This window comes from Embiotoca jacksoni, unplaced genomic scaffold (genome assembly GCF_022577435.1).
Source record: "Embiotoca jacksoni isolate LCO1_2020_lvr unplaced genomic scaffold, fEmbJac1.0.p SCAF_22, whole genome shotgun sequence".
NCBI lineage: Eukaryota > Metazoa > Chordata > Actinopteri > Embiotocidae > Embiotoca > Embiotoca jacksoni.
This window is the reverse complement of record NW_027185363.1, coordinates 5,435,924-5,498,612: the sequence shown is the minus strand read 5'-3', so window position 1 is coordinate 5,498,612 and position 62,689 is coordinate 5,435,924. Positions and strand designations below refer to the sequence as shown.

Here is a 62,689-nt window from a genome sequence, read left to right as displayed (position 1 = left end):
TGTGTTGGAGGGGAATCGTATACTTTAATTTGGTGTATGATTATATACGTGACATATGTACAAGATAAGATACAAAAAAGTACAGTATTCTTATATGCTCATAATCCGTTCAATATTTGCGTCATGTTTTTACTCTAATGTGGGTTTATTTCAGTCCTCACAATTCACAAATATGAATGAATGAATGAGCCATTCAGAAAATTCATATTTATAGACACACTTTCCTGTATTTCTATTGGTAATTGCATTAATGAACTTTACAATCAGCAGTTGAACGTGGAACTTTAACCAAATCAACACTTGTGTATAACTCACCATTTTTTTCTTTCATGAGCAGCTGACTTTGTGACTATAGTTTATTATTCTCTCATGTTCCTCTTTAGTTGTTCATGTCTGTATCTCTGTATTCATGCTTCTGGTTTTCTCCCACTCACTCACTCTGTTGACATGTTGCAGTTTTGTAAAACTCCATCCAGGGACAGCCAACAATGCCAAAGCCATTTTAGCAGCTTCCTTTTTGGACCATATATTCCATGCACAGATTAGGATCTTTTTGGAACAATGCCACCAGATGGAACACATGCAAAAAAGTACGAGAATTGAGACATATTTACACCACTCTATGTTATTTGTCTTAATTACTCAGGATCTAATTCCTTATAACTTACAGTATGGTGCTCAACCTTGTGATCCTTATGATTGCTCTTAAATGAGTGAGAATCAGCTGTCATTACAACAAAGCAGGAGAGCGTCATCACATAGCCTATCACTTTAGAAACATAAACACCAGGGGAAACTTCCAAAGTTTATTGTTTCGAAGCCAACTTGAACATATTCAGGATAATGCTTTATAGAAAACAAAGAATACTGGCCCACATAAAACAAAGGATAAAGCCCGTGTGACTGTCTGTACCAGTCCACAGATTGGTCTGAGGCTCAGACTCCAGCGCAAGTGCAACGCCGTGTAGACTTACGTGTCGTTTAATTGTGAGCAGTAATTACAATCTCGCTTCGTGCACATAGGCACACAACTCATCCTGACTCACTGTTACGCACGCTTTGATGACTCCAAGAAATCCTAACCCGCGCTACAACACCCTGAATGTTTTTGAGCGTTATTTAACACATCTCTTATGTGGGAACAAAAACCGCAGCTTGTCCTGTCTTATTTTTGTTTATCTTTGTCTTATTGTCCTGTCCGCTCTCCCCCTGATTGAGAAATTGAGAAGACGCGAGGGTACAGCTGGCCACGTCAAACAGTCTATAGTTAACAAAAACTAAGGTGTCAACTTTTCGAAGTTGAGATCGTCTAAAAGATGGATATCCAACTGTGTCAGGATGAATGACTCGAACTGATACTTTGGTCATAAGTAAATCCCAACGCATACTAAAACGGATTAAAGGGGTTGGAATTTGTTTTACAATATTCAAAGACCAGTTCATCATTTCATGATTAAATTGCCATCTTGTGTTCTTCAGTCACACTTTTGCGTACCATTTAATTAGTGAGTCTCTTATGATTTTGCTGTAGGTACGAGGCTAACGTGCACAACAAAAGGTAATTACATCAGATTTTGCAAAACAAATGGTAGTCTATTTATGAAAGCATTTCGTCACATGTTTGAAGAAAATGTTTCCTTTGTCACAATCTGGACTTGAACTAAACAAGACCACGTTGTCTGTGGTTTAATAATGACAAATAAAATGGCCTTACCTTGATGAATAAGTGTTAAATTACATTAATCCGCGTCCCAATTAAAGTCCCTGTAAATTTCCAAAATTACTTTTGAACCTTTTGTCCATTAGCTATTGCTGGCATCAATTGGCGTGTCAGAGATGTTCGTTCCTCTCAGCAGCAGTCAGAGGGGCTGCACCTTACAAAGCAGCATAAAGTGCGTAACACTACTGTACGTCTGTGTACTCAGAGAGGAGACTTCATTATAACGAGCTGGAGCACAGATCCCCCCCCCCCCCCCAAACTGCAAGCTGTTTTGATCAATTAATGACGTCAATTACGACTGAATTCATTAATGCACACTCACGTAGGCGGGCCTGTCTTCAAGGGGGGTAGTGGAGCCCTTGGCGCATCGCTCCAGTTAAGCATCCCTCCTTCTCCGAAAATGTATTTTCAAAGAAAAAAAAAAAAGAGTGATTAACAGTCAATGCGTCCACTGCAGTGTGTGACGCAATGTGTGGAAACTGCATGTGTTCTTGGACTTCCAGCAACTGGTACACCTGAAATCTGTGATCCCTCAGGTTCAGTGACCTTCCCCGATATTCTCACCCTAACCCTAACCTTCTGACTACTCATGCCTAAACATAACCATTACTGACGGTCACACCAAAACATCTCTCAGCCATAGCTGCCAGAAGCAAAAGGTCTGGGTGCAGCAGAAGCCCATATCTCCGTCAGGTGGCTGTGGTGTAGGCTATTATTATTAGCCTCCTGTTTTGTTGCACTTCTCCCTCCTGGTCCATGTAAACCACAGTAGGTGTTTATTTTAATGTATAAGTTTGGGCTGGATTGTCCATAAAATGAAAAAAACAACAACAAAAAAATCAAATAGCTTTAAACCTCTGGCTACACTTAAAAATGATTTTAACTCATATTCCAAGTTGTGCTTCTTTTTCCAATCAAAACAATGATTGCAACTAAATCTGTCTATCAAAACAGGATCTTCTGGGTTCTAACATGAGCAGTTACTTTACTTTAAGGAAGAACAATGTCTAACTTTGACCGGAAGATCATGCTGATACATGACGGGCACAAATTGGAGCTAGATTTTTGTCAAGAGGGAGGACTCGTGTGGTCAAGGCCGGCACTTGGAATAGGCAACACGTGATTAGGGCAGAAAATGTCACGGGGGCAACACAAGGGAGAATTTTGGTTTTCTTGGAAGCCCAAGCTCAGGATGAAAGACTGCCTCACTAACTGATGAACAGATGGGCAGATGATCATGATTTCAATTATTATTGGCTCAAATTATATAATAATTAAAAAGTCCCAGCTTTCAGGTCCGCAAAGCAGAAAACAGAGAAAAGAGTGGGAGGATAAGAAAGCCCAATATATAGGTATGTTGTCTTAACATTGTCGTAACATTAACATGTTTTGTCAAGATAATGATGCTGATTGTTTAAAGAATATAAATGGAAAGCCAGTGGCTAGCTATCTGGATAACTGCTCTGTCCTAAAAACATAAGCATTGCGGACATTTTGCTGACCAATATCAGTGATAATTGCTAATTCTATAACTTCAAAAACATAGTCATTTTTTCTACATTGTAGCTTCATGTTTTTGCTTATAATTGGCAAAAAGCGACTTTGTAACCTAACTACCCAGATGCACTCAGGAAAAATGAGCAGAAGCCCCTATGGAGAAGGGATATCTGATCTCCCATCTACACCTTTCTCTGAGGTATGTAAGTCCAGCAAGTTATCTGTGGTTTCTGTATAATTGATAATACACTTCTACTTTATTATTATTATTATTATTATTATTATCATCATCAAATGTTACAGTTATATTGTTACTAATTAAATGTTGGTCTTGTAGTCACATTAAATAAAGTTTATTTGTCGAGTGTTCTTTATATGCAAGGCAAGTTTATTTGTACAGCACATTTCAACAACAAAGCAATTCAAAGTGCTTCACATAAAACCATTAAAAGCATCAAAACATCAGGCAAAGGAAAAGCAAATTTAAAAACAGCAGACCTGCAGCTTTCTGAGAGTTTGTTCCAGATATGTAGAGCAGAAAAACTGAACGCTGCTTCTCCATGTTTAGTTCTGACTCTGGGAACAGAAAGGAGACCCGTCCCAGACGACCTGAGGGGTCGGGATGGTTCATAAGGTTGCAGCAGATCACAAATGTATTTTGGCCCTAAACCATTCAGTGATTTATAAACCGACAGCAGGATTTTAAAGTCAATTCTTTGTTGGACAGGAAGCCAGTGTAAAGACTTCAGAACTGGAGTGACGTGATCCACTTTCCTGGTCTTAGTGAGGACTCGAGCTGCAGCGTTCTGAATCAGCTGCAGTGTTCTGATTGACTTTTTACAGAGACCTGTGAACACACCATTACAGTAGTCGAGTCTACTGAAGATAAATGCATGGACAAGTTTTTCCAAATCCTGTTGAGACATAAGTCCTCTAATCCTTGATATATTCTTCAGGTGATAGTAGGCTGATTTTGTAATTGTCTTGATATGGCTGTTCAGATTGAGGTCTGAATCCATAACTACACCTAGATTTCTGGCTTGGTTTGTGGTTTTTAACATCAGTGATTGAAGCTGAGTGCTGACTTTCAATCGTTCTTCCTTGGCCCCAAAAACAATTACTTCTGTTATGCAGTAGAATAACACAAAGTACTTAATGCAGTGATGTAAGCTGGATACTGTATGTTTGATTAAAGCTGCGGGTCCACACCCATGTCAGCAGCAGATCAAGCACTCCAACCTTATTGTGGTATTCAATTATTATCATGCCTTCATGTATGAGAATGCATCTTGGGTTTGTTTACTTTTAACAAACAAAGCATTTTTTTTTTTTTTTATTCAATCTCGAAATGTGTGCAACAGTCAGTGTTTCTTAAGGAAGTGCCATCCCTTAATGGTAAACATAAAAACCCAGTAGGCCTAATGTATGAACTGTATGAGTTCCCCTCCCCTAAATACTCCAAAAGCTTAGCCTTGTCATTACAACTGCCACTATACCTGCTCTATTTAATCCATTTATTTGAACTTAATTATTAAGACTCTAGCAAAATCATTTCAAAGCTGAAAGTCGGCACTTAAACTTTGTAATCAGTGTTTCTTTTCAAATCCAATTTCCTGGAGCGCACAGCCCATATAGCATAAATATATATGTATGTCCACATACCCATGCACTACACTGTATAAATGTGATATATTCAAATTTCAAAGAATATACTTCACATGTCTCTATAATTAAGCATGACATATTGCAATATTTCATCTTTTGAATCCTTATGGTCTTTACTGGAATTTAAATTTAAATTCTTTGAGTTTTGTTCCACACGCATGGATTTGTAATAAAGAACATGCCACGGGGTCTTCAAGGTGGAAACGGCTAAATCTGAATCTTTATTGTTTCAGCAGTGTGTTTCTTTGTGGGACGACTGTTCCCTTTAAAAAGTATTTGTTACCTATTGCAGCAATGATGTGCTGATTTTAATTATAACTCAATATTCCACCTTGCCATGAACATAAATTAAATCAATCACAGTGGGTGAGCACACATGGTAGCACTTGAAAATTAATTTTGAATTTATCTCAGGAAATGCAAAAAGGGAAACAATCCCGTTTGTCACACCTTGAAAGCAGGGATGAATTATCTTCAAAAGAATTACACTCTGTGAAAATATTGCCTTGCGTGCCACTTGCTCTCCTCCTTTCTTACATGCATGAATTCATACACTCACAGAGACACACACATGTGCAACAACACATGGATAGAGGCTGGAACAGATTGAGTCAAAGCTTGAGATGAAAGCCCCATTCAAGAGAATTAATTGTGATGGCCACAGAGGGTAGAGAGAAATGAATGTCCATGATAAGATAAAACACAGCATGGACATCAAAGTGGTTGGTGGGAATACAGAATAAGCATTTAACACAAACTTTACCTCATCAGGAGAAGCCGCAGCCTACAGAGGGGTAGGCAGAATATTAATTGTGTTTTTATCAAAAACGGTTTTATTTGAGTTTTTATGTTTTTCCTCTTTTCAACTTTTCCTCTTCTCTTTCATGCTGTCACTGTCAGTTTTCCATTGAATCCGTGTTCTTTTTCCCATTTTTTTCAAATATTTTATGTTATCCGCGACTTTTGAGTGCATGCGTTTTATGTCTCCCTCCAGAGGTATCTCTTCGGTCTTACTACAGCATGCTCCCATTTTTTCTATCTGTGAGCCAACCAGTTTGTATGGAATTCACCCGAGCAACTTTATACAGTGATATCCGCTTTCGTTGGCACCGTTGGGTTTCCGCAGAGGAAAGTTTAGGTTAACACCGCAAGGTTTCGGCTCTCCTGTTCTCTGAAGGACACTCACAGTATCTATTTTTTATTTTTTTATTTTTATATCTTCTGGAAGTTTTCTTAAGTATTTATCTGTAGGTCCCTGACCTATCTCCTAAGTCCCCGACTTAGTTACCTGTAGGTCCCTGACCTATTTTTTGCGCATACAAACTTTTAGTTTACCTAGTCTACTCAGACTTTTTAGTTGATATGGTCTATTCAGACTCTTTAGTACAGGTCCCTGACCTTACTCTTCAGTGCAAAAAAATAATAATTATTACCCAGGTGTCCAACGTTTCGATAAGGAAACAGGGCAGAGGTCTTTCATCAGGAGTCCCAGACTCCCCCGTGCACGGAGAGAGGAGGAGATGTTGGGATCCGGCTCGAAGGACCAAAATATGTTCGAAAAATTACTCAGAGGCTGGATTCAAAATCAAACATATCGGACATTTATTCTTGCAAGAAGGAGCAAATACATGTACACTCAAAGAAAGGTGTCAAGCATTGCTCGACGTCACTCCTCCGTAGGACAGCTTTTATACAGTTTTACAAACAGTTGACAGTCACTCCCACCTTCTCTCGTATTTCTGGTTAGTTAGTACTGAGTTTGGTTGTAGGTCACGAGATAAAGACACAGAGATGTTGTAAATGAAGCAATACATGCAAAAACATGCACCTCAGGTCAGGTTACCTGGCGCCGCACTAGTGGCAGCCTGCTGCAGCAGCTCCCCCCTGAGAGCCCCCCTGCTGTAGCGAAGAAATTTCCCCTCGGGGATTAATAAAGTATATAAAATCAAATCAAAATCAAAATACAAACATCCTTGAGAAACAGGTGGATAAGTACAACCTTTTTTTCCATCACATGTGAAAACAATACAATGATAAAATCAAATATACCACCAGTAAAAGAGTTAGAGGAAAAAATAAAAACTCTTGACAGTCAAGAAAACGTTTTTTTTTTTTTGGAAAATGTCCATTAAACTGTCTGTTAAATTTATAGACATTTTGTGCTGTTGTGGCTACATTTTGTGCCCTATCAAAATCAGCTTTATTGACCAAGCATCTGAATGGAAACAAAATCCATCAAAGTCTTCACTACATATGTCATGTGAGTCTGGACAGTCTGCGAGGCGACAATCCTCATTCTTTGCCTCGTGTGTGGCTGTTTTCATGTATAAGCTTGATTAACTGTGATGGAGAACTGGCACAGATAAACATTTGTTTTCATCCACATAACTCCCAGCTCCCATATATTCATCCCAGAGGATATATACTGTATATGCTGTGAATGCCCCCAACCTAGACACACACACATGGCTACACATGTAAAAATATGCTAGCAGAAAGGCATTGTCTGGATCTGATGATATCGGCATTGAATGAGGACATAAAAATTAAATTTGACAGAATTCAAGTAAATGTTTTAAATACTTGTAGATTAAACCACTTTTAAAAGTAACTTACTATGGCTTTTGAGGTATAGAAAATACCTTCCAGTTTGTTTTATTTAGCTTAAGTTTGATGTCTTGGAACTATATTTGTGCATAAAACAGGAATAAATCCAGGTAGATATTCAATAAATAATGCGAGAGGGACCTACATTACTTTTCATGAAACACCACATTTATACATCCTTTTAATGTTTCAAATATACAATGTGAGGAAAAAGAAGGCTTAACTCAATTAAAATCCTAAACATTTCAAACTAAATCCAATTCAACACCTCAAAGTAAAGTATTCAAACTTGTAAGGCTAGAAAGTTTGTTTCGTGTTTTTTGGCGGATATGGCCACAGTTTCTGTATTATGTATTTCACTTCACCTCCAGACATACTGGGGTTTTCCAGAAGAGACAAAAAGAGATCAGACAGCAGATCAAAGGGTAATGACTTTGACCTGCAATCTGCTGTAAAATGCTGAGAATGAAATCATATTTTGGTAATGAATTGATGCATTTTCAAGACAATCAAGTACAGTCACTTATCATCTCAATGTAACAAAAAAGGTATTGCATTGCCTGAGACTGAATTAAACCCCTAAAACCTTTTCTGGGGACATGACATTGCTCTAGGGTTGCATCCCAGTAAAATATATTCACACATAACAGGTGTTCCACATAGAATATTTGCTATAAAAATGTATCTCATAGCTGCTTGTAAGTCACAGGAAAAATATGGTCAGAGCCTGAGTCACATAAGTTCAGCTCCATTAGTTCCATCTATCCCATGAACCCATTTCTGAGTAATATAAAGCAGAGACCAGGAAATATCAATATGTAATTAGCAAAGATGAAAATATGACAGTACCGAACCATAACAAGTTTGCATGAATGTGACAGTTGTGTGATTGTTTCCTCCTGGTTTGTCCTAGTTCCTAGGGGGGGGCTTTTTCATCTCTCATCTGCAGGGCAATACAAATAAATCACTGATTCAAAGCTGCGGAGGCATTGAAGACAGATAGTCTGAGCGCACAGTCACATGGCACAGATATGAGAGTCCAAATCCACTTTTACTACAGTTTAATGGCATCTGAGTGCAACATAGGGCACCAAACCAAATCAGTGTAATCTTCCATTCCCTCTAAAGGCCAGATGCGTTTGCACCTTTGGTGGATTGCTATCATAATGGTAGATATGCCAAATATTAGGAACAAACACTTCTCTGCAGGGAAAGCAGATCTGCTTGCGTGCAGTTCAAATTGTTTTTAATATTTTGCATTTTTGTGTTGTGATCTGCATACCTCTGTGTGTAGCAAGCATGCAGGTCTTTGTATGGTTTTCTGTGGGTGTTCTAGTTTCCTTCCGCAGTCTAAAGACCTGCAGGTTGGGAGAGCTGCCAACTTTCAATGCATGTACATATGTTTTGTCTGTGTTAAGCCCTGTGATCAAATCGATGACCTGTCCAGGATTTAAATTGTCTCTACCCAAATTAACATTGCAACAGGCCATACTTTACAGTAAACTTTGCACTAAAGAGATGTTTATTCTCCAGGATTGAACAGATTATGCCTATTTTAGTACTGTGAATATTCATCAAACCAACATGGCCTCTAAACCAGAGCTTAGCTTGTGACAAGCAGTCAAATAGAAAAAGCCAGATGTGAAAAAAGGTAATGGCAAAATGATGTGACTAATTAACAGTGACAACTGATAACTAAGCTCTTTGGTTGGGTTCATGATTACACGTGAACATTTATCTTCATATGAGCAGTTTTATTTGGAGATCATTTTATTTGAATTTCTGGAGCAGGACCACACCTCAAACGCTCCCCTTCCGGCCGTGCGCCTATAAATCCCTCCCCATCCGGCACATCTGTCTGCTCCTGGCGTATGTGCGCTGCTCCCGTTGTTCGTGCCCCACCCACCCTCCCTCCCTCCCTCTCGTCCTTCTATTTTTCTCTCTGTGATTCTCATAAGTACCAAGGGGATCTGCGAGGCCCGAGAGCCGCAGTGGATTCTCAGCTGAGCCTTCCCCAAACCGCATGTCTTGCCCAGCTCCATTGCATTGCACCATATCATAATTGATCAATTCTGTTCATACTCAATTGAAGTGGAGGTCCTTGCCAGTGAAATAGTCTGAGTATCACTTGACCAGTGATCAGATGGTTTACAAATTTTGCAGAAAAGGCTAAAAATGAAATTTCTGTTGTTGTAAAAACTCAAAGTGGCACCTTGGATACACCGCAGTATGTCACAGTGGGGTGTGCAGACAATAACATCAGTTTTCTAGTGTAAAACACCAGAATTTCTTGTGATTATGGGCAATTGTCAGTATGCTTCTTTGTTCAGTTGAGTTCTTGAGTCAGTACAGTGACTGCTGTGATGTAAAGCCTTTGTGTTTCTCTGAAGCTTCATGACAACAAGAGCCTCCTACTCGTCTTTGCCATTCAACAATCAAAATAGCACAGAGCAGTACTGACAAAAAGCCATATGTATTGTGTAAATGCCTTAAAACCCTTTTTTAAATTATTTTATTTATTTATGATAGATCAAATATGTATCCGAGATAATGGTTATCAATGAAATAATTAACTTAATGACCTTTGAACAGAACTGTCCACATATCAATTTTTTTTTTATGCGTAAAATTACACTGAAGAAACGTCTCATCCCAGCAGTTAGGCAGGCTACACAGCAGTTTTGCTGCCCCCTGCAAATGTGTAAAGATTTGTTGACAGATAACAGAGTAGATTGAAGTTGTTGTATAACTCAGACCCTTTACACCTCTGTTAGTCATTAACTTGTTCACGTGGTTTATTTTATTCCCCACATGGCCCTCCCTGATTTCTGCTTCCCGAGTGTCTGTCTGAGCTCAGTGTCTGTCACCTGCATGCTCCCATGTGGAGGGAGATTCTAAGACATGGCAGGAAGAAAACCTACAGGTGTGCTTGTTCTTCACATTGTATGCCTTCTTTGTGGTACTTCTCTTTGCTTGGTGAGGATTTTTTTTTTTTTTTTTTTTTTTTTTTTACTAAGATACTCTCATTATAACCTAAACTTTATCAAGATAAATTTGCTAATCAATAACAATTACCTTTTTATTTTATATTGTTCAGCCCACAGCAAAAATAACAGGTAAAGCTTTTTCTCAAGCAAGTCACAGACACTGTTTGTTTTTTTTAAGTAATTTTCATATTAACTTTCTTCACATTTATTTTCACATTACTTACTGCACTTACAGACTATGATGTGGATGGTGGACGGGACCTGGACATTTTTGACATCAATGAAGGTATGTAGAAAGATCCCTTTTCTTCTTGTTTCCACCTTTTTATTCAATATTCAAATTGACCAATTTTCTTTGCTTGGTCCCCTTAGAGGCAGGGTTGAATCTTGTAGAGGGGGACATTGTACTTGATGAGGTATGTTACGTTAACTGCTTATAATTTTCACCTGCACAACTGAAGTTTATGGAGAAAGCTTATCCATTACTCATTATGTTCCTTCCGACCTTTGTGGTTGCTTTCGCTGGCCGCTGCAGAGACAAACTCGAAACTCCATAATAGGGGGCGAGTACAGGTGGCCAAAGACGATCCCATACTACATGGAAGATGACTTAGGTAAGAGTGCCTGTTTGAAAATTGGAAAGCTATTTCAGCTAATGGGGGTCTGGAGAATGTCTCTGCAAAACAGTTTTAGAATAAAATAAATCCATTTTAAATAATATTGGCATATACTGTATTCGTACTTTGCTATAAGTGAAGGACAGTGCACTAAGTACTTTTGCATCATTTTAGTGTTTAGTAAAGTAAGTTTAAAAAAATAAATAAATTTATACTTCAACTTTACTACATTTCAGATGAAAATTTCAAATTTTCTCTACGTTTTCCTATTTAACAGCCACATTTAAAAGTTAATTTCCGAGATCAGGATTGCACATACAAAACATTTAATCAAAACATATAATTCACTGTATTAGATTGAACCACCCAACATATATGAAGCAGTTAAAAAATAGATTCTCCTTAATCAAATGTATATCTTAATACATCAAAAGTAAAGATGATACTGATATAACAATATTGATAATATCATAAAACTGAAAGGGACCATAATGGGGACTATCACTTTTTAAACTTCGAGTATGCTATCGTTTATTGCTAATATTTGCTGTAGTATTACTTATTTTCTGTTAAAGAATTTGAATTCGGGACTTGCAATGGAGTATTTCGAATTTGTGGCATTGCAATTTCTTCTTAAGTAAATAAGTGGACTACTTTTTTCACCAATGATGTCTGACTTCAACCCTCCAGCAAATAGTACATGCAAATATTTTCCTTGTTTTTATTTCACTTTTTACTTATTTCATGTTTTGCGGCTTTATAGCAACACTGGGTGTATACTGTATGTTTGATGTTCAGTCATTTACAGCTGATGCAGTGAGTCAGACATGTGAGCCCTTATCAGAGAAGATTTAATACTGAACCTTAGCAGGCTTAACTAATTCAACAGTGCCCCTTTTCTGCATTTACATTGCATTGTAGTCATTCTTAAAAAGGGGATTTGGAAGACATATTTTTTTCATCTTTACTTGAACTGATTTATTATGTTCTTTGTAGAGATCAACGCAAAAGGTGTGATTCTTAAGGCTTTTGAGCAGTATCGGCTCAAGACCTGCATCGACTTCAAGCCTTGGAGCGGAGAAGCAAATTACATTTCCATATTTAAAGGGAGCGGGTAAGACACAGAGGGCTAAATTCTGCTTAGATGGCAAGACAATATGTACTTTCTCAGGGATTAAATAATTATATGTTCTGTGTATTTTTGATAACAAGAAAAGTCTTTGAGATAAGACATTGCAGATTCTTTGTGAGGGTTATAAAAGCCTTGTTTTCTTTCCAATAGCTGTTTCTCCTCCGTTGGTAACCGTCAAGTTGGGAAACAGAGATTGTCAATAGGGAACAACTGTGACCGAATCGCCACCATTGAACATGAATTCCTTCATGCTCTGGGTTTCTGGCATGAGCAGTCCAGGGCAGACCGCGACGATTATGTCAAAATCATGTGGGACCGCATCTCAGCGGGTACTGAACCTCTCACTGTTACAGCCAACTAAATCATAAACACTGCCCATTCATGCTCCCACATGTCATTCATCTCTTTATGACATATCCACTCCATAATTTTGTTTACACAAGTATGATTATAATTTTGTGAGATTAAGGTGGACCAAATAGCTTCCATTCATAACATATATGTGAGCTTTTCACATAATTGACAGTCTAACAAAGCAGAAAAATCCCTTCAGTCCAAGCACTGTTTAAGAGGTTTGTTATGAAGGACTGAAAGGAAAGGACTGCACATTTGATTTACTGCTTGAGTGATAAGCCTGTGCATGTGCTGTTCTCAAGGCCCTTTTTTTAAGATAAGCAAAAGACATATTACAGTATAAACAAATCAGAATGTCTTAGTGGTTGGTATTGACACATGCTCATCAAATTGTTGTCAAATTTATTTTGAAAGTATTTCATTCTTTAAAAACTTCTGAAACATCATAGTACTGTGTACTTTGATATGTCATGGGTCTTGTATATAGGCTTTAAAAACCTGCTTATAACCAGATTTTATGAGTGATATCAGAAACACATCCCTGAAATCCACCCCTACATTCACATGTTGGAATAATGCAATGTGAAAATGAATTCAACTGCACTGACATCTTAAAAAATGTCTGATCTGCAGGTAAGGAACACAACTTTAACACCTACAATGACACTACATCCAGCTCTTTGGGTGTACCGTACGACTACGGCTCCATGATGCACTACAGTAAAAACGCCTTCCGTGATGGCATTGAGCCCACCATCGTCACCAAGATCCCTGCTTTCAGTGATGTCATCGGCCAGCGGATGGAGTTCAGCGACAGTGACATCCTCAAGCTGCACCGCCTCTATAACTGCAGTAAGAGTCAACGACCACCACCCAAGTTGTTTTTAATGTTTTGCGTTAGAAATATCAGCTGGAACCACAGCTGCTGATCAATTTAATTCCACGTTTTATCACAGCTAGTTCCAATGAATAATGTTGTGAGATAAGCCGTGTTGTGAGGGGACTTATCTCTTGAATCTTTGCCAAGTGGCAATATGCGGATAAGCACAACATTCTCCTCGCTGTGTAATTGATCAGTTTATTGCAGTTCAAAGTACTCCTGCACTACATATGTTTATGAAATGTGTTGTAGCCCAGGGCTACACCTTCCTGGACTCATGTGACTTGGAACGTGAGAACATCTGTGGTATGATCCAGGGACAAGGGGATAAGGCCGACTGGGTCAGGGTTTCCCAAGCTGATGGCGGGCCTGACACCGACTACTCCAACATGGGCAAATGCACTGGTGAGAATGATGTCGGAGGGATATGCATGCCACATCATGAAGATACACTTTACTTCATTAAAGGATAGGTTCACATTTGAGTGATTTTGTCTTATAACAACGTTGATATGCCTGTATGTATGCTGAAAGACTTATTGGTCCCTGCAGCTGTTCTTCCTCTCCATAGTGAAAACAAGCTAAACATACTAAAAGATTCATCTTTTACATTAGATTCTCATTATCATGAATCTCCTCCTAGCCTGTAAAAATGTGAACCCTTCTTTTAATTATTGCTACAGTATGCCTGAATACACTTTCCTCTTTTCATTCACAATGCAATAACACCTAAATATTGACAATATTGATTCAATGACATTAATATCTTCAGGCTCAGGGTATTTCATGCACTTCAGCACTGGCAAAGCCAACACTGGAGATGTCGCACTGCTGGAGAGCAGGCTGCTTTATCCCAAAAGAGGTTACCAATGTCTGCAGTTCTTCTACTACAACAGCGCTGGCCCCAGCGACACACTGAAGATCTACGTCAAAGAGTATGACAGAGCTGACCCCAACGGACAACTGCGCTTTATAAAGACCATAGATGGTGACTATTACGAAATCTTATTACTGCTCAGAATTTGCTGTTCGCATTTTCCTGAAATGTGACCATGGTGTATTTCCTGTTTGATATATGCTTTTACCTCATGTGCTGTAACAGGATCCCCTCAGGAGCTGTGGCAGCTGCACCATGTGAGTCTAGACGTCAAAACAAAATTCCGCGTTGTCTTTCAAGGGACCAAGGAGGGCTCAGGGCCCCTAGCAGGGGGACTGTCCCTGGATGACATCAACCTTTCTGCGACCACCTGCCCAGAGTTTATATGGCGGGTGAAAAACTTCAGTCATGTTATGGAAAACACCCCAACAGACACACCTATCTTTAGCCCCCCATACACCTCAAAGGAGGGTTACACCTTCCAAATGGAGCTATACCCCAGCGGCAAGGCAGACTACCCGGGCGGCCTGTCAGCCTATGCTCATCTGGTGGCCCGTGAAGGGGACACAGGACAGAAATGGCCGTGCCCCTGGAAACAGATAACCATGATGCTAATGGACCAGAACCCACACATCCAAAAGCGCATGTCCAACCAGCGCAGTATCACCACTGACCCCAACATGAAGGCAACAGGTGCAGGTATTTTCACTATCGAAAAATGTCAAATAAATTGCTCCTATAAACAAATCATTAGAGTAGTATTTTTTCTGGAATAATGTATTCAGGCACCCTTTCAACCTTCTTTTGAACAGACTCTGATCAGTTTTTCTGGGATGATCCTCGCAAGGTTGGCGTTGAGGTCAACGATACAGATGGATTGAAGTATTTCAGAGGACCAGGCGCCGGTACAGCGGTGTACCTCACCCACCTCAGAGCCAAAAGCAGGGATTTTATCAAGGGAGGAGACGCCATCTTTCTCCTCACCATGGAGGGTAAAAGCACTCGATTACAGTTTAAACTCAAAAGATTTTTATCATAAAAAAACATTCTGTGTGTCCAAACAAATTAAAGAAATAAGGGAAGAAAAGTATTGCCCAAAAGTTTACAATGTATGTGAGCATTTTTTGCTGAAACTACATTCATCCTTTCATGGGATCAGTTACCTATTAATTATGCTATACTCTTCTCTGCCAGTCGTTCAAGCAGCATTAGAAGGATTAAGTAGGATTACAATCAATGATTCATATATCCACTTGTCATAAAAACACCCGAGTAAATGATGCCATCCTGTCCTTCAGCTCCCCCACTTGGATCCATTTAACTGATGCTTTCTCATTTGCTGTCCCTCTTCAGACGTTTCCCATCTGACGGTGACCCAGCCTCTGCCTCTTACAACCGAACAACCTGTCACCACTTCCATCACTTTTAATGCCTGCCTCAATGTGCATTGTCAGAATGATGGTGTCTGTGTCGTGGATGAAGGCAAAGCCGCTTGCAGGTGAGCACTATTTTTTTTACCACACTCACTAGTCTGCGAATGTAACAACAAGCCAGGCCTAGATGTTGAAATCAATTTGAAGTTGGGTATTCAATAGATGTTCAGTTCAAACAGCCTCTTGACAGCTGGGATTTACAATCCAAATACAGCCTGAGTAAGATTGAATATATCCCATATGATAGGGAAATCTCTAAATCAGTGAAATATTACAGGTATTTTTCAGTACCAATGCTGACTTGCATGTGAATTAGAATACAAAAAGAATTAAAAAAAAAATAATAATAATAAAAAAAAAATCATTTGAATGCACCTCTGAAGCTAGTTATAAATTATATCTGGCTTGGTTTAATCTGTACAAACATTTTGTAAGACAGTTTTAGTTTTACAGTTTTACATGAGTTATGAGCAGAACTCCACGGCAGCGAGAGAGGCAGCTGCAGTGTAGGCAGATTTTCTGGCCCACAGCAGGCTGTTTTACTAATCTTATTTTATTCAGATTTTTTTTTTTTTGCATTTAACCTTTTAATTTGTGTTTTATCTCAAATGTTATGAACGTATTGTGCAGTCATTAAGCACAGTGTCTATCCACCAATGGTTCTCCTGTAGCATTGGCTGCTAATGCACTGCAGCCACCCAATTTGTAGAGCACCATCCACCTGCAACACACCCAACAACACGCCAGACGGCAGACCTGGTATTGCTTGCTTCCTGGGACTATTTCTGCAGTAACGTTTTGTTACCTTTGGACTTGACAGTGCCCAGGGAGATGTTGACCTGTTTTTTTTTGTCTTCGTACTCAGCGAACCTCACCATCTGCTGATATGAGCCACATATTTATAATTTGCTCATGAGAGGCATATCAATCTTTTTGTCTAAGTCTTGGCAAGAAAGTATATGAATGTATTTCCCCAAATTTCTGCTTAATATTACTTTAAGAACACTCTGGATGCAAATATTTTAAAAGACTCCAGGGTATTTCCTGTAGTTATATGACAAATTCTTGATTAATATCTATCTGGAAAAGCTGCTGCTGATGAGTTCCACAGTGAATCATTTACTCTCTCACCATTTCCCATTAGGTTAAGTTTATCTCATACTTTCCACCAATTTTTTTTATCACCATCTAAAAAAAAAAAAGTCTGATATTTCTCTTTCATGTTCTACCTTTCTCCTCTGCTCTTTAGGTGTGTGGTGGGAGATGACTGGTGGTACTACGGAGACAGGTGTCAGTCCAAGGGGTCCGCCAAGGATAAAACCAATCTTGCACTTGCTGCTTCACTGTCTATACTGGGAGTAATGTTGGTGATTACAGTGGTCAGTGTCATCTGTGTTAAGAAGAAGTATAAGAAACACAATGATGAAACCAGTGTTGTCACGGAAAACATGCATGTCAATGTGCCATTCTAATAGACCGTCAGGGACCCTAAACTTTGCAATGACAACTTGGTGAACAGAAGAACACGACTTTAAGTCAAATAAATCAGCATTTTTTTTTTCTGCTAAATATTGTATAAACCGGGTTTTGCATATATAGAATTAAGGTTATGTTTATAGGCTAAGTCATTACATACCGGATCAAAACATTGTATTAGAATGCCCCCTGCTGGTCATTCGATGTAAAAACTCGAGCAAAATGTAAGAAAATTAACTTGTTGAATAAATTATTTTAAAAGCACAAACAATGAGCCACTTCACTGATTTTCTATTAATTTCTAAAAACAAGTCCCAGAGAACAAGAGTTATACTCACAAATTTAAAATTTATTATACCAAAGACAGGAACATTTGTGTTGTTTCTTTTCCATGTGGATATATTTGTTTGTATTACTGAACTTGACACAGTCATGCCGGTGATAACAGTTACTGTAGGAGGGAGGTGGGACTAATATTACCTGTGAGTGTCCATGTACAGTGTGTGTGTATGTATATGCGTGTGTGTGTGTGTGTGTGTGTGCATGCAAATATCGGTCTATTAGTGTTTAATAGATACAGTGATGACTACAGGACATCACAATTAAACAAAGTGGAGCAAACTTTGTGTCGTTATATTGCATGGAATGTTGGGATTTCTGACCAGCAATTGCACATTTACGTGTATGTGTGTTTGTGATTTTGTGTGCACGTGTGTGTGTCATATTTGTGGGTCTAAATTGTAAGATAAAGGGAGGAGAGGGGGGGGGGGGTGACACCTCCATAAGAGCAAACAACACATCCTCCCCACCACTAAAACCTTCACCGACATTTAAAAGCATCAGTATACAACATTTCTCTTATTTACAATCATTGGAAAAAAAAAAAAAAATCACCATTTCTCTCAGAGAAGATTAGTAAAAGTGACTGAGTCACCATAAAGAGTATGCAACTCCTAGGAGTTAGTATTGCAAATTTCTACAAAAAATTTCTATGCCATTTTACAGGCCAAGAGCCATGATTTACTGAAGAAATACAGTATTTTAAGTGCCCTATCTACAACAGTTAGGTGTGGTATTAATGGTGTACCATTCGACATGGTTCACTGATAATAAAAAGATGATGTGTCTCTGTTTTTAAAAAGTTCTTTCAGCAACTTCACTGCTTTCACATTAAAAGATATGGTAATTTCTTACAAAACAATAAACCATGGAATTGTTATCCATATTAACAAGTGTTGTTGCAAGCTAATGCTATTGCAAAGAGACTAGTGTTGATTACATACTCAGCTGGTTGTCTAATGTAAAAATATCGTTCCACAGTGTGCGAGAAGGGCACGACCACGGACACCAGGAGATGTGTCCACAGGCTATTCAAGAGGGTTGAGTATCATTAAAGGGCTCATTTGCTTGTTTATTCTATGAATGGAGCAGGTTAGAGCGTATGTTTCTCCAATGTTGAGGCTGTGCAGAGCTGCTTCGAAAAAGATGCATTCAACTTATTCATGTGCAATTCACAGCCTCTTGAAGAAACTCATTTGTTTGTGTCCGCACGTGGGGAAATCAGAGTGGTTAGGTTGACTTTGAGGAGTTGAGGCTGTAGTTGGTGGTGCTGCTGCTCAGAGAGGGGTGTCGTAGTAGTCCGTGGGTTGATCTGTCCCAGGCGGCTTCTGCTGCTTCTGCTGATGCTGCTTCATGATTTCCTTCACCTCCTCCTCCAGCTCAGGGGGAATGATGAACTGGTCATCCGGGTCAGGTTGGGCTGGAGCTGTGAAGTAACCCCCGGACTTTTTACAGGGAGCGTCAGCAGCTACCTCAATAAGGTTGTGACTCTTTTCCTGGCGCGCCACCGAACCATTAACCCTTCTTTTTCCTGCCAACTTTCCTCCGTCCCCACCTCCAGGCCCGACACTTTGCCACGACTCATCCCTCTCAAGCTCGTTCTCAGCCTCCCCTTGGCTCATGTCGACGGCTTCCTCGAGTGGCTCTGGGGTGCATGGTGGTGGCGGAGGTGGGGGGAGTGTGAGCAGGGTGCGTTCCTGAACAGAAGATGAGTGTACCGATGTTTGGGGCGATGAGGACAAGGACTCCGCTTTCAGACAGTGAACATCGGCCTCTACTTCCACACGGCTCCCATTAGAGAAAACGCCAGCAATGGGCTCTTCGTCTTCGCTGTCCAGCCCGTTGTCAGACAAGGCGCTGGAGAAGGTGGCACTAGACAGCTGCCTCTGAAAGGAGCCTGCTAAGCAGGCAGGATGGAGGGCACAGCAGCTGCGGGCAGAAGGCAGCTCCGAACTTGGGAACAGATACTGGCAGGGCTGGTTAGTTGTGTGCGCTTGCTGGTGCTGTAGGGACATCAAGTGGGCCTGATGATGCAGGTGGAGGTGAGGGTGGTGGGGCTGTTCCTGTAGTAGCACTAAGGAGCTCTGCGGAGGCTCATCGGATGAAGCTGTGGAGCCCACCTCGCTGCTCATCTCACTGGTACTGATCTCACTGCTGATTTCACTGCAGGAGGAAGGGGGCACGGGGAGGGAGCCATCCGAAGGCCGCTCCTTGATGGCAGAGGACGATGGAGGATAGGGGCCCAAGCCGGGGCTGGGAGGTGGCTGGGGGGGCTCAGAACAGCAGCAAGAGCAGCAGTCCTCACTCACACTGAGCTGGACCACGACAGCGCTGAGGCTGTCGGTGCAGCCGTAGCCCTGCGCCAGCGTGCACAGCTTTTTAGCAGCGGCCAGGCCGTCGGGGACGTTCCGAACGGCCTCCACAGCCTCGGTGGGAGACACAGCGTCCCATAGGCCCCGGCTACCCAGAATGAAGAACTCATCCTGAGGGGTGAGAGTGACCGTCTGCACATAGGGACAAGGGATGACGGAAGGGTAAAGGAAGGAGTAGCCCATGATTCGTGTGGAATCGGTCACGCCATTCACCTTGTTGTCCTGTGGGAAAAGAGCAAACAAATCAGTACAGTGCTCGTCGAAAAGTACATTTAACTGACTGATTGTGCTGCACTGATTTCAGGGATCTCTACCTCAGTGACGATAGCCCTGTGCTGCCTGATCCTGCGGTATTCTTCCTCGAGCCCTACGTTGTGAAGCAGTGACAGGGACAAGGGCTTTCCGTCGCGGCACAGGATGGCCTGGCACTTGCCCACATTAGCAGCTGTGAGGGTGAAGCAGCCTGCAGGGTCGGTGGGGTCATGGCGAATGTGACACAGAGCCGCCGAGCCGCCCAGTTTCTGTCCTGCAGTTCCAAGTTTCCTACAGGGGCAGAAAAAACACGACACAGCGAGAGGGGGTTTAATTGTGCAGAGATTAAAAACTAGAAACATACGATGAATGTTTTGTGAATAAGAGAATTACAGATGAATGGAGGAAATAGCACAAAACAAGCTGGTCAAACCCTTTCTTGTACCTTTGCATGACGAGGAAGGTGTTGGTCATGTAGTCCTCTTCGCTCTTTGTCTTGTGTAGCTCTTCAGCCAGCACATCATTCATGGTGCACTGCAAAAGATAGGGCACTTCCACATTCTTGTCTCCGTCAAATACACCGTAGAGAGCTTCACGACTCCCACAGAAACTGTTTACTGAAAGGGCCGCGACACAGAGTCTGAAAAGAAAGAAGCTGTGTGAGGATACAAAGAGCGCTGCAAAGGCATAATAACTCTTCTGTTCATATATTGATAATGTCACTCCACACACTAATAACAAAGGACACAATGCCTTCTGTGATTCATTTGACTGTAGAGCAAAACCTCAAACCCACTGGCATCATAGCAGACTATCAAGCCTCACCCACATATGTGAAAATAAAGACAAAATACACACAGTTGCTCATATCTTCTCTTCAGAATGTACCTTTAAGTGTTGAATTGGCAGTGTAGCCCATACAGAGATGTTTTGGCATGTGAATGTACATGATTCTTGTTTTCAACAACCACGCCTTCAATATTTTCATCATTAGTCATGTGGCTTCAACAATGCTCATTGGTTTGGATTAGTGAGGCTTCAATGGACGAGTGCGATGGTGTTTGTTGTTTCATCATTGATCGAATTGAACTCACTTGTTCTTGACGCCCGAGGCCTCTGTGTAACCATGACTCCACACAGCAGGCCCACCAGATGCCTCATTTGATGAAAAGGTTGGAGGCGGATCAATACGGAAGCAGCGAATATTACTGGAAAAGAAGAAAACATAAAAAATGATCATATTTACTGTGGCATTTTGAAGCACAAGGATACATAAAGCACCCTCCGGCTTTACCAAAAGAAATAGACTATACATATATGTATATATATTAAAAAAACAACAACTCAATTCATACTAACAGGTCTATAGAAGTCCACTATAAATCAGAAAGGCCTGCAGAGAATTAATGACATACTTAAGCTGCTCGAGGGTCTTGTGGTCCAGGTTGAGACGAGGGTTTCCAGTGAGGTCCAGCTCCTGAAGCTTTGGAGGCAGATTCTCGGGTAGAGCGATCTCACTCAGCTCGTTGCAGCTCAGATCCACACACTGACAACGGAAGACAAGATGTCAGCACTCACACAAATGCATGTGCAGTGCGAGCGCAGGAGCTCACAGAGATGTCGTTGTCGCCCCATGCTTACTTTCATCTCCATCAGCTGCATGACTTCAGGAAAGACCTCGATGGCGTTGGAGTGGGCGATGAGTGTGTGCATTCGCCGGCAGTTCATGATGGTGGTGGGGACAGTCTTCAGCATGTTTCCACTCAGGTCAATCTCCTCAAGCTCCTCCAACTTGGCCATTTTACTGAAGGACAAAGAGAAGCAATCGGTGAGCTGAAATGTATATCGCGCTGACACGATTAATTGGTTCATCGAATGACTGAAAACTATACGGTAAAAGAGGCCTATTGATGCCAGCTATCGGGGTCATGTGACCCTCACCTTGCATGTCTGACGAAAAGTTTTGCTCCACGACTCGATAATGCAAATTTGACACTAAACTTATTCCACTAGAACAGAAGAGTTCAACAAAAATAAAATAAAAAAAAATAAACTTCTGATGCAGTTAATTACTAAGCTATGCTGAAACCTTGCTGGCAAGCAATTTTTTTTTAAATTATTTATTTATTTATTTTTTTTAATCATTTCCCACTCTGCATCTGCTGTATTACCCAGTTCTTTTTAGAATACATATTGCAACAATATGTTTTTTTCGGTAATCGTTATTGTATTCAAATTAAGCCCAGGTGTAGAATACTTAAATGCTTGTAGTTTGTGTTTAGTGAAATAAAACCAAAGGGTAGCACAACGTTTAGCCACACAACTGTCAGCAACACAACTGTTAGCACAGTGTCTTGATAGTAAGAAGGTCCTGGGTTTGAATACACTGTCAGGCAGAGTGCAGGGATGGGTATATATTCAATTAATGTTAGGGTGATCAGTGTAGGGACTCTGACCTAGCGTGAGGGAAAATATTTTCTTTAGACTGGTTGGAAATCAATTATTTGTCATTGCCAGAAAAATTCACTGGTTCCATCTGCGCAAATGTGAGGATCTGCTTTTCTCTTTTTTTTTTTTTTTATGTTACTGTAAGCTGCATCTGGTTGGATTTTGAGCTATTAGTCGGACAAAATATTATTGCGCTGTTGGGAATTGTGAAAGGCATTTTTCATGATTTGCGGACATTCTTTGGACTAAATGGTCAATATAAATGATTAAATAAATGAAAAAAAAAACAACTACTAAACAATCATTAGTTCCAGCTCTAGTGTAAAACATAGGTGATTAGAGAGAAGAGTTAAGATTTTGAGTTTTTTACCTGGCCGGGAATGTCTGGAGATGGTTGTAGGCCATGTGTAAAACTCGTAGGTGTGTATGTCCTGTTAGCATGGGTACACACTTGTCCGTCAGCCGGTTGTTGGTCAGGTAGAGTTCCTGCAGGATGCTGTGGCTTTCTTCTGATAGACTGGATGGTGGCAGTTGCTCCAGCTTATTGGCCGATGCATTTACGCATCGTAAACTGAAAGTAAAAGTGATGAAAGTGCACAATTATTTTTGTTATCTTCCCGACTGGAACATGCAAATTTTTAGATGAATAACTTTAATCACAAACTTCTACATAGATTTATTCTTCTATGACCCCACCATTAAAAAAATACGGCTTGGTTGTTTTTCATTTGCCTGTCATCCTCGCCCTTGGTTATCTCGTCCTTGATTAAAAATGTAATTTCGGCCTTTTATCCTCATATACCGGAATTTTACCCACACTTAATCTTCTTGTCAAATGTTGGGTGCACAGAAGTTAAAAAAAAAAAAAATAAATATAAAAATCACTTCCAGCTCATGATTAAGGTTACCTGTCAGATTTGAGGAACAGGTTGCAGGGCAGCTCCACCAGTTGATTGTGCTGTATGTCTAAAACCTCCAGAAGAGGGCGCTCCACTCTTTCGGGCAGCTTCTGCAGCTGGTTATGTCCTGCACTCAGCTTCCTCAGACTGTTGCTGCATAACAACCTGCAGCACAAGGAATATACAGATGGTTGGGTCAGTGCTAGAAAATTAATGATAAACAATCAGACTCTTATGAAAGTACAGAGTTGGACAGACAGACAGACCGACCGACGGACCGGCAGAGAGACAGACAGACAGACAGACAGACAGACAGACAGACAGACAGATAGACAGATAGACAGATAGATAGATAGATAGATAGATAGATAGATAGATAGATAGATAGATAGATAGATGCTCAGGAATGAGGGGACTGTAACTGAGGAAGGACTAAAACTGTTATCGAAATGAGGATAGTGGGAGGAGGATTGGGGTGTGGATGAGGATAGAAAATCAGAAAATAGCTGCACCTCTAGTGGAGCCCGCAGGTGAAATTCATCATTCTGACACTTATTGGGTAAAAAATAAATTGAGGGAGAGAGAAGCAGAGGGAGCCAGGTTGACAGTGTCACTGTGACACACAGAGAAGAGGAAGAGGTGCATCTGAACTGACCTTCTAAAAGGCTATATAAAGAGGAAGTGAATGGACGAAGGCTGTGGAGGTTACAGGCTATCTTGTGTGATTTATGAGGCTCTATGGGGATAGATGACTGGCTGACAAAGGGCAGGGGGAATAATACAGCATTGTGCTCCATTTACAGACACATTAGCTGTGAGAGAGACTCACCGCGCTGGGAGCTCAGTGATGAGGTTGTGGCTCACGTCCAGAACTTCCAGTTTCTTAGCTTCACACAGCCAGTCTGGCAGGGAATCCATATGGTTCCTACAGGAGGAAAAGAGGGCGACGATGATGAGAAATGATGTGTAGTTTTTAAAGTGAGATAAAGCCGTGGATTTACTCAACTTCAGTTCTGGTTGAAAATGAGCTTTTCTTCCCCATGTTTTATAATATTTCATATTCAGTTTCTGAGGTAACTGAAGTATCTGCTGTGTTGTGTTTCAGACAAATACGGAACAGCACTTACAACTTGAAAAAAATTATCTTAAGTCTGACACTCTCAAGGCCATAGGGTAAAGTCTTCAAAAATGTTTTTCAAATAGCGTACGAGTCAAAGTAGAGTCTCTCTTTCCCTTTTATTGACCACAAATAAGATAAGTACAGAAGCCTAACATTCGCTGAACAATCAGAGGTTGTGTCAAAGGTCACGATTGACATGGTTAAACAATGATGGCTTTCTGAGTTGATATTTGACCACACTTCTCAGAGGTTGTACTATAAATGAGATACATTTCCACGTAGTTTTTTCAATTTGTGTTATTGCGTGATACTTTTGTGTTCCTTGTGAATTTCTCTCACCTCGAGATATCCATGTAGCTAAGATTGGAAGGCACAGGACTGACATCCAGTTGTTGTAGCTCTGTAGGGAGAAACCCAAACACATTAACCTACAGCAAGGACAGACGCGGCCTATTACAAAAGCAGGTGGATGGGAAATGAAGGGGAGATTTTGGGAGGGGGACCATGGTGATGACAAGCTAGAGAGGAATGATGCAGAGAAGCAATCAGACTGCTGCAATGTTGAAAAAAAGTTTATGTGGACAGACAAGCATGGGTTGAAATAGAGTTATATATATATAAACAGAAATGCCATCTGTGAGATGACATATACTGTGTCGTAAAACTTCAAAGAAGAGAGACATACATTTGTGATTTCAGTTTAGAAACAAGCAAGGTGGTAGTGTGCAGATAACATGGGGTTCTGCGTGCCAAACCCACCATTGTTGGAGGCGTAGATGCCTTTGAGCAAACAACCCTTGGTCTTGATGATGGCGATGTGGTTCCTCTCGCAGTGAAGCACCTCCAGCCTGGGAAAGACTGAAGCGTCCAGGTCCGTCAGCCTGTTATCCCTCACGTCCAGCTGGGTCACGTGCCTCAGGAGGTCAGGCTCATCTGGCACCATGATGGAGATCTTATTCAACCTGACAGAGTAGGCAGGGAGGAAAAGCAAAGGTTCATCTCATATTGGATCAGGCTGTGGCTCTTTCTTGTAAGGCAGGTAACATGCCTTTAGGTGATTGCTGATATATTGTACAGTTTTGTTGGTTTGTTTGGTACTCAGTTGTCCTATGTGCAACAGTGATGGACAGAGAGAGCAGGGACTAGTTAGTGCTTTTGATTTGTAAACCATGCACCATGAATAATTTTCTATATTTGATTATTATTGTTTCACCTGTAGCTGATGTCTTAAAAGGATCAAGCACTCAGTTATTCAAAACCAAAAACTAAAAGACATAAACATATTATTATTTTCCTTAAACAAATACCAGAATTCAGTTTTCAATATATTTGAATCAAAGCAACAGACAAGCTGAATTGTCCCTGCCTGGTTTGTCTCGGTAGACAACGCTCTACCCTAAAGACGTGGAAGTTCACAAATTTCAAGAGGACTTCCTCAAAATGCTTTTAGTTCAACAAACAACGCAAGACCCACAGAAATGATATCTAAATTTACCTTAAAAGGACAAAAGCAGTAAGCGCTTATAACCAAAGACCAGCAAATGTTTGACACATCACTATCAAATCATCACTCACTTAGAACTTTTCATCACATGTTTCAAAAAGAAAACCCAACCGTGACAGACATACAAATGATATTTCTCCAAACAGGTGAGAAAAAAAACAAAACACAAACAAATTAAAAACTCTATTTAATTAAAGTCGGAAGTAGTGAAGTATTAACTGTAAAATAGTGCAAGTCACTACAGCTCTGTGTTTTTGTAGACTATGAGAACGCACCTGATGGAGCCACTGTGGGCAAATGATTTCCTGATTTCGTGCTGTCTGCTCATGTTCTGGATTCCTCCCTGTGTTTTTGTTTCTATCATTAGTGGGATAACGTGTCGTTGAGTACAGTGCTCGGGACATGCATGAACGGGGACTTTAGGTGATACTTGTGTTTGACAAAACTCTCAGAGTTCAATGATAAATTCCATGACAATCAAAATCTTTTAAACACATTTGTAATAATCTCCCTGCACTGTCGTACCTTAGATCGATGTGTTTGACATGGAGCAGTCTGAAGTTCTGCAGTGTGAGCGTTTCGAGGTGGTTGCCAGCCATGCACAGCTTCTCCATGGAGGTCAGCCGCTCCAGCACCTGGGGCACGTGGGTGAACTCGTTGAAAGAAAGGCCTAAGTAGCTCAGCCTCTGGAGGGACCCCAGCTCATTTGGCAGGTCGTTTAAACTGTTTCCATCTAACAGGAACGTCTGCAAACTGAGAGAGGAAGAGAAGGTTAGACAATTGACTTGTTTCATGAAAGATTTGCGCAAGTATTTTAACTCAAGATATATAATGTTGTATGAACAAGGACTTGTTAAACAATTTCCACATCCTCAGTCAGTAAACTTAATGTCCAGCAGATGGCAGTAGCAGCATAAATGCCCTACTGGGCCACTTCAGGAATTTACAGGCATACCAGATCATTCTCGGAGACTAACTTCTCATCTGGCCCTGTTTCAAGCCACATACCTGTATGCTTAGTTTCAAGTGAGGTTTGAGTTTGAAGTACATGCACTATCTAAGGTGTCAGCACTGAACCAGTTACTTAATTACCCTCTTAATCTCCACTGTCATGGTGGAATAAAATGAACCGAATAATGCATGATTCTTCATGTTTAAGACCCTTACTTTATCGAGTCAATATTTTTGACACTCTTGTGAAGAGTAAGTAAGACGCTTTTGCTCATGCAAATGGATAGTAGAGGAGCTCAAACAAAACATAAAATGTGCTGAGCATTAATGAGACTACTTTGGCATTCAGCCAAAGAAAATCTGCTACGTTCAATCCTCTTGAAGGTGTTCTTAGAATCTAAGAAATGTGACATTTTTGGGGGTACAAGGTAACACTGTCATCTCAAGTAAGACATACATAATTTTCAGCCTTCACAACCAAGAGACAACTCATTTCAGAAAATGTTAATTTAGTGGTTCATCCAAAGGACCCATGTTTTACTGGCAGTACAGTGCTTGAGAGAAATGCAATTAGCTTCCTAAAAAAATACTACGGTGTGCAACAAAAAAGAGGACGATACCAGAAGTGCATTCTCCACAACAAATCAGCTCAATACCAAGGTGAATAAAACAATTTAAAGGCAAGAGGGAATGTATAAATACAAAAAAATGGACCAGAGTGAATTTTAACTCATGCAGACCAGAAAATAAACAGACATGGCACGCTCCATGACTGAGGTCAAATGTCACTGGCAAGCACCGCAGATGACCTGTACAAGTTATGCTGTTGTTTGCACATATGTTGGAACTGGCAAAGTACATCCTTGTGGCTTTTATGCCATATGATTGTTGCTAGGTAATTCCCACATTTGGCTATGTAAACTTTTGACACTCAAAGAGGCAAAAATGCGGTTGGTTTGTGAAAAGGCTCACTGGCTGTCGAGCTCTACGATGGCATCAGTGCAAGCGAGCATCGGCCCAAATCAGCAGATACAATCCTTTAGAATGAGTGAAGGAGTTCAGTGATTACCAGCAGCGAATGGTAGAGAGGTAAAGTAAACACCAGAAAAATCAACAGTAAGTTAACCAGCAAATGAAAAAATGATTTGTGTATTGTAGATTTATTGAGCCTCTGACTTTACCAAAGATTTAGATCTTGCAAATTAGGAGATTGGTAAAAAAAAAAAAAAAAAAAAAAAAAAAAAAAGATAATTATTGCTTTCATTATTTCTGTGTCCTCAGTAAGTTCCTTTTGTGCTTACTTGGTCATGGCACCAACAGAGCTGGGGACGGAGGTCAGGTAGTTACAGCTGAGGTTGACCTCCATCAGGGTGGGGATGTCACAGATGGCCAGAGGGAACTGGCAAAGGTGGTTGTTGGACAGGTTGAGGCTCCGCAGACGAGAAAACCTGGAAATGAATGATACCATTTTTAATTAGAAGAGAAGAGAAACCCTGGTTTTCCAAATGTAAGTGAGTGCCATTTGGGAACTGTTCAACCACTCAATCTTTCTGCCATTCAAGTTGACAATTGGGAAACCTGGTCAACCCAAATGGCAGATTTTAGTCAATTCATAATATTTTGACATTTGGAAATGCTTTGAATGGGAAACCTGGTAAACCTGAAGAGAAGAGAAGAGAAGAGAAGAGAAGAGAAGAGAAGAGAAGAGAAGAGAAGAGAAGAGAAGAGAAGAGAAGAGAAGAGAAGAGAAGAGAAGAGAAGAGAAGAGAAGAGAAGGGGGTGATTCAGTAGGAGTGTGGTTGTATCTTGTCAACATTAATATTACAAGAGAGTATAACATATTCATAAATATATTCATGGAGAATGTAGCAAAATGTAGCTTACACAGGTTTTTTTTAAAAAGTGAAAAACACATCCATAAACAAACATAACAGTGGGGCTAAACCTTCTCATTTGATTGTTGAGCAAACAAGTGCAGCACAGACGTCTGTGTTGTTCATTTAAACACCAATGGCCAGTGGTATTCAGTGCTGTCCCATGGCAGACCGGTGACCTTCACATGGGTGAGACCCTCAGGGAGGAGGGAGCCAAGGGAACAAAGTGAAGCAGGGGAAATGACTCCCTGTCTTTTTTTATCCATCTACACACACACACACACACACACACACACACACACACACACACACACACACACACACACACACACACACGCAACATGCTATCACCTATCACAGACAGAGCAGATAGGTGGCCAGAGATGACCATATTAGCACTGCACACTGGAACAGCTGCTCACACTGACACTTGATTTTCCACGCTATATACGCACACAGATTACACACACACACATTCATACAGTGTATCACGGAGATGGAGTGAAAAGGCAACCGAGATGGCAGGGCTATTGATTAGGGTGGCCAAGTAATTCCAGCTGAGGGTGACTCCTGCAGGCGGTGGGTGGAGAGTATGTGGGAAAATGTCATTCTACCATTAAATCAGCCTCTGCAATCTGCTGAGTAATGCTCATACCCCCTCCTCAGACTCCCTCCCCATGTGTGTGTCATTCTGTCTTATCATATATATCATCAATTGAGGAACTATGAGCAAGATGTTTTGCTTGTAGTCATGACCTCAAAGAGAACCATCTGCAACATATGCATTTTTCTTTACTTCTCGACATTTGACTTATTTCAGCTTATTGTTTCACTTTTACACAGCACAAATTCAACTCCCATCAACCTAATCTCCAGCTGCTTTTCTCTTTTACCAAAACAGCTCTGATAAATCCTCACTGCCCGTCAACCAGATGTCACAAAGACAATGTTAGTGGTCAGATGGTAATTGAGACTCAAGTGTTTTTGCCAAAACAGAGCTGAATGGAGTGAATATTGGAGTTACATTCATCAGGTGGAAAGAAAAACAACTCCAATGAGGGTTAATGCTGATAGTAAGGTGTTTTTAGTTTGCTCAGCTGAGCCCAAATAACCCAAAAAACTGCACCAGGCAACATTTTTGTCAAATAAGTTTCCAACTGGATAGTTCCCAACAGCTCTACAGAGCCTTTTAGCCTTTATTAGCTCATTGTTTTAAGGGTCCAGCCAAGGACTCCACAGTCATTAACTTCATTTGTGGACATTGTAAGCAGTTTTGATCTTTTAGCTAAAGCTCTGATAGACACATTGTACACCTGGTGAGCACCAAACATCAGATAAACAAAGTAAGAAACTAGCTGGTGAACACAGACAAGCATTTAGCAGCTAAAAAGTCATAAATGTTTCTCAGAAATTGGTCAAGAGCAAACTGGAGGGATGTGTCAAATTAATATTTGATTTATATTCATTATGTGAACAGATCTACAACTGTAACTGGATGCTAAAGTTTCTCTGTCTGCTGAAAGTGTAAAAATAAGCCACTGATTGCTCACACTTTTACTATATCAACTCTATAAGGTCATAATAGGGTAACACTGCACTTCTTCTGCTGCCAATAACTGTCCCATAAATCAATGAATGCAACTTTAAACCCTCCGTGTGTCCTTAAATAACCCCTTTAATCCTGAAATTTGTCTTTCTGCCACCCCTCTATCTTTCCTCTCTTTCTCTCTCCTTTTCCCTTCATTTCCATGACTTTGATGTCCTTCATAACTCACTAAACTATCATACATGTGTAAATAAACCGGCCAAAGGTTCAATCGTATGCACGGAGCGCCAGCCATTCCCCTCAGTGGGTGTTGACCTCTGTTTCACAGAGAGATGCATGCTGGGAAGGCAGTCCCATGCCAGAGGAAAGAGCTAGTATCCCAGACAACTGATTCTGCATATCTGATTGGCAAATCACCAGTTAGTATTTGGCCAGAAAGAAAAGAGAGAGTGAGGGAGAGGCATGTGGCAGGTTCACACATTCCATCGCTCTTGGAAAAATACAAAGCACTATGACCCCATGTTAGATGTCAGTGAAAGCCATTGTTTATACTGAAACAAAAACAGACTCTCACACAACAGTCCACACCAAAACACATACACCCACATTCACAGAGGCTGCACACAGAGTAATATTGTTCTTGACTCCAGCTCTTCTGACCCGAGTCTCTCAGGCGAAAGCCAGTACTCAAGTAACTCTGCTGCATGTTTCTGTCAGAACCCCTCTATTTTCAGCTAACTATTTATCTCTTTCTCATTACTGACCTCTTTTTCTGTCATGCTGGGTCAAATGCGGATGAGCCTACTTACGTTTGGAAAATCTAATAAGATGTTATCTCACTTGACCAGCGGGGGAGCAGTACATCACTCACTCTGATGGAAAAGCTAGTAATTTCCCTCACATCCTAATTTTAACACCAGTCATAATTCAGGGGATTCAAAATTATATATAATTAAAAAAAATTAAAAAAATGACAGTGGTAGAAAATCTTGGCTTCATTCATTGTTTTTTTTTTCTTTTATCAGGAAGACAAAAAAGCGTGCAAGAGTACACATGCACAGCCACGCAAACAAGGATTCCTGCAGTGCAGCCATCCTCAAATGAAAAAAAAAAAAAAATGCCATACTGTATCAAGACTTTGTATGCACTGACCCCAAATCTGTAGCCTACAGCTACTATTTCTGTTGCATACAAGCAAGCAACTCTCCCTCTCACACGCACGCACGCACACACACGCACGCACGCACGCACGCACGCACACACACACACACACACAAACACACACACACGGATGCTCTATTCTGCAGATACAGCTATCACACATTCCAGAATCAAAATCAGTTAAATGCTTGAATTATTCTGGCAATAAACTTCACAAAGAGATGCTGTGACAGGACAGAAAGTGCACCAGTGTGTATATGAATGCAAGTGCATGCACGCGCACATGAACACGTATATCTTGGCTGGGGTCTTTAATCTGGGACCATGATAAGCGTGCAGCAGATGGTGCCCACAGAGATAAAGAATGAGGAAGGCCAGGCACATTAAAAGCTTCCCTGCAGACACATCTACCCTTCTGGGCTCTCGGCTCATCTGACCTAGCCCAGTACAGCCCTGGCTAGCCTCTGTGGTCCCCATGTGCCAATGGCCCCGGTCCTAGACTGCTCAGGTCGGTGGCTTGCAAATTGTAGGCGAAAGCTAAAGCTGTCCAAATCAACCAGCCATGACCTGCTGCTTCAAGAGAAGCCTCACTGTGTTGTTGTCTCGTCTCTCGCCTCATTGTGCAACAGCCCATCCCAGCTCCTGTCGTGGCTAAGTTATGCAAAGCTTTTCTAAACCTTATTGTGCCTCAAATTTCACCTTGCTCAAACCAGCCCATTGAAACTGAAGCGTCTCCTTCACCTTTAATGCCTCCTCTTTTCTATCCTCTCTTCCCTTATCTTCCATTTTGTCCTGTCTGTTTACATTATAGTGTAAACTCAGGTGTGTTTACTGTATGTTTATGATGGCATTGTACCTCTGCAGCTGCTGTAGGCGCTGGTCTGCAGGCAGGAAGTTGTGTTTGAGGTTGAGGTGGGTGAGGTCGTGGCTATAGAAGAGGTTGGGAGGAAGGTGCTCCAAACTGCAGCAGGACAGATCTACCGAGTTGATTCTCTGGGACACCATCTAGAAGGAGGTGGAGAGGAAAGGAAGGAGAGTGGACAGGTGAAAGAGAGGAGCGTGGAGTTAAACAAGATTACCTCGACCACACAAGACTTTACTGATTTACTGTATACGTTTCTAACGTGCTGCTAGGGGGTTAAATGTCTCTCTGCAGCAGTCTTCTTAGGATTAGAGAGTCAGAAGTTAAGTTAGTGACCCTACCTAACATCACACATTACAATATTATGTAATCTAGTTAACTGCAGATGTGTAGAGTAGGCAGCCTGTGGTCATTTGTTAGTCAAATTCAAAGAATCATTGGAGGCTGCAATCTAAAATGAAATGACAGCATAAACGTCTGCCTCATCTCAAAGGAGCAAATCTACAATCTGTGAACTGAAGCCTTTCAGAGTGGAGTTAGCTAGAGGCTCAGCAGTTGTCACCAGAGCACGTGCTGCTTCTATCCAGGCTTCTATTCTGAGTGGCCCTCAGGGTGCTGGTGACATGCATGTCCCTGTTAATATTTAGAAAAGAGGTTTTCTGGCTATGGCCTACTTGAGTTCAAATGAGAAAAAAGGAGAGAGAGCCACGAGTGGTGTTTATGTGTGTGAGTGCAAACAGAGACACTTAAGCTATCTATTACAGATTGGACAGCAGTGGAATATGTGCAGTTTTCAGTCCACTCAGCTCATACGGCAGTAGGATTGTGGTGGTTGTAGTGCAGTCGCACATGTTCTAATATACAATGCAGCTCAACCGCAAGTTGAGCCCCAAGGAGCCTAAGCTCCTGTTCTCGTCCTCTTTCTCGATCTCTCATGCAAACACAATACCTTGGCAGCGTGTCTGTGCCAGCGCAGGTGCTCCGTGAAGCTGTCAAAGCTGACATAGTAGGTTTGACTCTGAGGCCCTGCCGAGCTGAAGGCCAAACAGTGATTGTGCTTCTTCACCTCCTCCACCTGTAGTCACACACACACACACACACACACACACACACACACAAAAGAGTGACATCAGAGTCTGAAATACTGACATCTCTGAACCCCTTCTGAATATAAATGATACCCCAATCCCTATACAGTCAGGAAATAACAGCAAAGGAAACAGAGAGGAAAATATGACATATACATGTCTCAATAGATTATTTCTCATTTGAAAAGGCTTCTGTTGAAGGAAATAAGATGCTTAATGCCTGCAGGATAGACTAATTCAGTCAACCAGGAGCACACTCATGAAAATATATAAGGCAAGCTCGATCATATAACAAACACATGTGCGTGACATGAGCAACTATGCTGCAAACGTATGTGAAATTGCGTTTTACACATGCAGAGTCACACACACACTCAAGCATATAGACTCTGTGAATGAATGGGTGACTAGTTATGGTGTTTGAATGCAGCACAAGCACGCATGCACAAGCAACTCTCCACACACAAACACATGCAGAGGCACTGAGCGGATGCCTGGTTGAGTAGAGGTCATGTGTTGTGTGTGAATTGTTTGAAACGTGGGTGTGGTGGGGTATGGAGTGTCCTTTGTGTCAGGCAGATAAGGCTTTCCAGAAGAGCCTTTAGAGCTTATGTAGGCTAGCAGATACAAACATAAACACATAAAGCAATAAAGGGATAAAGGTCATTTAAGGGAGGCAACTTTAACAAAGCAAGAGCGACATGAGACTACTTGGACGCTATAGTGAACCATTACACCAAACATTAAAGCGTGTCTTGACTCCAGATAAGAAATGGACAAAACATCCCAGCCGGAAGTTGAAAACATTTTGAATTTATAAGACTTGGCTTAGCGCCGGCACAGTAGTGCAATGGTTAGCATTGTCACCTCGCAGCGAAAAGGTTCTGGGTTTGAATCCGGGCCTGGGGCTTTCTATGCGGCGCTTGCATGTTCTCCCCGTGCCTGCGTGGGTTCTCTCCGGGTACTCCGGCTTCCTCCCACCGTCCAAAAACATGTGTCTCAGGTTAATTGGTGGTTCTACAAATTGCCCTTAGGTGTGAATGAGAGCGTGAATGGTCTTTGTTTCTGTCTGTCTCTATGTGTTGTCCCCGTGATGGACTGGCGATCTGTCCAGTGTGGACCCTGCCTTCGCCCAAAGTGAGCTGGGATAGGCTCCACCCCTCCCTCCCCTCCGTGAACCTGTTCAGGATAAAGTGGGTATAGGTAGGTCATGGAAGACTTGGCTTCTACCATTTCTGTTTGACCTTAAGCTAAAAATAAACAAAGCAGGAAGCACTACTGCATGTCAAACTAAAGGACAAAAGTCGTCAAGGACAAACTTCACTACACATGCAGACAATTGCAGAGGGTGATATCTGGTGATATAACATTATGGTTTTATGATCCAAAGTATAAATGATATAATATCACCATAAAAGACCAGGGTGAGAAAGAAAAAAGATTATGAGATGCCAGTCATGCTTTTTTGTGGTGTGACTATAACATACTTTTCCTCCAATGAGCGGCAGGATGTGCATCTTCCCTGTCTGGCTCTCTTTAACAGAGGAGACAATGAGGCAGGTGCCGCACAGGATGACTTGACGTCTGGTCCAGCGGTTGACTGGTAGCTGGAGCTTCCCTTTCCGAACGTTATACGCCCCTGACAGCTGGACCCGCTCGGAGTTCTCAATGCTTTGGGGTTTCCCTGGAAAGAGAGATTTTGTGTGATTAGAAGTGTAGACTTGACTTCAACATAAACTGGGAATGGATCGAGGCAAGGCAAAGCAATGCAAGTTTATTTGTAGAGCAAATTTCAGCAATGGCAATTTAAAGTGGTTAACATAAAAGATAAAAGGCATCACGACAAAATGTAAAAGCAACAAATAGAAATGTAAAAGTTGAACGGAAAATAAATTAAAAGTTACAGTGCAGAGAAAGAAATTAGTAATTCATTGATCTGATAAAAAAAAAAAAAAAAAAAAGGCTGTGGCAAACAGAAAGGTCTTCAGCCTGGATTTTGAAAGAGCTGACAATTACAGCAGGCCTGTAGTTGTCTGGGATCAGGTACTGTTTATGTTCAAATGAACATATCAATAAAAAAATCCTTTTCGTAAAATAAGAAAACGTTAGAGCAGTTAATAGACGTATGCAATACCACTTGAAAACATGAAAAGTCAAAGGCAAAAAAAGCAATGCTTGAAGCTCACAATGACAATGCTAACATGCTGATATTTAGCAGGGAAAATGATTACCTTGTATTGTCTTAGTTTCACATGTTCTACGTAGCCCTAAACAGAAAATTGATGATGATGCCACATTAGCAGTCAGGGGATTGCCAAAGTAATTACAATTTATTGAGATTTAAATAAATGTCAAGATAAAATGTCATGACAATAAATCCAATAGTTGAAATTATATATATATTTAAAAAAAAGCAAAAGTAAACTTCTTTGTGGTGCTTAATGTGAGGTTAGAGATTCCTCTGCTACACATGAATCCACCTAACAGTTGTTAAAATACTTTACATACAAGTGACGGACCGACCGACACTGTCAACCCCATAGCTTTGTTGTTAGAAAGAATACAAAAAATATATTTGTGTGTTAAGGCATACAGAGCTCTCACCAACCTACCGTCACAATGCTGGGTAAGGTCTAAATACATTCACCCTTAGATGTTCAACTTTGCACATGGAATTGAATAGTCCAGATTTGCATTCAGAGCAGCACATCTACAACAATACAGTCTCAAATTCAATACCAAGTGCACCTCTTCCAAATTATGCTCTTACAATTTCTGAGCTTCCTTTATTCAGTTTTACCCATCTGTCTGCCTTTCCTTCTTGCCTGGTTCTCGCACTTCACTGCCAGCCTGCCAAACCTGACAGTCAAGCTGCTTATCAGGCATTCTGTCAGCCAGGCTGTGTTATCGTTCTGTCTAAACATCCACCTGCTTTCTGTCTGCCTCCACCTCCGCAAAAAACCTTCCTGGGCTGGCATTTGCTGTCCTCCTCCCCTCAAGCTTTCCTTTCCTATCAATTCGGCCGCCTGGAATTACATTTTTCCATTCTATGTATACTTCCAATGTTTTGTGCTCGCAGCATGTTTAACCTCATTATTTCTAATTCGGACAAGAGATTCATGGTGTGGTTTATGAAGTTTTGGTTTTCCAAGCGACAGATTGTCATGGAAAACGTCTCTCGTCGTGTAGCCTGCCGTAAACTAGCTGCATCTTTCTTGCACGGTCTCCTTCACACATATTTCACTTCACTCTAAACACAGAGTGAAGTGGGGGGTTGGTAGAGAGGAGTTAGAGGAAGAACGAGTCAGTAAGGTAAGCAAGTGTGAACTTGCTCACGCTCTCATGGCGTTAAATAATTCAGGTCTTTCACAAATGCCGACTGTAAGGCTAATGCAGCACAGTAGTGTACTGCACACTGCTTTTATCCAACACACTGAGCAGGGTTTAAAAACAGTCTGACTGGAAATGGTTTGATGATGAGCTGATATGGTTAAACCTGAGGTCATGCAAGTGCACACATATTTTATTATAATGATTTCCAACATATAAACAGCTGATTCACCTTGTCCAAGAAGAGGAGTTTTAGAAAACGTGGCATGATTAATTTAAATCAGCACAACCACTCAGCTCTGACTTATCCTTTGTGATACAAGTTAATCTTGTGTTCACAGCATAATCAATAGTGTTTAGTTTGTGAAAGGATATTTGCTTAGACAAAATGCTGAGTATGTACAATAAAACACTATTGTTACATTTTGATTTGAGTCATGCTTGACAACAATGGTGACCTGACTTGATGCTTACACATAACTAGAGGGCACGCGCGTGTGATATATTATATGTTTCTAAATGGAATAAAACCACACCTTTCTTTGATAATTTCTCTCTGTGCACTGGCAGTCAGCCTCGACTTCACAGCAGCAAATAAAAGCTGGCAGTCATAATCTAGAGGCAAATATGAATAAATACGTTTTAATGAGGTATTAGGTTATGGAAAACATCTGTAATATTCCAATGTCTTTGTTCTGTACTTACACTTCAATGTATAAAACACTGGTGAAATCCCATTTGGCATGAGATTATTAGCAAATAAAGAACATCACAGGATGTTTTGTTTTGTTTCCAAACTGTCCGCTCTGTGTCCCAGCTCCCCTGCCTTCAACTGTTGATCGCCACACTCATTTCATTGCACTCCTGAAACAAGTGGAGTATGCGAAGAGCAAATTAAACTGCTGATTTTGTCTCTCTTTAAAGGGACATTATTACCATCTACTCTACAGGAAATGCTATTATCTGACTGGGCATTTGTGTTATTGTGACTATGTGTACACAGTGGTATGAGTGTTGACAAGAAACAAAATTCCAATTAAATCAAAAGTTTGTTTTTTACAGCCTTATTTGTATAGTATTAACCATCATTCCTATCAATTATAATGATATTTCATGCACAAGGTCATAACTGATAAGGTAACACCTGATCTTAGTAAACCAAACCACCTCATGGCAACAACCTAACCACACGATTACACAAAATTATAAAACATATGATCCCGATCCCTTACTTCCGAGTTTAAATGTATATTACATTTTACAGTTACTTCCTGATATAACTTTAACCCAGTGCACCTACTGTTACACACAAGTAGTTTAACAAAGCAAACATAAACAGGTGACCCATTTTCATTCCTAAATAACTAGTTCAGATAAGTGACTTAAACTGGGACTGAAGTCCCTTGAAGAGGAAACATGAGGATGAGAAAGATGAAAACGTTTAGATAAGAAAGTGCCACCAAAAAAATATCTATGTCAAGATCCATCCATCAAATGCCATCCCAATTCGTGTGATATTGTGCAAACAGACAGACAATCAACCTACTGCGGTGATGGAACAGACTGGTTACTCCCTTCCCTTCCAAACTGTTGGCTGGAAGAGGTTACCAGCAGGAGCATATTTTCATGATTGAGCTTTGGAAGAGAGTATGTGTTGCATTAGACAAATTATTCACAAGCTTTTAGCCTCAATATGTCACATAGGCATATTCCCACTATTTTTAGGCCTTTTGTTGGAACATGCGCTCTCCCACACTAGCATATGCACTAACACACACATACACCCCTTGTCCTCCTCCTACTCTTTTCCTTGCTGAGAGACACGCGCACGCGCGCGCACACACACACACACACACACACACACACACACACACACACACACACACACACACACACACACACACACACACACACACACACACAGTCATAGTGACAGTGATTAACCATCTCCATATGCGCATCCATCTAATTGCCCCCTTGAATGTTGATGGACCAAAAACAGCAAGAGATGTTTTTTTTATAGGGAGAACACTGCAGACAGCTTGAGTGGGCTGGTTTTGTGGTTAGAGTAAGTTTGAAAACTACTCCTGTACGGATGTTGCAGTTTACAACCATCTCACATGGATGTGGGATGACTGGATGACTGGATGGAGGCAAACATTTCAGTCAACCATGGGAATGCACAGTGAAGGAAACAGGGAGATGGGTGGGACTCCCACATGAGCATCCTGTTTATAGGGGTGGGGCAGAGAAAAGCAGGATCTCTTAGTAACCCTACAGTAGGGGAAGGAAAATATAAGAGGCATTTGCTGTATTCTGAATGCATGACCATTGGCCACCTACACTGGAAATATTTTGAGCAGCGATGATGTTAGTCATAGTGGTCAGTCATCTTATAATCTATGGGCAGCGCATAAGATGTGAATTTAAGAATAATAGTCAGGTCCTGCAAGGTGGGTGTGTTCATGTGCAGAAGTCAGTCTATTCCTAGATCTACTGTATGTAGGAGTAGGAGTACTATAGTGTCTGTGTTTGTGTATTTGTGTGTCGGCAACTGGAGATGGTTTCCTTCCCTTTCCCCAGGCTCAGGAAATAAACGTTTCCCCTCCACACAAGGCTCCAATACCCACGTGTGTGCACCCCTACTGATTTAAAACAAACCTAAATACACACACACTCAAAGGATCCAATGAACAAGCATCTCTTATTACCAAGCAGACTTTCTTTCAATGACGAAAACTACAGAAACTTAAACACACAATCAGCGATCCACATAAAACAACGAAGGAAGGCTGCCAACAACTACCAAACCAACACCTAAATCTTCCATTACATGTCCATCAGTTAACCAGTTAGCACTATTTCATGAGTATAAAGGTAAGTTAAAGTATCCGTTTACATATACATAAGGTCATTGAAGTAATTATCTGATTTTCTGTATACATATGTGACACCTGTATGCACCATGCTTTTGCATCCTTTTCCTTGTCCTGTAAGGTCTTTTGGAGTGGGTATTGTTAAAGGTCTCATATTTCACACTTTTCCTTTGTTTTAATTGCAGTATTGATATCCACAGGAAGATATTTTTGTGGTTTAAAAAAAAAAAAAAAAAAAAAATCCCAATATAGCTTTACATATCCTCTCTTGAGCTCTACCAAAAACAGGCTATTTTGAGTCTGTGTCTTTAAGCCGCATTCACAACAACCCTCTCTTCTTATTGGCTGACTCTTTTTTGAATGACACACTCCAAGACCAACCACAGGTTTTCTCTCGATGGAAAGACTGCTTGGTGTTTTGTTATGAATCAAAGTTTGGACAGTGGGCCATGCTGAAGGCTGACATAAGACATGAGGGTGTGTTTGTGACATCACAAACTTAAGGTAGTCCAAACGTCATGGTTGTTGAATACATGTGTGCATTTTTCCACTGACTGAGCATTTTGACACTTGCAATATTCAGATACCACTTCCTTTATGATGATTAAAAAAAAATTAAACCTGAGTTTATGGGACGCTTAATACCTAAAATCATTCAGTGTCATTATTGCATTCCAGGGAGTCCTTGGTACATACATTTCAAATAGGGTGTGTGTATATGTGCGGTATATCTATAGCAAAGACAAATACACTGACATGAAAGTAAAACTCCTGGTTGCCTAATGTATATTGTGAGCTCCCCTGTTATCCATCCATGCACACAAGGCCTACCTCTCTTCATCCATCTCCCATTTAACAGATCAACACTTCTTTCCTCTGGATCTTCTCAGTAATAACAAGGACACATCCCTGGTTAATCATCGCACCCTGCTAAATGCAACCTGACATAAGCACACCTCCAACACAGGACTGGGCATGCCATACCGTAGGGCATCGATGACCCACATACAGTAAGTCACAGCAGAGCACGAGCATGCGTAGACGCACACTTGTTTGTTCTATAGGCGATGACAGATGTGATGCACCGGATGGCAAGACTCTATGGCTCATAAATGCTTCTAAGCCCATGTTGTGTTCTTTTATTTTCAGTATAAAAAATGTGTTCAACTTCTTTTGAAGTGTATTTCAACAGAATTGTATAAAGATTTAGGTACAAAAGAAGCATTTTGAAGGCCTGGATAGAGGACACCCAGATGACGAATCTTATCAAATAATAGGTGGTGTTTAGATATGTTAACTTAAAAAGAGCAGAGTGGAGCTGAGGGACGTTGTTGGAGAAGGGATATAGAAATAGATGGAAAACATAGTGAGGCCAGCGGTTACTCTGGTACACAAATAGCTGCACTGTCCTAATGGTTCAAAACACACATATACACACACACACATACACAATGTCAAAATGCATCTATTTAAAAGGGTGAGAAGGATGTGCTGCCTACAGCTGATCAGCTGTGCCTCTCTACCTTTATTTCCTTCATTCATTTCTTCCTCTTTCCTCCCTCTCTGTGGATGACTTGAGGTGATTACTTGGATCAGAAGTGACAGGCCATGTTAAGCCAACTGTCTGCTCGGGCTGCGGTTGACGAGCGTTGCTAGAAGGTGGCAAAGGCCGTCACGAGTGGCAGGCTGTTAGCGGCACTCACCTCACCTAAGTGCCCCACATTTTTCTTTGCATTACATTTGACCTCACTGCCCCTTTCAGAGAGATGCACACGCTGAACAGTGAATGCGCAGCAGTGAAAACACAGGAGATTTTTTTTTTTTTTTTTTTTTTTTAAAGAAGGCCTGTTTAAACCACACCGTTTCTGAAATGAGTGCTCCTTAATTTGTAGCTTTTAAATCCTTGTGTTCTCACACAATGGATCTGTACAGATTGAAGTGACTGTGAGACCCTCAGGGACCGAGGAGGTGTTGATGTGTGAAATGTGTCAAGCTGTCCTTTGTGTAAAAGTGATAAGAAGATGAGGCACATGTTTGCATGGGAAATAAGTGAGATGTTCCAGCATTATCACTGTGCACATGTGCTTACAGGTGTGTCTGTGAGCTCTTACTTTGGATCCTGTTAAGCATTAATAAACTGGGTTGCCAAGTTGCCTTAACATTTAAAAAAATATTGGGCTTAAGTTTTAATATTTAGATTGCCAGGGAGGCTAACTTAAACAAAATGTGCAGCAGTCTAAATATCAAACAAGAACAAACTGGAGAGCGTTTGGATAGCTGCATGTTGTTTCAAGTAGTTAGCTGAAACACTAATGTTGTCGCTTTGAGGACTTTAATCTGATGACTACTTTGGTCCATACTGAAACAGAACTAATGACATTCTGCTTCAGCTTCAGCTGTGCTGTGTTTAGCGCTGAAGAGCAAATGTTGTAATGCCAACTAAAATAAGATGGTGAACCTGAAAAACATCAAACCCGCTAAACGTTAACCTGTTATCACGGCAGTCACGGTTAGCATGTTAGCTTAGCACTGTGCTTCACAAAAGGTACTGGCATCTAAAGTAACATATATTTTTGTAGTTCAGTCTGAAGATGCTTTAATGACACACATAAAGACCAGAAATGGAAAATCTGCTACAATCTAAAGATCATGTAAAATCGGCACGCTCTAATAATGCTCTGATGTTTTTTTTTTCCCCACACAATTAACCAACAGAGAAATAATGATAAACAACTATAAACTGTGGTTGTTTGGACAGTATCACAAGCAGTGTTAGATGAATATTTATTCAATCATCAATGTTGCAGCTTGCTTTCCTTATCTGTAATCATGAAACAATCAAAAATGATTACATAGTTAGGCATATTGGATGAGTTATTTTTGTGAGATCTTAAAAAAAAAAGAGAGGGTTAAGGTACAGAATTTGTATTATCTGGAGTATATATATATATATATATATATATAAAAACAATATCTCTCAATAATTCAGAATGAGGTGTAAGGCAGTCTGTGTGTACGCGTGTGCACAACTCTTTTGTTCTCAAGAGAGTGCTGAGAAGTGCTTCCAGTCCCTGTAGGAAAAGCTGTGTGACACCCAGGTTTGTGCTGCTGTCGGTAGTCAGACACTGTACATCCTTCAACTTAAACAGCACAGCTGAGGTGATACCACGCTCCCGACAACATTAAAGAGCAGGGCCAAAGAAACAAGGGACTTGCAGTACGTTGCCGAGGCCCAAGTGACCATGAGACTGAGACATTACTCTGTCCACAGAGAGAGAACGAGGCGGACAATTAATAGTTTGATGGATGCTGTCAAATTCTGGAAGCTCGTCTCTTTTGAGCATGTCACCAGGAAGGACGCAGTCAGACAGAAACATGGACACGCACGCAGACACTGTACAAAACATCCTCTCTCAGTCCAGTGAAACACATCCTGAATCCAAATGAGGTCACAGCCTGCAATCTCTTCCCCATCAAACAATTATTACCCTTTGCCCCTGGGGAGAAGGGAGCTAAACAGCCCACTGCTATTAAAGGCACTGTGTAACTCCAGTTATCGGATCATTGCATTACCAACTAATCCGTGTAGGGGCAGTGTTGAGATGCATCACTGCACAGGGACGACCCGAAGGAGAACTTGTTGTGTGTTTAATGTTGAATTATCCTCTTTCTTTGGTTTGACCCACTTGCACACTTAGTTGCACTTCTGCATTTCTAGTTTTAGTTCCAAACATAAGTTAATGCACAGTAGTAGAGCACTTAATGCACTAAATCTCTTCCCATATCAGGTAATGTTAACCTGATGAATATCTGTATTTATGGTCAGAGGCAGAAGCAGATGCCAACCATGTATACGTATGCAATCATAAATCATACGCCTGACAGCTGGAATGAGAAACTACAAAGGGTCCATAAGTGGTTAGTAAATCAGGTTGTGCAGCTATGAATTTTTAAATAAATGAATTGTGTGCCCTTAAGTGAAAGAAATAATAGTATTTTCCATCAGCAGCACCGTGCTTCACACCACCCGCTACACTGCGAACATGCTTCATCATGTTATTCAACCAAAATTCACTAAAAATAGACCCAGATGCACCGGACAGAGAGGAGAATTGTGCTGTAAATGCCTCGATCGCAGGTTTTGGCATCGGCGTGTGAAAAAAGAAAGCTTTCCCCCGTGATTCCCAGTCAGTAAAAGGGTCGGATCCTGACGTACATAGATGTGTGCTCCCCTTCTCCTCCCCCTCTCTTCCCAGCTCCACTCCTGCTGCTGTTATGTAATGAGTGTGTGTTATGAAACCTTACATTGGAAAACACGAGCCCACTGATCAGCTAGCTCAGAGTTCACACATTCAGAGACACACAAGAGTTCGGGGTATTTTTTTTCACCCCTTTTCTTGTTGTGTGAAAGAATGCAGTGTCTATGTGTGCATGAGGATATATTTATACATATTACAAATTAATGTATGCATGGGTATGAATCTGAGTATGATTGCAGGGATGTGAGCAGGGCTCCCAAATGAATTATTTCGTATGTTTGTGGGTGTGCGCATGTATAAATTAGATAAATAAAAGTACAAGAAAAATAAATGATGAAAGTCCATAGTGACATGTTGCAATAAAAGCATGACTATTGGGAGCTATGCAGGCTGGCTTAGCAAGAGAGAGGATGATGGAAATGTATACAATGGAAGGTAAAAAAAAATAAAAAAAAAAATAGCTAAGGCCAAGACTGGCTGACATTAGAAAAGAAATGCATGAATAGATAAACAAATATATATAACCAGACAGAAGAGAAATTGGCTACAGGCAAATCCTGTCGAAATGAAAGTGCAGTAAGGCTGTGTGCGCTAATCTCAGTCAGCTGTAAACCTGAGTATTATGAGTGGCACAAAACAGAGAAAATATTACCTCCTCTTGGTCTGACCACATTACATATTGTATGATGGTATAATGTAATACATGAATAGATATTTAAGGATAATTTATGTGTGGTTCTTATTTTTGTAGTTTTGACCAACATTTTTATGTGTTATGCGTTCACAAATACAACAAGTCAAAAAGCAAGAGAGAGATCAGTCTGTAAATGATAATTACAATGGACAATTTAGGTATTTATTTTACACTTCAACTTAGTTAATTGCACAAATAAGTTTGTCAAATAGATGGGTTTTGTTTAAAATTACAATTTTCATTCCATCAAACCTAAGCGATGTTTTGACTGGTAATTATACTGCTGTAACCATCGAACATATTTATACTCATTAGATCCCTCAGTGTGTTTCCTGCCCCGTATGATGGATAAACATGTCATTTCATTATGAGCTTTGGGACATGCATCATTAAGACATCCCCAGCATTCCCACCGTTAACCTGGTATCACCACAAAATAACTGTAAAGCCTGAAATGATCATTTATCACCAACGACTGTTGGTAACACAAATGATGGCCAAAATGGGATAAATATGATTCATGTAATAAAAAACTGGAATTATTCTTTAAAAAAAATTAAAAAAAGCATTTTGTGATTAAAAAAAATATAAGAAAATAGAATATTAAGGTAAACAACCAACCAAGGGTTGGGGTTAGGGTCAGATAACACCTTTTATACAGTGGCAGGCTAATTAAATGCTCATTGTTTGTTGTTTTGTTTTAATATTTCATCTCAGAAAAGACTTTGGTGCCTCAGTCACATGCGGTAATGGCTAATATTTTGTCAGCTAAAGGTCAGATGTATTATTTGTCAAACCCTCAGAGCCTTTATGTAATACTGCTCCATGTAGAGTTAAAATGCATGGTAAACTTGTTCACCGGTGTGGAAGAGGATGGCTATTCTGTGCAGGGAAATAATAAATTACCAGCAGGTCATGAACGCGTGAGAAACAAATGGGGGGTTGCTCTTTCACACACATAATAAAGCAAGCCTGCACACGTGTGAATTGAGTTACTGTTGTGTGATAGTAAACTGGCAGGAGAGCCACGGTGTCCAGTTATGTAATGTGTCTCTGTCTTACTTACTCATACACACACACCCACAGATACACACACACTCGTACAGGTTATGACTGGAAACGTTTTAACTACACTGTGTGTGAACCTATTTTAATGTTTCTGAGGGGAAGGAAGGTCTCAGAAAGGTGAAATTCTTCATTTTTCCTACTTATCTTCCTCCATTAAGTATTCCCCGCAGTATATAGCGTCAGGCTTCAGTATCTCCAGCTGCCATCCACACTCTCTTCCCTTCTCGTCTCTCCTCTCCTTACTTTCTCCTGTCCAGATTTAAAGTCTGACAGGTTTTATGCAGTGCTCTTTGCAGGGACTCACCATTTCTAGCCCAGCTTTCTCACAACTTAAACTCTCTTTCCTCAGACCTTTACAAAACCCCAGCCCTCTTCTGAAATATGTCAGCACGGAGTCCACCCTGCTTAAGTGTCCTCAGGTAGCACAGAGAGGCCTCCGACCTCCCCAAAGAGGAAAAGAGGGAATTTCCTTAAAGGGACAGATCATGTACTACATCTATATTAGAGTCTTATTCCAACCAGCTTTCAAAGCTTCCTTTCCAGCCCTCAGACGGGCCCACCCACCCCTGTCCCCTCCCACAATTCTCCACATGCCAGCAGTCCCTGCAGTGTGTCCTCAGCACAGCATGTGCCATCATGCTCAAGGATACACTGTTGACAGCTACGGGTCACTGAAGTCCAGGCACAGGGTGGCACACACTCATGAATGATGCAGCACTCGCCTTCAGTCTTACAGCTGTCTCGCTAACACATGAGGACACATAATCAGGCTTCCACACAGGCAATGCATGAACAATGACACAAAAGCAGGCTGCCGTGTGAAGTGAAGATGCAATTAAAGTGAATCCAAAAGCCAGCAAACAATGTATGACAACACTGTGATAAGAGCTTCTGCCTGGAGAAGTTTTCAAATGAGGAATGAACTAAGGTCTACATGCACTGAGCTCCATCGCACTGTAATATAAGTCAACAGTAACGTTTTATTACTACAACCTCTCGTGTGACCTCAGAACATATGGAGCACGGGTGGAAAACACTGAATACAACCAAGTCTCATAACTATTTTCCTCGTTCTTATTCATTCAAGTTTAGTGCAAAAAACAATAACCATTTTATAAATGTGTGAGTTAAAAAAAGTAATAGAGAACCCTTTTGCTTATCATTTAAAATATTCATTCAGGGGTTCTCCAGCAGTATTGTAAAGTTGGAAAATTTGCAAGGGACACCTTAAAAAGAGACCTAGATACTCTGACATTTAGTTCCTCTTATGGATGAAGTTCTAAAAAGCTGGATTCTACACTTCCCATTATGCAACTTTGAGTTCCCCAGCCATACTTACATCACAATTTTTTTTTAAAGAATAGTTGTCAGAAACTGTGAAAATATCAACAATAAAATGCAAGGTGACATACAAGAAAAATAATTGATGATTATCCCGTAGGGCACATTTTTTACATTTACCCAATTCACTTAAGAGATTCCTAAGACACATATTGTCTTGTCGTTCAGGACACTGGTTGCTCATCAGCACCATTGCCGTGTCACCTCAGCCTCCGCATTCTGTCACTCAGCAGTTGCTAATGGCCTGTGTACAGCAGCAGCCTGTCTCTGCGGCACACTATCCAGCCTTGATAAAGTACCGCGCCTTATACTGTACGGGGGGGGGCTTAAAGAGAGCGAGAAAGAGAGGGGAGTGAGGTATTGTCATCTTAAGCACGGTACAATAGCACCCTTCCAGACACAGAGGTTTAAGCTTACCCACCTGGCATTCAACCCCCCTGGGAAGTGCATCAGCAGAGGGTGAAATGCGAGAACCAGGGATGAAGGGAAAGCAGTGATAAGGTGCAGGCTGACAACACCTCCCTCTGATACCGAGGCTAAAGAGGCAGGATAAGTACGCTAATTGGTAAGCCAGTGAAGGTTCGATGTCGCGCAAAAGGTTCGTGCCGATCGTGGTGGAGTGCACACGCACGTGCACGCGTGCATTTGTGTGTGTGTGTGTGTGTGTGTGTGTGTGTGTGTGTGTGTTTATGTCAATGATTAATTAGGTTGCAGGGACTTCCCCCTGTTTGTCACCCTGGGTTTCCCTGTTCATTTGTACCACTGCATTAATCATGCCCGCCGCTGATGGAAATGAAGTGGGGACGTTTTACATTCAGAGCTCGCCATTGTCAGGTGCTCACTCTTTCTCCTCACATCACGCTCATTGCCTTTCTCACAAGATCATAGTCATGGCCAATATTGCCTTTCACCAAAGTGCTTCCTAAAGTGTCGCCTCTCAGTAAACTGGACTCAATACTGAAAGTATACAGCAGTCACCCCAATATCAGTCCCTTCAAATGGGAGAGAACAAGCAGAGGATGGAAATACAGGCTACTGGAGACCAAAAAAACTCACCTCTGTCATATCTACACATCCACAGCTGAACATAATATGTGACATAAGCAGCCCGATAAAGTTTACTCAACTCGAAGGGAAAAATTATGATCTGAATTACCCGCTGTATTACATCAAGGCCTTCCAGTAATACTAATCTTGCTTGATATTAGCACTTCGCCAATTAAACAGCTCAATCTTATTTTTGACACTTAAACATGGAGGTTTTAATAGAGACACGACAACAACCGCACTATCCCAGCAGGAAGGCCGACATGGATGCCCATTAGAAGAAAAAAATGTAAAGGTCAACAGAGCAAAACTGCTACAGATAATCAGGTGGATTGTTTGAGTCAGAGCACGCACACATTTTGGGAGTTTTAGAATAGCATAAATAACTTGCTTCCTAATTTATGGACACTGAAAAGTGTGCATTATGCAGCTCTAAAGACCATGCTCTTAATTTGCAAAACTGAAAACCCAGAGGAATTCCAGCAGCAATTCAGAGGAGAGATCCACATTATGTTACAAAGCTAAAATTATGGAGATAATTAAGTACAAATCCTAATTACTTTAGCATCTGACTGAAAAATTACAGACAAAAAAGTACCTCTCAGTCCCTGCCTGCACAAGAGCAAACTTATTTAACTAACACCGCCACCAAAACATCGTCTCTTCATACTTTATCATGATGAAAGTCAAGTGTGTGTGTGTGTGTGTGTGTGTGTGTAGATGTCAGCCAGTCAGTCAAACATGATGTCGAGATAACTCAAAGACTGAGGGCGTAATAAGTGAGCAGAAGCAGCAGCATCACATGTCTACATATCAAAGGTGGAAACAATATGACATTAGGTGTCGCCCTGTCACAAAGACAAACATTACTGCACTTAATTCTTACTCCTGGAAATACACTCAAGTGTGTGCAAAACAAAATACTATTCTGCTTTTATTCCATTTTCATTTCCAACAATGTAGGCCATAGTGATGTTACCTGCATTCATGTCTTTTTTAGCATAGCCTACTGTACAGTATCATGTTGCTATCGTGTTACAGTGATGATCTCAGTGAACAAATGTGATTTTATGTCCGTAGCATGTTCCTCCAATCAAAGAGTAGACAGATTTACGAGTAGAGAAAAGCGGATTTAAGTAGGCGGCAGCAACATTTTCGTAGAAGCAGGACTAGAATAGCACTGGAGTGAGCAAGAGACTGGGTGAATACCAGAGCAGTGTACTGTACTGTAAAATTGTAGGGAGAGTGTGTGTGATTGGTGGGATGAATATTATGAAAACTGTAGCCTGCTTGAGGCGCTTGTCTCAACTTGTTTTGCTCACATGAAAGTGAAGTATTTCTACATCAGAACTACACCAATCTGACATATTTTGACCATTGAGAAAAATATGAAGTGAGTTCAATCAGTCAGCCCAATTGAGCAATGTATTCCTATACATAACACAAAACAACAACTCTAAAACAATGCATTCTGTTGGTTGCAGTTTGCCAATGAATCCCATGTCCCTTCCATCATAACGCATTATGCATGATGCCAGGAAGCTGTCTTTATATGAGCAGTGTCTTGTGACAATGACAGAATGTTTATCCCTGATTGATTAGCTTCTAATCCACGATGAAATACAGTCAAATCATTCTGTTTTTTCCCTCTAGGTCAATCACAGATACACAGATAATCACATCCTGTTATTGTTTGTACGTAATCTTTGACGCCATTCATTATCAAAAGATGTAATTGACTCTTGTAGCTATAGCTAAATCTGGCAATGACCCATTATGTTGTAGGCATCCGAGTTGCTCTGGGATACATTATATTAAAGGCTGCAATGTTGTGGCATTCCTTTGATAGTGAAAATAGAAAGTGATAAGTATACTCTTACGAGGGTCAAGCACAAGCATTAATAAAAGAGTGACTGCTGTTATTTCTAATCCAGCTATTCTCCTATTCTCCGCATTAACAATGCATCTGTTGGGCTGCAGATGCCTCGGGGTAATTGAGAAGGAAGTTGTCCATGAAGACAGCAGCTACAGAGTCAGTTGTTCTTTAATCCCACAGACGGACAGGCCACAAAGTAATCAGACCCCAGATCTGTGGTTAAGGCTACAATCAGTCCAGTTCAGAGCAGAGAGAAAGGAGGGGGGGGGGGGGGGGGGGAAGAGAGAGAGAGAGAGACAGAGAGAGAGAGAGAGAGAGAGAGAGAGAGAGAGAGAGGCAAGAGGAAGGCTTTCACACCAGAAGAGGGGATGGAGAGTAAGAATTAAAGGGCTGCGCGTTCTCCTGATGATGCACAGGGACACAACGAGTGAATGAATGAGATTGTGATGTTGCACATTCCCCGGCCCCACGTGCTCACTTTTTCTCTTTCTTCTCACTCTCCCTCCTCCCTCCTTCCCTTTTCCTTTTGTTTTGTTTAAAATTTAACAAGGTCTGGAACAGTGGAGGGCTGAAGCGGGCATCCGGGGTGTTTTGGCTCAGCTTCATGTCACATGCCAGGGCCATGTGAACACAGTGGCACTGAGGGAGAGGGAGGCGGGGGCTGGAGGGAGGGAGGGAGGGAGGGTGGTGGTGGTGGTGGTGGTGGTGGTGGGGGGGGTGCTAGGATGGGAGGGCAGTAAGAGAGAGTGAGAGAGGGATAGTGAGAAAACTAAAGAGTGAAAGTATTTTACCTCAGGGACTGGTAAGCATTGCCGGGTAGAAAAGTGAGTGGTGGCTGAGTGAGAGATCATAAAAGAAAAAAAACCTAAACTCTAGTTTTTAATCGGGGCCACCACAAACCAACTAGGAAGTAGTGTCCGAATAAGACGAGCCAGCCAAATTGAAGCATGCGCAACAGAATAAAATCCAGGGAAGGACATTAGTGACATTCTGGTGCAGCAGGTGACAGCTCTACTTTTTTCTTTTTCCAGGACCTGGATAATTATCAAACTGCACAGCTAACAGCAAGAGAAAAGCAAACTGCCCCGTTAATGATTGAGACCGGCTGCACGTGGTGCGTCGCCTCCTCAGTCTGTCTGAGCTGACAGATCTCAGAGACACTGCCCTTATGTAGAATAACTTGGCAGTAAATTGGGCACACCTGTATCATTTAATGCAATCCAATATAATACTGCCACAGCAAGTCTTACTTCATGAAGCTTATAACAGCCTGTTTTTGATACACGAGTTTAGCTTTTGATAAATCTGTTCAGTTTTGGGAAATAATATAAACATATGTGACAATGATCAATTTGTAATGAAATACATTTCTAAAAGGGGACATTTTTCTGACAATTTTGATATTTCAAACCTACAAATGCTGATGTTTAGGAGGCTCATTAACACACTGTCAACACAACACTGTCATATCATTACAATTATAAATACCATTCATTTGGAGTTGTGTTTTCGGCCACCTAATGAATGCAAGCACAATATTTATTTAACTTTTTGGTGTCCACCAGAACCTGAGGGAATCATCTGGTGTTTTTTTTAGCTGCTAAAGAATCGACTATTTTCACCAGGTAGTCACTAACTTTGTCTTTCTGCTATTTCGTAATTGGCATGTGACATACGGTGGATTTTTAGAGCTTGTTTGGAGAATCCCTGTTTTGGCTAAAAACAATGCTATTCGAGCAGTAAGACTCAATAAAAACGCTTAAGCTGAGGGTCGGAAAACAAAAAGTATAGTACCTGTGCATTAGCCAGTGTTGAGCAGAATACCACTATGTAAATTTGCTCCTTTACGTCACTGGGTTGAGGCTGTAACCTCAGTCACTTACAAAGCTCTTTCTCTTTAAACACTGGCACACCAATGAGGAAGTATTCGTCCTGCGCTTCAGCATTTTTAGAGAGATGAACTTTAAACTAGGTCAATTCATATCAACAACTCCCTTTCTATTAGAGCAGAGTCCATAGAAACGAGCTAAGCTCCACCCAAACACACCTTATCTATCTGTGTCCAGATGACACAAACAAAGGTTCGGGGACAGACTGGTGACACTCTGAATTCCTTTCACAGTACTGTTTTCACCATCTTTTTAGCCTTTTGTTTCTGCATGGCAGGATATCTCTGTTCAAAACACAATATTCAATACGGATCTGCCACAAAACTGAACTGATCCTATCCTTTTGCAATTACTCAGTGAATGTTATAGAAAAATGAAATGCTAAGAAACTGGGATTTTAAACACAAAGCAAAATACCCTCTGTGGGGACTGAGGCTTTATAAAACAAATCAGTGTAAGCACCACTGGAGTGGTGGTATTTAAAAACCTTCCACCCAGGAATTGACACAGTTCTGTTCTACACACTAGCAGGCGAGCAGGCCGTGTGTTCCCTAATCAGAATTTTTTTTGGGCCTCTTTAATGCTGAGAGTTGCAGATGTTGTCTGGCATTAGGCCGTGCTGCTGCTGATCAAAGCCGTGGACAGTGAGCCCCCACTGGCTTGCCTCTAATCCCCCCTCATGCATGTGGTCAGGGCAGGGGCAGGTGCTCAGCTCGGGGACACTCAGCCTACCCTGCTAAAGCGGGAACCTTTTGACTGTCTTTGCTGGTGAACCCCCTCTGTTCAAACCCTCCAAGGTTTCTGGGGAGCATTTGTGCAAAGGCAGCCTGACAGACAGCTGAGTGGCACAGCTTCTCCCATAGGGCAGGAAAAGCCCCTGCCCTTCCAACCCCCGCCCCTCCCCAATTCCCTATCTAAGATGTGCCGGCTGGCAGACAGCAGTGACATACCAGCATGACATTGCTCAGCCTAGATTTAGCTGCTTACCACAAAGCAATGAGAATTACAATTGCATATCCCCTTTCTTTTTTACTGATGTCCACACGGGGCACGAACTAAACACAGCTATGAACCAAAGTGAGCTCATCCACACAAACAGAAAGCAGCGAGAAAGGGTGCTTTTAAAAGCACAAGGCCTGTGGAAACAATGGGCCTCGTTCAAGATTTTTCTTAAATTTGTTCTTAAGAAATGTCTTAAGAAAAAGTCTACGCCAGATTCACGACGTGTTCTTAAACCCCGGATGCTCGTTCAGTGAACGCTGTAACAGGAGAATGACGCAAAACCAATTAATGTAAAAATAACCAGCAGCGCGCCGACTCTACCCTCCTGCAGCAGCACCTCCAGACCTGCCCCACGTCTGATCTCAGATGGTCCTGGACATCCAGGAGGGAACAGCCCAAATACCGACAGTCTCAACACTGTTTCAATCCCAGAAACACTTCAAGAAATTAATTTTTTTTTAAAAATTAAAAAAAATTGAAACTAAAAATACAATGAAACATCTTTGTGTTTTTTTTAGTGATATGTTTCACTTTAAAAGTTCAATTCATTTTCATTTATTTACAAGCAATTCATTGCTGTCAAACTGATAAGGCAAAGTTGTTAATGTAGTGATTATTCAAAACCATGATGCTTTATAACGTAATGAAAATAATTATTAAAATAAAAAAATATACAAAATATCATTGTAGATATTATACAAGTGTAGAATTGAAGAAAACGCAAAAAACTATTATTTGGCACAAACATGTCAGCACTCAAATGTGCATAAGTGTGCTCTTGAGTGTGCGTAGATTTAGTTCTTACCTAAGAAAAAAATCCCAAATAAGAAAACATCGGTGAATGCCAGAATCTTTGTAAAATCTGCGCAAGTGGCGTTTAAGAAGAAATGTCTTCTTAAGAACGGTTGGTGAATGAGGCCCAATGACGTGAGCTGTTCGTTTTTACCTTTTATCAATATTTTTTTAAGACAGTTATGGGGGTGACCGGTAATACTTGGTTTAAAAAGCAATAACTTAGGGAAAGATAGAGATATGGGAAGATAAATGGAAACTGTCAGATGATGTAAGGGAGGAGGAGATGCGAGAAAAGATAGCGAGAGGAGAGGGGGGAGGATCGATCATGAGAGAAATTGAGAGAGGGAGGAAGATTCGGTGTGAGAGGAAAGAAGGGGAGGGTGGTAGGATGTCAGCCAAGAAGGCAATCTATATTAGACAGAAAACAGCTCCCCTGGCTTTAACTGCTACAAGCTGACACCGCCATCCTCTCCATGTCTGCCTCAGTAGACACACACACGTGTGACTCCTCAGAGATACGCGAATCCAGCTCAATGCCGAAGCTTTGAGGCCACATTTGATTTAAGACCAATTCTGCACGTGTGGCTCGCATGTGAAGAGACATGAAATACATACATTTATTCTTTGATCGCTCGCATTTATCTTGGGCGCAGACATACAGTAGTGAAAAGAAGAAAAGAATAAAAAACTCACACACCAACACATGAGTATTGGATTTGAGCTCTGGAACGTGTGAAATCTGGTTACACTATTGCATAATGACTCAGCAATGGGCCATTTAGAAAGACCATGAGCTGTCAGGCGAGAACATGGATGTGAGAAAAGATAAGGCAGCCTCGTGCCTCACTTCCGCAAAGATCTCCCAGGAGCTTTTGCATACATGGAGATGGTGTGATTTTGCCAAGATTTATGCAATTCATTGAAAGAGACACTTAAATATTGCAACTCATAAATCACTTGGTGACCAGTGCAACATGATTTGAATAAACCATATTCATTCAAACTAATCCACCGGAGGAGATCGTCAGACTATTATCAGGATATTCAGACACCGTTCATAAAAAAATAAACAAAACAAAACTATGACAAAAAAAAAATGCGCAGACTGTTCTCCTTCTGCCTTTGAAAATGTTTAGATGCAAGTGTGAGTGTGGGAGCAATCTGGCGTGCTGACTGTACGAAGGGAGCGACGTGGCACATACAAGACTGAGTGAGTGGTTCTCTGCTTAATAGCTGCCACAGAGCCTGCTGGAGAAAGCTGGGAGCTTCATTAAGCCTTTAAATCCTACAGAGTCCTTTAAGTCATCACGTCACTGGCCGCTGCCTCCTCAGAGAGGGCCTGAGGTATAGAGTGGAGATATATAGTCCCAGGTAGAGATTTCACAAACCTTGTAGAGTATTTGAACTATCACCGTCTACTTAAAATGTTAACGTCTTGTGTCTACATGGAATAGAGACTTTTATAAGTAGGAGTCAACCTGCCGTCCATTACTCACGGCTCTGCTGCGATTTTTATTGATTAAAACCTCATCTTTAAGTAAGAATCGAAAGCCAGACATCTATCAAAGATATACTGTATAAATACTGCATATTGTTGGTTTAATTTTTCAATCGCACTATTGGTATATTCTACTTTTACTTATATTCCTGCTCTGAAAACAGGACAAGGTAGATGTGGAAAAGGTAATAACAAGTGCAGTGATTCCCCTTTTAAAAACAACACAAAAACATGTTTTCTTGTGAAGCTCAATTTACCATCCTAAGAAGATAATAATTTGTCATCTAAAAGATGCGATAAAGTTAACCGAGGTGATGACAAAAATATCCATGATCTGTGAAATGTTAGCCTTGGCGTTGTATCTAGATCCCAAAGCAATAAAGTGGTAAGTTATTGTGTGAATTTTGTAAATAAACACCTCAATATCAGCAAGGCAATAAGCATGACATTACAATTTCTTTTGGAAATCACTGCATTTGAAAACTTCAGATTAGAAAAAAGTAATAAAAAAAAAAAACTGCACTACAAAATGTTATTTTATAAAAAAGCAGGCAGATATTGCACTGATGTTTTGTAAAACTAGAGTGATTATCGGCATTATCTCTGCTTTTATTAGTTCTGCTTGAACAATCCTTCCTGCCGAGTTCACCTTGCTGGCAGCCACGGACAACAACATGGGAATTACCTGAAAATTGGGTGCAACATGCTGAAACCGCTATCAACTTTAACTTTGTTTCACAGTGGCTAAATCTATAAACCGGCATGGAGCTGAAAGGAATTAATACCTCGATAGTTTCTAGGCCAGCATATGCCAGTGGTCATTAATTTTGCTCATAAAGTACACCAAATCTTAACACCACTTTAGATTTACAAGAAACTGCTTTTCAAACATTTCAACTTTAACAGGGGAAGTCGAGAGCTCACAAAAAGTAGTGGGTATGCTGAAGTGCATCGATGAGAGTTTGCAAAGCGGAGTAGGCTAATGAATCTAAATAATTTAGTGTGCCGCTTTGGTTTGGTTAAGAACTCCAAGTCCTCTGCCTCTATTGGGAAACCCTGTGCCAGTGCGTGTTAGGGTTCAGTATGCCATTTCCTTTTTTTGCATGTCGACACCACACTTCTACCTCTGGGTAAGGGAACATTGCCATCCGAGCAGGCGGTAGCTTTATTACTTGTTGGCCTGTCGTCAGAGCAGAAACCCTGTGACACCTATCTGTGCTGTATACTTTTACCTGGAAGGGCAATTTAAACCATAACTGTGACTCAGTTTACAGTTAGAAAAACCTCTTCAAACTTAAGTCTCTCGAGGAAGTGGACTTTTATTTAGAACTGTGGCATTCAGGGCATGTATTGATTGTATGAATCTGTGTATGCTTTTTACTCTTTTCCCTTGTACTCAAACTCTAATAAAGCTGGCTCGGCATTACAAGAGACTCCTGTGTGGGCGGCTCTGAAAGGATCACTCATCAGCCTGCCAAAGAGGACAGCGGCCCTTTGATCTAGGCAGCCTTCTGTACATGTGCATGAGTGTATGTTTGTGTGTCTAGTAGGGCAAAGTGAGTTCTCTCATCCGGCCACTGCAGAGTCTGTGCACTCCGGGTATTACCTGACCCCTTCAAAGTCAAACTGGTCCCTGCATTGTCTGAAGGATCTGGAAGATACACCATGGCAACTCCTCGACTTAACAGCCTCTTCACATCATTCTCTTGCTTGCCTAATCATACTGAGTGCCGAGCACCTCGTCTGTCATCGTATTAAAGATACAGTACAGCATAACGGCTGCTCACATATCTAGGTTACCATTAAAGTTGCATGCATAGAGCGACTGTGCAATAAAACCTGGTTTAAATACTGGACTTGCTGTATCAAAGGTCACTCTGCATGCACAGGCATGCAAACAAAAAGGCCTTTAGTGTGACCGAGATCTACAGTTGTTGCAGCTGTGCCTAATATTCAGCCAGCAAGTCAGCTGAGGCTGGTCCTATCGCCACGATCTGGACAGAACGACCACTCAAAAGGCAGCTCAACATGTGTCAGCACATTATTCGCGCATACACCCCCCCATTCACTCCACTTCCTTCAAAGCAGACATGCCGGACATTCTAGAGGAGCCAGCGTACATTCCTCACGTGCTTCCTCCGCATAAGGAAACAGCGTAAGAGCAGGCCAGACATGTCACAATGGCATTAGCACTGCTTTCTCTTAACCGTGAGCGCATGCGTGTGTGTTTGAAAAGTGCTTTTCAGTGTCCTTCTACATGTGGCTGAATGAGAATTAGTCTGCTTGTGCAGACTGCAGCTTGGCTGTTGAGTGGTGCAATTGGCTGTTGAGGATGTAGGGGTGGGGGGGGGGAGGGGGCGCTCAGGTGACCACAGTTAAGCTGACTCACATGGGATGTGGCGTGTTCGCCATCCAAGGGGCATCGGGGCTTCTCTTTCCCGCCTTTCGCGGCTGCTCCTGCTGCTGGTTCATTTCAGCTGACTGCACAGGCCCGTGTAGGATTCATTTGCTTCTCTAAATGCACATGCATCAACACGAGCCCCAGCGTGCACGCTCAAACGGCCTGCCATATGATGCCATCTAAATCAAATCATTCTAGCAAGATGTCAAGCCAGCCAGACTTTTAAGAAGATTGTCGGTCATGATGCACATGTGGTTGTTAATGAGAACACATGTGATCATTGTCTCTCAGCACAGGAAACTACAGTGTGCAAGTGTCTCCTTTCCGCACATCAAACTTAACAGTTTCTGATCTGTCCTCACTGGACTCACAATTTCACTTCCCACAGCAGCAGCAGCAATAGCAGCAGTGGTGGAGGCAGTGGCACAGTGAAGAAAAGGGCTTCCTGCGCTTTGGAGGAGCACGTTAACCCAGCTTGGCAGGCAGTTAGTTAGTGTGACAGTATCCGTGCTGGATGCCAGTAGGACAGGCACTGTGCAGCATCTCAATGACCAGAATTCACCGAGTCCACAGAGAGGGTTTATGGTCCTCCCAGCCATACTGCTCCCACCCCTATTCTCCATCCAACCACAAAGGCATTCAGTCTTTTCATTAGGATGATAATAGGGCAAAAGCCGGAAAGGGCCCCCATGTCTGAGCACCATAAGTTGTGGTGATGGCTTTGTGGCAATGTCATGCGTGTCCATGGGAGCAAAGTGTGCTTCTACGGGCCAACAAAGACGGTTGCGTCCGGAAGAAGCAAAAAAAAAAAAAAAAAAAAAAAAAAAAAACAACCCTGAAAATTTAGAGGAAGTCGCCAAGGCAAGGTAGACCTGGAAAACCAACAGCCTTTGGACCATGACCTGACGCTGACCCATTCATGCTAACACCCAGCTAAACTAGAACATGGTAAACCATCACTAGGAAACAGGCTTCAGCTGACAGACCTTTAACAATAACCCTCTAAATGGTCGTCACAGTCATCCGCAAAGGTCTCGTGCTGCAGTCAAATGAAGACACAAGCTCTGCCTCCCTGTGAAATTAGGAAAATAATTTGTTGAATTCCTTAACAAAGTTTCATAAGTCTGCACAAATGCACCGGTCTCATTCTGATACAGGTTAACCACCTGTTACAAGCACTACAACAATAAGAAGCTGCACTCCAAACTACGTAGGGTGCACACAAAAAAAAAAAGGCCTCGGCAAGTCTCAGAAGGAGCAGAAACACAGATCACGAGAGAATGTCATTAAATCTGAAAGCATAATTTACCTGCATAAAAACGTAACAAGGAGCCAATTTCTGTGTTAAGCCCTTCCTCTTGAACTCTCCACGGGTCCTTAAATCCAAGCTTAAAGAGAAAGTCATGCTGGATCTGCAGAGGCCTCTCATCTGGGCTAAGCCTCCTGACAGCTTCACCATGCAGCTGAACATACAGCGTGGGGCCGGAATCACAAGACTCTCCATTGTGGTGTGCTGTCAGCCCTGATTTTACAGCACCTTGGCCACAGTCTGGATCTTGGATGTCAGGTGTATTACCTGTAGAACAGGCTCTTGACAATGAGCCGGCACTACTGCTAGGTGGCAGGCTGCCCAGGCTGTGTGGGTTGAGTCTGCTATCGGCCCCCATATTGTTTGTCATGTCGTTTAAATGTCCCATGTTGCACTTCTTGTAGTTGCCAGTGATGCCATTGGTGTGGTGTTGGGAGATGGGGTCCATGCCCGTGTTCGATGCAAGACAGTCGAGCTCCAGTTCGTCAGAGGAGCTGCCATACATGTCATGGCCCTCTGTGGCACTGTCAAAGGAGGGACTGAGGATGGACGCCTCTGTTCCCAGGATCATGTCATCACTGAGGGAGTCCCTGTGTTCACTGAGCCGGGCCCCAGAGCTGAGGTCATCAAATGCACTGCTTTCCACATCCGAGCCAGAATTTAATCCATAGCTGTCCACGCCGTTCCTGTGCTCTGAATCATCCTCATTGGGGGTATCCATGTTAGAGTTAGAATTCAAGTCTGACAGCGAACACGTTATGTTGTCTTGAGACTCCGATTCTGGGGGGAAAAGTTTTCCGTCAACGTCCTGTTGCTTTTGCCTGTCATCTGCATTCTCCATGAGCAGCAGTCTCAACCTGTCACTCGGATGGGTCCTCAAATCTATGGATTCCAGAGGAGTCAGGAGGTTGCATTTTATACTTGAGTCTTCTTTCACCTTGCAGGGATTATCACTATATTCGTACTTCACATTGCAGTTGCCATTTTGGTCAGTCTTAGAGCTATCTTTACAAAAAATGCGCATAACGGAGCTCGACTTGCTGCAGAGTTTACTCAGTCGGAGCGCCACCTCGCCGGCTGTAGTGTCTATAGTGCAAAGAACCGGCCTGGGATATGAGGGCGTCAGTCTATCGTGAACATGTATGCAGCCCCGGTGGAGGTCTGCCCTCACCCACTCGCGATCCGCGGGCTGCAGCTGCATGTTCTGTCGGTGCTTCAGGAGAGTCTTCCTATCCAGACTCCGAGTATGTAAAGACGCAGAGGACAGGGCCGAGTTCATCTTCGCACCGCAGGCGGCGGTGACAGCTGAGGTGGCGGTGGCTGCAGCTGCGGCGGAGAGGTTCCTCTTCAAGCGCCTCCGTCTCAACAGGAGAGAGCTGGAGTTGCTGGATGAGCCCCGGCCATTAGACGCCACAGCTCGGTTTGACGCACTAGATCCCGCTGTAGAGGCGGAATGAGAAAGGCTATTCCCGTTCTTTGCATCTACGCGGGAGGGTGCCAAATGTCCACCGCCATCATCCGCTGGAGTCCCCCGGGCGACAGACAGTCCGCTGGGCTTCTTCATTAACTTGGTCGCGCCTCCATCCTCAGCGACAGCCTGCACACTTTCCATCTGTGCCAATGAAAAGTCCCCCACTCTAAATAAATAACGGTGCGCACTTGGTTACACCTACAACCTCTACATTTAAAAGCCGGAATTCGTGCCCACCGTGGTAAATGTCCGCCAACTGGGCGGTGTTGCAGAGTTATTCCACTAGTAGTCATTCACTTCTTGCCTTCCTCTCCCTGTCGGAGTCTCCTCCGCCACTCCAAAAAAAAACAAACACATTTTACTGATTAAATTCGCTGGGAAGAGGCTGGGCGCGCAGGGACTGATCAGGGCGGAGACGTGACTGTGCGTCCCATTTGGACCAAAATACAGTACTATAATATGAAATGAACGTCGGCCGACCTCCTACGCAAATACTGACTGATATATATTCATGAGGAGGGCACAAGATGGGGTCGCTAACAACAACGAGGTGGCTTGTGGGTAGTGGATTGCGCAGGAAGCGTCCGGCAGTCGCCGCTATTAGGGAAGACACCGTGTGAAGAATACATTTCCCAGGATGCTTTTCTTCAGTGCCAGTCGAGTGAGGCGGCGAACAGATGAGAGGCGTAAACATAGCTCCTATAAAATGTTTGGCGTTGAGCTGCTGAAGCTCGTCCTCTTGTCTGCTGGAGTTATATCTCCACCCCGTGCGGAAAGACAACCATCACGTTGCTAAATTAAGACACACGCAGTCAAAAAGTGAGCCGGACTATCCGTGTCAACTGTTGAATACGAGAGAAAAACTTGCACCTGCCTATGTCCGTGCAGAGTGGGTTGCATTCACTGTTGTTTCCCCGTAATGAAATGCCTCAAATTCTGCTGCAAGGCAACAAATATAACTTCGCTGTCGGTCCAATTATTTTGGACTAGTGGTGACGAGGCAAATAACTTCGGCACCATCTCGTCAGGACGCCATTTCACAAGGCCGTTACAGACCGGCTCGGTGAACATGCTCTTATTCTATTGTATTTTTCGCCCTCTGGTGGAGCAAACCGCACAACTTTTCTTGCTTTGAGGAATGCCGGTGGTTTAACATTTATTTACGTCACTTTTTTTTTTTTGTTCTTCTAAATTTGCTAAAGGAATAAAAGGGCATAGGCTATACGATTGTTATACGACGCGTAGAAATAGTTTCAATCAAACGAAAAAAAAAACATGTCCATACTTTTTTTTTTGACTGCTAATGTAGTGCAAACTTTTGCTTTACCGGTTTGAGGAATTTAAGTTTTTATTCAAAGATAAAGAGAAAAGATGTCCCTCAAACTGTTTAAAACTGCAAACATCTGATACTGTTGAGGGTTTGTTTACAGCATTACTATATGAGCAGTAGAAACAACTATTTTTAAGTTTTTGATTGATGGGGAGACATCAACCAGTGTGCTCAGCTTTTGTATATTAATTTAACATGCTCCTTTAAAGATGAGGAGGTTTCAGATTCCTTTTATACATTATAGCTTAATAATACTCACTTTAAAAAAAATAAAAATAAAGAGACCGATATCAAAGTTTATGAAAAGTTGCCTACTATATTCACACGTAGGTTGAACCATTTTTTGCTTCATGTAATCTTTCCTCATGTTCATACTGGTCATTAAAATCCAGTATAAGTGAGCAAACGGTGTTTCTATCATTCAGGCACCAGACAGTTGTTTTAAGATAAATTTGAAAAATTGAACCAATCCTTCAAGATGACAAAATGTCAAACATTAACTTTTTTTTTTTTCTTTTTTTATCAGAGTTGTTGCAGCATCCTGCTCCACTGGTGACATTTAACCATGCTCTGTGTAATTTAGTGTTACCTTTACATTTTTAGAGTCATGTAACTTTAATTATTTACAATCAGGGGCAAGTAACCTATTCCTTTGTTTAAAATAGGACAACTATTTTTGAGTATGTGTGCCAAGCAAGTATTCATAAAGAATTCCTTAATGGCTCAAGCTTGAGTTGTCATTATCTAAATTCAAATATGGATTACAGTATATCACAGGAGTAATTCCATGGGAAGTACGTGTAACATAAATATGATTAAGACAGAGAGTAAAGGTACTAAAT

At 41.5% G+C, this 62,689-nt stretch overlaps 2 protein-coding genes across 3 annotated transcripts; one reads left to right on the top strand and one right to left on the bottom strand.

Moving 5' to 3' along the window:
• Nucleotides 1-10,390: 10,390 nt before the first annotated feature.
• On the top strand, nucleotides 10,391-17,457 carry mep1bb (meprin A subunit beta b). The gene is made up of 14 exons (XM_069158029.1): nucleotides 10,391-10,465; nucleotides 10,587-10,605; nucleotides 10,712-10,762; nucleotides 10,849-10,892; nucleotides 11,012-11,090; nucleotides 12,090-12,207; nucleotides 12,376-12,554; nucleotides 13,213-13,431; nucleotides 13,712-13,864; nucleotides 14,232-14,447; nucleotides 14,562-15,029; nucleotides 15,149-15,328; nucleotides 15,690-15,834; nucleotides 17,019-17,457. The coding sequence occupies exons 1-14, from the start codon at nucleotides 10,391-10,393 to the stop codon at nucleotides 17,239-17,241; spliced, it is 2,169 nt and encodes a 722-aa protein (XP_069014130.1). The 3' UTR covers nucleotides 17,242-17,457.
• A 116-nt stretch (nucleotides 17,458-17,573) lies between these two features.
• On the bottom strand, nucleotides 17,574-60,950 carry phlpp1 (PH domain and leucine rich repeat protein phosphatase 1). 2 transcript variants are annotated; one of them, XM_069157457.1, is made up of 18 exons: nucleotides 59,047-60,950; nucleotides 35,893-35,928; nucleotides 35,149-35,345; nucleotides 33,523-33,648; nucleotides 32,568-32,716; nucleotides 28,432-28,578; nucleotides 26,705-26,932; nucleotides 25,435-25,637; nucleotides 25,015-25,075; nucleotides 24,385-24,480; nucleotides 23,565-23,720; nucleotides 23,027-23,227; nucleotides 21,850-22,012; nucleotides 21,624-21,754; nucleotides 21,303-21,416; nucleotides 20,654-20,848; nucleotides 20,271-20,499; nucleotides 17,574-20,178 (listed from the first exon to the last, which is right to left on the bottom strand). In XM_069157457.1, the coding sequence occupies exons 1-18, from the start codon at nucleotides 60,656-60,658 to the stop codon at nucleotides 18,862-18,864; spliced, it is 5,361 nt and encodes a 1,786-aa protein (XP_069013558.1). In that variant the 5' UTR covers nucleotides 60,659-60,950; the 3' UTR covers nucleotides 17,574-18,861. The 2 variants fall into 2 exon arrangements, with proteins under 2 accessions (XP_069013558.1, XP_069013559.1); XM_069157458.1 differs by lacking the exon at nucleotides 35,893-35,928.
• Between the last annotated feature and the right edge of the window lie 1,739 nt (nucleotides 60,951-62,689).

Bases quoted from the DNA above. Each gene is read 5' to 3' on its own strand.
- phlpp1 (XM_069157457.1), bottom strand. From the start codon at position 60,658: ATGGAAAGTGTGCAGGCTGTCGCTGAGGATGGAGGCGCGACCAAGTTA. The intron at 28,579-32,567 runs GTACAATGCCAT...ATTCATTTCCAG, and splicing joins CGCCTACAGCAGCTGCAGAG to GTTTTCTCGTCTGCGGAGCC. The intron at 20,500-20,653 runs GTACAAGAAAGG...CTGCCCCTGTAG, and splicing joins ACCTTCCTCGTCATGCAAAG to GAAACTTGGAACTGCAGGAC.
- mep1bb (XM_069158029.1), top strand. From the start codon at position 10,391: ATGGCAGGAAGAAAACCTACAGGTGTGCTTGTTCTTCACATTGTATGC. The intron at 14,448-14,561 runs GTGACTATTACG...GTGCTGTAACAG, and splicing joins CTTTATAAAGACCATAGATG to GATCCCCTCAGGAGCTGTGG. The intron at 15,835-17,018 runs GTGAGCACTATT...TCTGCTCTTTAG, and splicing joins GAAGGCAAAGCCGCTTGCAG to GTGTGTGGTGGGAGATGACT.